The following is a 63117-nucleotide window of genomic DNA, read 5'->3' as shown; positions in this document are numbered from 1 at the left end:
AAGAAATATATTGAAGGAGAAACGTATGCTTTCAGTTAAAGCATTATATTGTATGTGATTGAGAATTGTTAAGAAGATTCAGTTATTTATTCTGAAAGGAGAAGTCTTGAAGAAGAATTTTATCTGCTTGGCAGACTTGTCTTTGGGGCTCCTTGGAAGTGAGGGTAGAGTTAATTTGAAGCTGTCTTTATTATTGCTTAATCACTAGGCTGGCTGAAATTAGACCATACTTTTGTGTTATATGGTATCATGCTGTTCATATTCTTAAAGGCCAGTTTGAGAAGGCAAGTACTGCCAGAGCATAGAATCTTTAACCATTTGCCTCACTGACAAAAATTTTGGCAGTTTCTGAACCAAAAGTTTTCTTTATTGAATTTTGATGTTTTTCTTCATTATCATAGAATTTTGACTAGGAATTTCTACAGCATTCACAAAAGTAAGGTGTGCCAATATTGCATGATGAGAGAAAGGGACAATGAAAGCTAATGCTACACCAGAATGAAACTTTAAATACATAAAGCAAGAAGAAAACAGGATTTTTAAAATTCTTCAAATAATTTTCTATAAGCTACTGGATGGTACTGCAATACCTTATGTCTTGAATGTTACATGAAAGAAGGCCAATGGTTAATGATCATAAAGCTGAGCTGGTTAATTCTGTCTCCTCCCCACCTACGCATATTAATACGCTGACATTTGATTTCTTGAAAGTTATGTCTTTTCTTTAACCCTGCTGTTTTGTTTGCTTTATTTCCCAGACTGCAACCTTGTGAGCTGCTGTAATGTCTACCAGTATAAGTCATATTGAAAGACCAAGGCTTTGACAGCTTATGTTAATAACATAAATTGAAGAGAAACATGAGATACACTGAAAAAAAATTATAGATCCAAATGCTTGAGTGAAGGGAAACTACTAATCTCAAGGCTACCATCTCCAAATGAATTTTTCAGATTAACTGCTCAATTCTTTTTTCTTCTTTTCTCTCTTTTTATTTATCTATTTATGTATGTATTTATTTTCATCCATGCTGTTAGATACTTGTATTTTTAATGAAAATAAAGTGTGTGGCTTAGAATTTTTTGTGCTTAAAAAGCAGAATGTTCTTGTTGAGGTGTGAGGATGAAGGAGGAATATGGCATAGTAATCCCCTCTCAATTGTCTTTCCTCTTCCCATTCAAATAGCCTAAGTGCAGCCTCAACCACTCATGTACAAGCCCAAATTCTAACATTTCTGTTTTTCAGCTGTTGTTTGGACTTGGCTCTCTCTCAGATTAGATTTGTTGAAGAATTTGTGGATGTCTAATAAGTTCTTGTGCTTCGGTTGGGTTAATACCAGGTGATAACATTTACTTATTTACTTCTGGCAAGAAATATTGTGAGTTCCACTATGTGCTCGAATTATAAAGACAAGTGACTGTTTGTTTCAAACTAGGACAATTTACAGAATTTAGGCTGGGAATAACAGTGGGGTGATACTGCTATGCTGGTACTTTACTAGCTGTGAGGAACCTGTATTTTTTTGACTCAGTAAAATCAGAGCAGTTGAGATTAAATGGTCTTTTCAATTAGTAGGACTATGAATACTGCCGCTGCACTTTGTGTTCCCATCTCGTCTGCAGATGTACAACAGGCACAGACACTTGTAAGATCAAGGTCAAACTGTCTGCATTATAAATAATAGAAAATATTAATTCACTCATAGATGCGGAGGCAGAGATGAATAATCTTCATACGCAGTTTATCTGTGCATCTGAGTATTTGAAGGACTCAATTAATTGCAACACAAGGAATCCTACATCATGTCCTTCTCAAAGGTCTTTAAGGAACAGCTCAGTGCTGTGTACTGTGTGCTCTCTGTGTTCATTGAGGGGTTGTAGGTGATAGTTTTCCAGGTTTCCTACTTTCATGGTGATGCAAGAAAGGAGATAATTTTATGTAACTGAGAGTAAGTAAGTAGTATAAGGATGAAGAAAAGTTATTCAATTTTAAGTTTTACTACCCCACATTGCGAGATTTCTCTAAAAAGTTAGGTTCTGTAAGTTGGTTGCTAAAATCTGACATATTGGAAGGTCTTTTTTGCAGGGCCTGCTTTTAAATGTAGAATTAATGTGAGATTTTTTAACAGCTCTATTGAAGCTGAAAACTGTTTATCTGTTGATTTCACTGGAAAGGGTTAGGCCCATAGTGAGTACTTTTGAGAATCACTTGAATCTATTAGGAATGTGTGTCTAAAAGCTTTCCTGCCAATTTGTTACTTAGTAGTATATCAAACTTAGACTTGTACTTTGATATAGAGTTGCTGTCTGTTCATCACAATAGAACTAGGCAAAGGTTATATAGAACTAACTACTTCTTAAATATATATCTTAAATAGTAATACAAATCTACTTTGAACCTCAAACTGCACTATTTTGACTGCATTTGTTATAGTTTTAGTACTGTGATTCTGATTAGATTCCTTTGCAAAATGAAAATCATGGAATGGCCTGGATTGAAATCCAGCCTGGCCTTGAATGACTCCTGGGATGGGGTATCCACAACATCCTTGGGCAACCTGTTGCAGTGCGTCACCACCCTCTGGGTGAAGAACTTCTTCCTAATATGCAACCTAAACCTCCCCTGTCTTAGTTACCCTTGTCCTATCACTATCCACCTTCATAAACAGCCATTGCTCCTCCTGTTTATATGCTCCCTTCAAGTACTCAAGTACTTCCTCATAGGAGAGGTGCTCCAGCCCTCTGATGATCTTAGTGGCCTTCCTCCTCTTCCCCCACTTTGTATAAACTCCTGGGGTTGCCCTGACCCAAGTGCAGCACCTTGCACTTGGCCCTACTGAACCTCATTAGGTTTTCATTCCATGGTTTTCAGCCATCTCTTTCAGAACCCTAGAATGGATATTGTCTGACCCTGTCGACTTGTACATGTTCAGTTTCATGAAGAGGACTCGGTCTTGTTCCACTGTTACAGTGGGACAGAAACTGTTCCCCATGCCTTCACCTAGGCACTCATGGTCCTGACACACATGGGAAGCCTGACCACCCGTGAAGACTCTTGCAAAGCACTCACTGAGCACCTCAGCTTTTTCTGTGTCTGAGCAGGCCAGCTCCCCATGACCGTTCATCAGAGGGAGAACACTCTCCTTGGCCTGTCTCCTCCTATGTACCTGTAGAACCCCTTCTTGTTACCTTTCACATCCCTCACCAAGTTCAGCTCCAGTTGCGCCTTGGCTTTCCTAATCCTATCTCTACACACATGGACAACAGCCCTGTATTCCTTCCAGGCTGCACAACCCTGCTTCCACTTCCTGTGCATTTCCTTCTTTTCCCTCAAGAAGTGTATTTGTCTGATGAAGGAAGATCTGCATAATTTTTATTTTCTTATGTAAGTTATTTTGTGCAATATGTGGACACAGCTCTGGAGAAGTTATAATCCTGATTGTTTAAGTAAAATATTGATAATAACCTTTATTCCAATTCACAGTTCTAGTGTGTTAAAGCTGCTTAATATTTCAGCATGACATCACTGAACTGGCCTAAAATATATCATCTATTTGATGCGACTTGGCTATATACTTAGTTAATGTCAGTACATCCTATATGAACATATTAGTTGCATGAAAATAATGAGGATGGTGATCAGATGTGATTTAAGCATGATGAAGCAGAGAGAGAGAGACTACATTTTTTTTTTTTTTTTAATCTGGCTTATTAACAAAGATATACATTATACAATTACAATACAATTATTTTTATTTTTCCAAAATGTACAACAGATAGTACAGATGCTTACAGATGTATTTTGAAAACACACACTTTTCCTACTTTTTGCTGTAAGCCACTCTATTTCAGAATTCCCTCATCCAGAATTGAATAATTCCCAATGAGAACAACATACTTGGATTTAACTGAAAGCCAGCTCTTGTTTAAAATTGAAATGACAGGCAATTTCATTTACCCGTTACTTTACCACATTTAAAATTTCACTAGACCAAAGTCAATGTCCACGATGATACATCTTATAAATACAATTAAGAACACTAATATCTTACAGTAAAAAAAAGTTACAAATGAAATAAATTAAAATATCCATACAAAGAGCGATCCAGAGTAACAGACAAATAAACATCTCTGTAAGGATCTCAAAAGCAGTCATGACAGCTGGTCAAGTAATACAAAAGTAGTATTGGGAAGTACCTCAAGAGGTGGACTTCCACAGTCCCTGCATCATGGCAAGTTATCATTGCTGCTGTCATTCCCAACAGGCCAACAGTCTTAAAGTTCTTGTTCTTTCTGTCACTACTGCACAGATACCCCTCTATCTTCTTTCCTTCCCCCACCTCCTCAACAATTTATTTCAGTGGCTGTCTTTTTCTTTTAGGAGGTCTGCTAATGACGTTCATTGTTCTGTTCACTATGAGCATGGCAAACTGACCTTCTTTTTGCAGTAGTCTTCAAGCATGTAAAAGGTTCCACTTTTTTTTTCCCTCAGATCTTTCCACCCCTAAGAAAAGCAGCTACACCTTAAAAAAACAAAAACCCAACCCTTTTCCTATTAAGATGTGTTATATAGGCCTTCATTGTTATTTCTGTTCTTTGGACTTTCTCCAGGTGCTCAGTGCCTTGAAGCTCAGTGTCCGAAACTGGTAATAACATCTTGGTTGAGGCCCTCAGAAGGTTGAACATAATAGTGGAAGTAGGTTGTATCTTGTTGGCTCTACCCTATACATTTCAGGTTTTCCATAGTAGTATGGTATTGTTAACTGATTCCCTGCTTGTATAACCTCCAAGTCTTCTGTGCAAAACTGCTGCTGAGCCAGTTGCTCTCCATTGTGTATTTGTGTAGATGACTGTGTCGGTAGATTTCATTCTGTAGTTTTCAGACCAGAGATAATTTTCCATTCTGATTCAGTCCCATTCTGTCCCATTCATTTTGCTCACTGCAGAATTAGGTTGCTGCAGAGTTGTATAAACTTCTGTTCTCAGAGGCACTACTGCAGACTACTTGCAAGCTATGTTCTGACTCCAGATTTGCCCTGCCAGGGTCAGGTTTCTCTAGATTTATCCCTAAATCATTTGTGAGCCTTCTTCTCTATTAAAATAATTCTTATTCTTATGTTGCATCATGAGAGGAAATCCAGTGTTTCAGATTTGTGGCAGTATTTCACAATTTTTTGAGGTTGACAGCTCAGCACTTCAAGCAGTGAGTTAGCCAAGCATGAACTGGATAGACTTCGTACCATTTGTTATTGTGGCACTGAGCCAGAGCTAACAAGCCTTAATGAGAAAGCAGAAGAGTTTGGTCATTTTCAACATTCGAACGTAGGTTTTTGGCTCTTAAATAAACATGCTGTTACTGTTTACAGAGCATAATGTCTGCATGAAATATTTTGCTTAAGAAAGTCAGAATCTCGGCTAAGAGAGTCTAACTAGAATTTAGACAGTAAGGGCATGGATGTTGTGTGTAATTAAAACCGGTGCTGCAAGGCTTTTTAAAATAAGTGAATTCTGAGGAGAGATGGAAATGAGGGCATAGTAAAGTCAGGAATGTTGTAAAAGCGTAGAATAGTATGGAATAAGGTAAGTGAACTAAGCTGTGGAAATAAAGAAACATAAAGAATGAAGATGGAATAAAGGAGAGGGGTCAAGGCAGAATCTGCCTTCCGTACACCCATGAAAATGACTTTAAGGAAAATGATGGAAAAATAGAGAATGCCTGAAGAGAAGTTTAATCAGTAGCTCTCCATTTTGGCCTTAAAAATTTTTGTTTCAAGCCTGGTAGTTTCTCAGTAGCCTTGTCTATTCGGCCTGTTCAATACCCTTATCTGCTTAGGAGTGCCACATCAAATACCCTTCATTGATTGCTTCCATTGTGACTGAAGGAGCAGTAGGATGGCCCCAGTCCCCTCACGGTGCAGTCAGTGCTATCGGTGTCACAGGTCTCACAGTGGCACTCTGTAGCTACTGGGTATGAGTAAAAAGATTCAGGATGGTCACCGCAGCCAGGGATCTTCACTGTTTCATACACAACCTCTTTGAAGGTACATATTTGCTGTACAGATGAGACCGGTGGATATTTGTATACTGGATCCTGAAAAATATGAGAAAGAAATAGTTATTTTGAAATTCGTTAAGGAGAAGAAAGCCAAATTTTCATAAAGTAGTTAAAAGATCTGATGTAAAACCTATTAAAAACAGTGGGGAAAATCCCACTGAGAGCAAAAGTATTTGACTCTGTGGATCTATAGATTTCTTCTTTCAGGAGAACTGGTCGATGGTTTCATTTTTCAAACTGAACTGAAAGCAGAGATCCAGCTTATCACACTTTCAGCTCTAGTTATACAGTATGACTGTAATGCATGCAGCCAAATAAGGATCCAAATTTAGCTAGCATGTCTTCACCCTTCCCTTTAGAGTTCACATTGTCTGTGTACCTACTTTCTTATCAAACAACACAGCAGTTATTCAACCCTTCCTTTCACAAGGCTCATATTGCTCATGTCTTCGTTATAAACTGAAGAAACAGTTTGTTCATATGTCACTTGAACATTTAATTATGGTGCCTGAATTTTAAGCTCAAGATTCTCACCCTTGTGAAGCAGTATCCTGAGCACCACGTGGCATTCACTGTAATGCACATTTCACATTCTTCTCTTTCCACTGCTATAGTAATGTTGGTGAGTTCACAGCTATAGCAACAGATTGCTTTCCAGCAGAATAACAGCACATAACAGTTAAGTGTCTTCATCCTGTGCACAAAGCAGAAAGTGTATCTTTACTGTCAAAATATATGATTATTTTCTACAGGATCTATTAATAGAAGCAGAGACAAATTAAATCTTCACATTACAGTCAAGTGTTTCTGTAATAGCAAACTTTCAGAAACAGCTCTGATCGGTGAAAGCAGAGGGTAAAGTCATTAAGTAGATCTGACTGTCTATTTATTGATTTTCCTAAGCAACTGAAATTGTATATCAGCAATCTTTACAGAATAATAGCAGCTGAGAAACATAGCACTTTCAATGAAATACTTTATCTAAGTTTCTGTATAGAGAATGTGTCCTGTCCTTTAGGAGAAAGAAAAAGAAACAAGGGTAAAAAAAGAGCAAAGGGTAACCTGATTTTTAAAAGAAATTCATTGCATACAGTGTTTGCAGTTTGAAAAAAGAATTTGCAGATCAAGATCTGATGAAAACTCACCTGTATTCTTGTAGAATACTGTGCTTTCCTGGTAATAGCTGTAGTGAGAAGAAAGCCTCAAGCTTATCTTTTTATACTAAATCATGTGTAACGTATACCCTGAGGATTTGCTGTGTGTTAATGGAGCAAGCATTAGCTTGGTACTTGGTGAAAGGGGATTAGTGTTCAGTCAGACAGTGAGATCATGTCTTGTTAAGAGGAGAAAAAAAAAAGAACCAAAACAGATTTAGGAAGTGATGGTGAAGGTTACTGTCACAATGTCATTTTATAAGTTTCCCTGGATTTTATTCACTGGCATTTAGAAATAGCTGAGCTATTCTACAATTTGGAAATAGATTGAGAGCTCTATTTTTGTAAAAGTTTTCTTTTCCAGGTGTTTTAACTGTGTTTTACATCAAACCAATATATTGGAGCTCAAGCTGGCCCTCTGGTAATTCATGGCAGAGACATTGCCAGAGTATTTCTTGGTTAACAAAAATGTACCTGTTTTTTTTCGGTGTACCAGACTTAACTGGTTCAGAATTAGGTTTGAGAGGCTTTACTCAGTGGGCTACATCAATAGTCCGTGAAGGCCAGTATTCTGAGTTTTGTTAAACCATGAACGACCCAATTTTCTTTACCATCTAAAATACCTCTGTGGCTCATCAAAGTTCAGATTTCTATCCCAATATGTGCAGTCTTTGTTCTTTGAAGGTACACGGCCATTTTATTTTATTGCTTTTAATTTTGCTAAGGGATAGTTGTATTGTCAAGAGAGACTATAAAAATGATATAATTAAATACCAGATCTCTATCTTCAGCCAGCGATCTCAAATATTCTCATGTTACAGGGAAACTGGTAACAGGGAAACTTTCCACTTGGCAGCCATGTAACTTAACTTGAATGCTCTCCCTAGTTTGGGATTGCAATAAGATTTTCTGTGAGAAGTGTTGCCTGTTCGCTGCCCTTTTCCTGCTTTCCCAAGCGAGTGATGTGCGTCTCTTTACCAGAATAATGACAGAGAAATACCTTTGTGGAGCCTCACATACAATATCTTCTGGGGAGAATGACTCACAGGAACACTGTATTTACTACCACCTGCCCAGAACAGCCAGTCTTGCTTTGTTATGACTGTTCTATTATGGTCAGTCTGACTTTTACTGAAATCCATTCAGAGTAGAAAACTAAGCAAGGACAGACCTTTAAAAACATTTCATCAAGAAAAGAAATTCTCATCCGCTTATTAGTAGTCTTGCAGAGACGATGCTTTTCAGAATGGCTTTTTCAAGTGAACTGTTTAAGTTTCTCATGCCTTCCTGCAGTCTGGCCACCCGTTCCAGTTTCTACCCTTAATTTGTTAATGAATATCCTGTCACACCCAAACTAGAAGGTGGTCTGCAGTTGTTCCCTAGACATACTCTGTAATAATAGTTCTATTTAAATCAAAACACTGTCCAATTAAATGTAGAAGGAAGTCATGAAAGTTGAAACCTACGTCTTTGCTAATAGCAAACTGTGATGGTTGGTTAGCAGTCTTTTGTTTAGAATCAATATAGTCATGCTTCTCAGGAAGGACTCTCAATAATTTCAGAGATGCCAGCCTAGAGCTGATTAAAATTAATTACATCCCTATGGAGGATTTGGCCTTTTCTAAGTACTAATTTGTGCAAATTAAATAAAACCAAATAAACTATATTTGAAGAGGGCAACACAGAGAATATTTAATCTCTCATTTGTAATGATCTGCTTCTTGAACTGAGGAAGACATACACATTTACTAAAGCCTGTTTCATAAGCAAAGTACAAACTTAGTCCCTGCCACACTGTCTTCTTGCTCCTCCAAGTTAATTCATTCTGTCTCACCCAGACTCTTCAGTTGTGACCAAATGTATTACAGAAATCAAGAAATCATTCTTACTAAAAGCAGAGTAAAGCCAAACAACCAACATTCTTCTAGAGCATTGCTTTAGCAATGTAAGTGATGGGACTCCTTGGTAATGCAGGGAGAGTTTAACAGGGAGGGCTTTGCATAACCTTTCCTCTGAAGGATTCATGAAGCCACATTGTAAATACAAAACAAACTCTTGTAACAGGAAGATTCCATTGTGTCACTTATTAGTAAGCATTTGTTTCTGTAGTCATCGATTCTAAGGTTGATTAACCAGCCATGAATTCCTTGTTTAAGCCTGTGAATATGTGCTTTTTAGGTGAGTGTGAAATTAGAAATTAAGATCAGTTCATTTGCAGTCCATCATTTGAGGAGTGGTAATTTGATGAGCAGCTGTTACTTAAGGAGTTTCAATTTTGCTTCCGTATCTGTTTTGAAAGATGAGTTGTTTCTCGAGTTGGGCAAGATGCTATGTTTAAATATTTTTGTTCATCAGACAGTGGGTAGTCCTGGAGATTGAGACTCTCCACATTTCTTAAAAGTCATAGCAGGCATCACATTCACATGGCTATTTTAATGCCTTTGTAGCATCTCAGGGAAATAAAAGGCTTCTCTTCATTGCTATTTAAAGAAAAAATACTTCAAATGATTCCCTTGGACTGTTTTCTGTAGTAACCTTGCAAGCTGTTGTCACCTGTGCAGTACTTGCTTTGCTATTTCTAACCACTCCAACCAGAAGTGATGTGATACCTTCTGCTATTGTTTTCTATTTCGTTTATTTATTTACTTATTTGCAAAAGCATCTAATATAGAACTGAGAATGTTGTGGTTTTTATATTCCTTACACCAGTGAAATTCCTTTCTTCAAGAAAGGTGGTGGTAATACTAGCAATTTTGTTGCTGGAGGTTTTAAAACTGCCTTGCTTTAAAGAATGTGAATTATATCTTTCAGAAAGCTTCAGCTTCTGTGAAAGTGCTATTGGTAAATGTGGGTTTGTGTGCTGCTTATTCACTATGGGTGATCTGAATCTGTCCTGTCAAAATTTGCCGTTTTTTCCAGCAGCAAAACAAATTCGACTTCTAATATATATATATTAGAAGCCAAATTCATAAATATATAGATATATTTAAGTGCCAAGGGACCTTGGGTTTCAATTTGTGAGATTCATTGTAATAGTTACATGTTTTAGGTCTTGTCAAGTAAATACATTAATGGGGAATTGTAATACTATTTTTTTATGTGAAAGCTATTTCTTATTGAAAATGTGCCTCAAGGCATTTTTAAAGATGCTTAAAACTGTGGAGTAACTGAATATCCAGAAGATATTAAGATATTAAGAGCTGGTTCTTTAAGTTTGGACATGTGTGTTTCAATGCCAGCAAGTCTTTTGCATGAAGTTTCTTCTGCATGTGGTTACTCTTAACTGAGTACTCTCCCTTTTCTTGTGTCTGTCCAAATCTCTGTGCAGGTGCAAATTCAGTCTACCCGATGTATTTAAAGCAAAAGACCTTTTTGCTGCTTCCCAGTGATTCACTAATTAATATCCTTGAAGTACACAGATTCCTGAAGCACAGATTGAGAAGCAATTTGCAGTCTCTGTGGAGTTGATATTTCACAGTACAGCAGCACAAAGATGTATTTCACTGTTACGTAAGTTGACTGTAGTATTTTATTCCCCTACTGTTGTTGCTTACTACTGGTGGGAGATGACTTCTCTCATTACATTGCCCATCAAGGTACCTTTGGAGTTTATTTTAATTCTTCTTAAAGTCGATGGGGAGAATGTTGTAGGGTTTAGTAGTAATTGCATTAGGTAGTTAGTCACTATTGTTCTGCTGTATTGTTTAATTACTCAGCACTGATGATACAGAATTGTTGAGTAGCTTGTATCTACCAAGCACATAGCTGGATAGTTGACACATCATGAACTATTGAGTTATTTATTAAAGAAGAATTGCAATATTCACTCATACACAAACATTTTATTTCACCTTCAGGAACATAAACAAAATGGCAAAATGCATTGACTTGTGTCAAATCAAGTCTGCAGTGCAGACTTGTGCAGCTTTTGAGATACCAGTTTCCACTGCTTGAAGCAAAGGCTGTTGGTCTTTTTCTTGAATACCCACATGAACTGGTAGTCTTTCTAAGTCATGTAAAAATCCTCTTGCAGTTGACAGCAACAGGAGCTAATCCTTCTGTACTGTGTTTAATATACACAGAACAGTACAAAGTACAACGCAGGTGTTTATGTTGCTGCCATCCAGTTATTTTTTCACATAGTTTTGTCTCATTTTATACCATGTTTCTGAGTATGTAACAGCTGCACTTTTATGTGAGACCTTGGCTTTGTGTATAAGATCCTCTGATAACTCCAGCGGGATCTGTTAGTAAATGTGTTGATCCTGCTGAATGAGGTTTAAAAATGGTGTATTAGTTACAAATGCTATTTTTCTTTCCTTTTTTCTTTCTATTTTTCTTTTTTTTTTCCCCTGACAGGCTCAGCCTCTTTGCATTCTTTCATGTTCAACATCTCAATTTGTTTCAGAGTATTTTATTTTTTAATAAAAAGATCTTTTAGATCTTGTGTGCATGTATAAAAGTAGCAGTTTTGATCACAGAATCATAGAATTTATGTGTAGCTGTCCTGAAGCAATACTGTCTTATATTCAGCTTTCTGAGTCAGAGTGGTATTTATTTTTATTTTTCTGCTCAAAAACTGTTTTCATGGGCTTGACAAAGTAGATTAGTCATATGAGAAAAGAGCTGAAAAGACAGGGGAGAGACCAGATGGATGATACTTTTCTGAGTGAGTATATGTGCCACTAATACATAGCCAGCAAGGCTTTCATTTTTATTATGGAAGCAGTTTCTGGGTCTGTATGGATTTGTTGTCAAGCTGTTGATAGCTAAATAGAAGAACTGTTTCTCCTATGGTGTAAGTTGAAGAAATCAGAAACAGGAGCATGAGGCTTTATCTAATATGATTTGTTATCGGTTGATCTCATGCAGAGCACACAGAGATGTGCAGATCTGTAACACTCTAGTTGAGGTTATGCCTGTGTTTGCCTGTAAAGAAGGGGCCATGCTAAGTGTTACCATCTCCCGCACCAAGCAGTAGAGAGCCCTCTGGATTTATTTGTGAATCATGAATTGTTATTATTATTTGGGGTGAATGGAAGCAAAACTCTCTGAATTACCCAGCTGCTTTGGCTCAGCTTGCTGAGAGGCATACCTGGCAGTTTATGAGCTAGGAGGCTTCTTGGTTTTCTTTCTTGCTAGTGTGCATAACAAATAAACATTAAAAAAATATATATGTTTAAGCAGAAAGCATACATTTCTTCATTGCCTTCTTTGACAGGACTGCACCTTAGTTACAAAAGGACAACAGCACCTGCTGATTGTTTTAAAACTAGATGGCTAGGATATACAGTAAGGCTTATTTGAATCCTGCCAATTTTGTGCACTGATAGCATACTAAAGTTTATGCAGAATGATTCAGGACACTGGATTATTGAGAAAAAACTCTTTCTATTTGAGTTGCTAAATAAAGTCTTAGGCTTAGGTTGGAGATGTCTGGCCCACATTCGTCTTGCAGATGCAGAAATTTTTAGGTCAAGTTATTTATGAAAAGTAGGTCGAAGAGTCAAGGAGAATGTATAGAACCATTGCTACCTTCAGCTGTGAATTTTACTTCCTATCTGACCAAGTGTCTGTAAAGTGTTAGCTCCTTTTAAGGGTTCTTGGCATACTGGTTTTATTTATTATTTTTAAAGGATTTTTTCTCAGCAATCTTATAATATTTTTGTTTTAGAGCATGGATCCATTATTGCTTAGAATATAGGGTGATGACACTGCTGTGTGAGCTGCAGAAATACCTATTTAACTGACTCAGGAGGATTTTCATTGAGTTTGTTTGTAATCAACATTACAGACTGCAGATTTGCAAAGGAATTTTGCAAAGCTGTACAACAGGAAGCAATATCCCAGATCTCTAATGAGGAAACAAATGTTTATTACAGAAAAGGCTTTAGAGGTGTTAGTCCAGTGTATAGCCCAAATAAGCAAATATTACTTGTTGGGTTGTATTAGCAGAATGATGAAATAGAAAACAAGGTTCTGTAGCAGGCTAAATTCCTAAAGAAAGCTGGCAGGTATGTTTACATTGTTCATCTTTATGTACTGTTCAATCAGGCAAAGAAGGTTAACAAGATCAGCATTTTCTCAGCGAAGGATGCTGCTCTTTCTTCCCATTCTGCCTTTGTTTGTTTGTTTTTTTTGTTGTGTTCATACTGTCTTCTCCCTTACCATGTTATAGGAATAACACTGTTCTTACACAGAATTAGTCCTAGGTGTAAACAAAGCAGGCTGTGAAGCAGCTTCCTAGGAAGGGGAAAAGAACTGCGGCTTTGTTGGCTTCTCTGCCTTTAACAAAGCTGAAAGTGTGTCTGAGAGGTGAGAATCAAGGTTCATTCATCTGATGGAAGAAACAATTATCTGGCTCATCCCCTCAGATATCTTCTTGGCTTTAGTCAGGCCAATAACTTAGGATTTCTGTTGTTTGGGGCTTTTTTCCTTTTTTTTCTTTTTCCTTGCAGGAGCAATTAGATTCCACTTCTGAGTTCCAACAATCCCATGTTGCTCATTTCTAGTGGATCTGGCCTGGCACTACAATGTGGTCGTAATACAGCAGAAACAATTGCATCTGTAGTTTTCTAACAATCAATTAAAAAAAGAGAGAATAAAAGAAAGAAAAAAATAACATTAGTGATATCTTGAGCCATTAAATTATTAAAAACCACAGTGTGATAGGCAGAAAATTGCCTTAATTTAATTTTGTATTGCCCACTGAGGGCTGAACATGCACTGGAGAGCAAAACACAGACAACATATTTATTCAGACATGTAAAGATTTAAAAAGCTTTTTTTAAGGTACATTATTTTAGGTATCATATAGTTAGCCTTCTGGATTTGAGGTTTCTTCCTCTAATGGTCATTGGGAGTAGAGTAGAGAGAGCACAAAGCAGTAGACGTAGTATGTCATGTCATCATCCTTTCATGCCTTCTCCAGTCTACAGATGAATCCAAGAAATATTGTTTCTGAGAAGCAGCTGGAAGATAAACATAGGAAGATAGTGTAGGGGATGCATATTATAGTGACCAGAAGTAGCTAGGAAGGTCTAAAAGATAGAAGGGACCTTTCATGTCACATAGTTTAAAGCATGAGCTGCACCAAGCTATGGTGGCGTGTATTTAGAGTATTTGATAAATAGTCTTGATTTCACATGATGTCAGAAGGTGGGAAGCTTTCTCAGGCCAGAAAAGTAATGCTGCTTGACTACTGGAACTTCTAAACAGAGTCTTGGTCAGAGCAGCATCAGAAGATACTGCCTGTAATTCACTTTAGGATCCTGGAGTCCCTCTTTTCTTGCTAAGAACCATAGAAACAACTTAAGTCTCTTGTTAGGAACTTAGGACCCTTTTCTCTTACCTCTGTGGCAGGTGTCAGGCAATGAAGTCACGCTTGCAGGCAGCTCTGTGTGGAACTGGAGCAGTGTGGGATGCCAGTCATCAAGCAGGGCCAGTTGAATGAACCAACCTGTAAAACAGACGTTCTTAAGTGTGATTAATATTATCTTTAAATTGGCTACCTATCGTCACTGATCACCTTTTACAATGTTGATCTATGTTGTGTCTGCTTCAGCACAGTAATAACCAGCTGTTTGAAACGGAATAGTCTAAATGCTGCCTGTTTGGCTTTGTAGGAATAGAAAAGTCACCGAGCAGAAATCCTCTGTAATCTCTGTAGTAATGCCTGAAGAAGAAACAGTCTTACTCAATTGCTTCATTAATTATATGAATGGGCAAGATCACAGTCGCTGATAAATGAAAAGCTTTTTGTGCTTGTTGTAGTGCCATCTTGTGGTCTTTGAGTGAATGTTCATACACTTCTAAAAGTTCAAAGCTAAAGTACATCGTATTCTACAGCATCGCAGCAAGCAGAGCTAAATGATAGTGTTTAGAACTTAAAGAACTCTTTAAGGCTTCTGGCCCTTGGCCAGACTCCTGCCATGTTCAGTCCTTTCTTTATCAGGTAAAACCTCTGGGCAAAAAGAAGTTCTGGAACTCTCACTAAGGAGCCTGAGGAGTGATAACACAATAGTCTTTAAGTGCAGTGACGTTAATTACTTCAGGCCATTTTGCTTGGCCCTGTGTATGAAAGACATATAGAACTGCGCTCAGGAAAAAAATACTTTCTCTTTACTTTCTCTCTAGGCAGTGTAACATTAAATGTAATCATTCCTGCTGTTATCTTAAACTCAGAATTTCTCTCAAAATGAAAAGGGGAAGTGCAGTCCTCCTGCTGCTTATGTGCCTTGCTTGGAAAAAAGTCTGCAGGAAAGTGTATGAACTGGTTCTCTCCATCGTTTTGCAGTGTTTTGCTATAACTTCTCCTTTTTTAATGCATACTGAAGATTAGCAGTCAGTTTTAGAAAAATATGTATTTGTATTCATGTTATCTTTGAATACTAATTCCTATATGAATGGCTTTTTCATAAAGATGCTTCAGAAAGAGCCTGACAGTTTTTTATCTATAAAATTCTGTCATGACTGTAAATATTATGAATCGCACAGCTCCAGAAAGAGGTTTTTGTTTAACATTTCACTTTCCTTAGTTAGGAGACATAAAATGCCCACAGTAGGAGATGAGAAGGCAGAGCACTGAAAGGGACTTCTGCTGTATAGTATATTCCTAACTAACCTGGAAAGACTGTGCTGTGATAGTACCATATACACAGTCCTGGAAGAAGAGGTGAGAACTGCTGTTTTCATTGCAGTCCATTGATTGTCAGTGGGTAATTAAATAGGCTATTATTTTGGTAGCCTTATAAAATGCTTAAGTCTACAACTAACTGAGTTGAAAGAGTACAGAAGAGGCATGACAGTGAGCTTTGTGTCTCAGTTATTAAGCTGTTATTTTAAACCATTTTGAAAAACAAACAAACCAACAAACAACAGAAGGCTCAACATCTACTTTTGCAATCAGTGAAAATCCTGCCATATGTCCATTAACCCTTCACCCATTACAGACAACCTTGTTATGACCTCAGGTGAGATCACTGGCAGTAGCATGCTACCATTCTTCTATGAGTACACCAAGTTTCAAGGTGCTGATGAAATCAACTGGTTGGTTACCTTCTGCAGACTGTAAAAGAGCAACCTTTTTTAATGAATTCATTGACTAGCTAACCAAAGTGATTTTTGAAACATGCCATATCAATATTAACTAAAGCAAAAGTGGGATCAGGAAAGTTGAGGTTGTAACAATGGGGACTCATTGCTTTCAGTAAGGACTTGATATTAAAGCCATTGTATTTGGTTGTCTTTGAAAGCAGACATTTTAAGGCTGTGGAGCTGTCCTGCATATTCTCATGCATAATTTTCCTTCATACATGTGATAATGTGGATCCTAGAGCATCACATATAGTAGAGATGATCCAATGTTCATGAGACAGATAAGCTTGAAAAAAAATGCCAGCATCCTGTATTCTCGATTTCTGTTTCTGACTAGCAATGTCATCACCTGCTCCTACAATACTGGAGATTATTATAAGACTTGAATGACCTATTTAGCTGTTCTGAATTTGGAGTCATGGCTTTTTTCCTCCCTCATCAGATGAATTTCTTCCATCCCACCCCCTCTTAGCATAAAACAGAGGAAACGTGAAAGGTTGTTCACTTTTGTGAGAGACTGATCCCTGTGTGATTTGGGATCCCTTTATAAGAAAATTAAAGATGGATTTGTCATGGGTACTACGAAACTGAGAAAAGGAGGGGAAGGGAGTCCACGTGTTTTAGGCATATAAATAATTTTGTCTACCAGATATTCAGATACCAATCCAGTATCCCACTGAGATGAAAACAACTTTTAGAAAGGAACGGAATAAATATTAAATAAAATAATTACGTAAGAAATTATAAAAAGTTAAATACTGCCAGCTGGTAGCTAAGACCCACAGAATTTCAGAAGCATACATGCACCTTTGCCTGCAAATACGCTACTACACCTGCCTTCCAGTGCACCTATGCAATCCAGAATTTTAACATAATCACTGGACCACGCTGATGTCAGGCCAAATGTCCAAATATTTACAGATCTGACCTTTGCTTGATTTTCAAGGATCTCACTTCAGCTGTTTATTTAAAATGTAAGGCTCTTAGAGACACAGATGGGAAGATTTATGATGTGTAGAGACAATAAGTTGTGTCTAGCACAGTGGTGCAAAGCTGCTCCTGATACTTGGTGGTCCTAGGTCTGAAATAGGTCATTTCCCAGGAATTTGTTGCAATTATTTATACTGCATTTAATTTCAGAACAGGTAAAGAATTCTTTTTCGTTCTTAAAAAAAGAACATTCAGCTACTTGAATGCAGGTCCATTCTAGTTCAACAAATTTGTTTAGTTAAGGAATAATTGGATTCTGCCTTTCAAGTAAATTGTGTTGTAAAGAAATACAGTATGTGAGAATAAATGGCTAAGAGGTTTAAGTGATGAAGTTTATCATATCCTTTGCTCCACAATGAACTGTACTATACTACAGCTAAGAAGAGTTATTATCAGTAAAGCGAACCTATGCCTTTATTTACATGTTTTCTATTTTTAAGTATTTGTTAATATCTGTATGTGTGTGAGAAAAATATGATCTTTACTACACCTTAGAAATGTTTTGCCATATGCTAACCAAATGTTTCCATGTAAGGCAAAGTGTCAGTCTTCAACCTAGTTAAGAATGATCTCTCATATAACCAAGTTAGAGTTATATAGTAGATAGTTATAGTCAACAGTTAACAAGAAGATCTCCCATTTCCATAAAGAACAACTTTATTATTACTGCCTTTAGGCAGAAAATATTATGAAAGAACTCTATCGCATACTTTGAAACTGATCAAACTCAACACACACCTCACTCTGTAACAGTAAAAAAAATGACATGCGCAACTACTACTAGAAATGATCCTATAATTAGTATTTTAAATCTGGACTTATGTCCAGAACTTGGAGAATACAGTACATAACATCTGTATTAAAAAAAGCCCTGAAACAAATTGTATGGGAAACTGTTGATCACTGTCTGAACCTCTGATTGACCACCTGCATCAAGCACTGAGTCAGCCCTGGGAGCACAGGTGAAGGTAATTCAGCTGTGCTAACAAAGGGAATGGAGCTGGACTGCACCTCTCTTAGATCCCATTTAAGGGCTGACTGCCACTGAGGAAGGGTCTTTCTCTGGAGGTCGCTCTTTTGTGGATTTTTACTGTAAGCCTTCAACATCGGTGAGCATTTCTGTTTATTATTAATTAACTTTCCATCACGATAGCCTTTCTTAACCACACAATGTTTAATCTTTGTTTACTTATTGGTTGTACACAAATGTATACCAGTGAGTCTGAATTAAAAGTATGTTAGGATGTGTACTTATCAAGTGCTGAAATGGAAATTAACTTGATCTTGTAGAATCTAATTTTAACCTAAAAAGATTTTTCTTTCACTTTCATATTAATGCAATGTCTTTTCTTCTTTTCTCAAGATGGCCTAGAACTTTACAATTTGTCCTCAAATGACACAGAAAGGCAGGTTGCCCATCATTAATGGTTTTGATACAAAAACTAAATTACCAGGCATGGGCCATTTCAAACTGCTGCTGCAACCTCTTAATTATTTAGTAGTTGCTAAAGAACAAGGGCTTTACCAGAGCTCTGACACTTTGAAAAATTGATTTGGTTTTACCTGCAGGGTCAAGGATGCTTTTCTCTCAGAAAAAAACATATTAATGTAGGAAGAATCAATGAACATCTAATATTTCAATATTGAATATTTCAATAAAACTGGAATATTTTAACCCTCCCTTCCCCCCTGTAAATATATCTATATATATAAATTAGCATAGTGTAATTAAAGATATTTTGTCACCAAATTTTCCCCTATTGATATGTAAACACTAGCCCAGGGATCTGGAAGAGATCATGCAATGATGACGTACTGCAAAGTTAAATGTAAAAAGTCCTGTGATGTGTGTGCTTTCCATCCATGCATACTGATGTGAGACTTCAGGTCAGGTATGGATTATTCTCACAGTGCTTAGTGTGAGTTTTGATTGAAGTTTCTGCTTATGCAGAAATCTGTAATGTTTTTTACCAGCATACCATTCAGTTAAACATGAAGGCACTTAAGCAGTCTGAACCTGAGAAAAGTCTCAGACCTTTACTTTGCAAAGTAGATATAGCTGCTGTGGGGTATGTCTACAAGTATGGAGGGAAAAAGTAAGCAGCTGGCTTCCTACAAGAATGTCATTATTTGTTAACGAGTATAGTCCATTTTAAACCTATGCCCCTGTCAGTAAGTGCAGGAGAGAGAAAGACCCATATCCAAGTCATGCACAGTACTCCCCTTAGCTCTTCCTAGGGCAGTGTACATCATGTGCAACATGCTTCACTTGTATCTGTATGCTTAAAGACACAGCCAGCCCTGTGGTTACAAATGGAATGTTTTGTAAGATTAAAGGTTTATGACTGTTACTAAAAAGAGGGCAGGTTGGAGGCCTGAAGCACCGGATGAATATGGTACCGCCAGTTCAATTTTCATTTCATTTAATATAGTTCAGTTCTGGCTGTACTGACAATCTCTTTGACCTTGACTTGCTGCAAAAAGAAAATATTCATTATATGTAAACTTCAAGGTATTGAAGTTGAAGATAAATACACTGGTGAAAAATGTTTGTTTGATTTTTGTCAGATCTTTATTTTTTATTTTTAAATTATTTAACAGTGGCATATACAATGGGACTGCTCATATGCATGAAATTATTTAGATGCGTTGATTTTTCAAAGCCCTGTGTCCTCTGACATCATCTGAATATCTGAATTGGAGGTCACAATCAGATTCTTTGATTTAGAGGTTGAGATTCTGTGATTTACAGGTTGATTCTATTCTGATTTTTCTGTGAAGACAAAATAAAATGAAATGAGAGCTTTCTTTCAAAATTTAGCCCTATGGGTCATTTTTGATGGTAGCTGTGGAAATTCAAAATGTAGTTGTTTCATTAGAAGTTATCAGGAACTGTTAGGAGTTTCTGGTGTCACACAGTAATTCTTGAAAGCTATTATTGAAAGCAAGCCAATAGAAATAGAAAAAACATAGCATTAATGAGTCTTTACAGTTCTATTATTGACATTGGTTTTACACCATTTTTATATGAACTTTTCAAATCTTCATCACGTTTTAACTATTTCCACTGTCATCTCACTCTGCAATTACTAGTGACATCTTCTGAACCTTTTCAAAATATACAGCAGATTCAAAGCCAGACAATAATGTGGCATCACTCAGGAATGACAAAGTATGATCTTATAATTGTCCCGTGTGTTGATGATTTCAGTCCAACAGCACATGTAAATCATTCTTTCCTCGCAAAATGTCAGTTTTGACAGATTTTGTACATTGTTTCAGTAGAAAGATAAAAGAGTAAACTTGAATGAGAACTGTTTTGTATGCTTATTTCTGTTTCTTGAAGTTAAGCTTGTGGAATAAAAAACAGGTTAGACAGCAGAGGCTGGTGTGGCTCAAAATGTACCATATCGTCACCTACTGGGATATGCTGGAACAGGTTGCCCAGAGAGGTCGTGGATGCGCTGTCCCTGGAGGTGTTTAAACCTTAAGGCCAGGTTGGATGGGGCCCTGGGCAACCAGTTCTAGTACTTGATCTAGCAGCTGCAATCCTGCCCGTGGCAGGAGTGTTGGACCTTGATGCTCCCTTCCAACCCAAGCTATTCTATGATTCCATGAATACTTAGCAGTTTGTATTTATAGTACCTGTTTGATCCAATAAATCAGCAGGACATATAAAAAGCTATCACTTCCTTACTTGTCACTTCTTTCTGTGTTTTGTTAAGGAACAGTCTGAGGATAAATCAGATAAATGTTAAGTATTTTGGTATGTTGTTGAAGTTCTAAAAGAAAATAGCCAGAGCATAAGTGAAGTAATGAAGCAGATATTTAATTTACAGTTAATGAAATGTGCAGAAATAAATGGCACAAATGTTATGACCTAACTTGTAAATTGATTACTGCATACACAGCCTGAAGAATTCAGACCATCTGAATTTCATACTATGCGAGTGATCCTCACTACCTGTGTCTTATTTCTCAGTTACTTGACTAAGTATATGAGAAAAGATTTCTCTTGTAATTATTGATATGAATAAAGGTTTAGTGGTTTGTGGTAGCTACGGTGATGCGAGGATGGTTGGATTAGATAATTATGTAGGTCCTTTCCAACCTTGTGTTTCTATGATTCTATGTGATTCCATGAACAATACAAACAAGAAAAGTAAGCAAGCAGTTTCTATTTAAAAAGATTAAATGTGGTTTTTACTAAAGATTTGTCCCCGTTACCCACCTCTCTGCTGAAATTTTTAATCTTTTTTACATTGCTTTGTTGTGGAGTCTAATCAGTCTGAAGTTCATCTCAGGAGACAGATTCAAAAGCTTAAATTCTCTGTCTGTTACCAGTGGACTGAGTGTTAATCCAATAAGATTTCTGCTTCTTCCTACTGAAAGTAAGCCTTGTCAATATTATGACTTCCAAGTATTTACCAGTTAGACTGACCATTTTTAGTTATTGCATCTTAAAATGCCTGTTTTTATGACAGAACTCAAATAGAATGTTTCAGTGAATTCTTTGGAAATAGCCTTCATGTACTGAAACTGACTTTTTTTTTACTGGTTTTCAGGTAGCGGTCATGAGTCTTCCCAAACATACTATGCTGTTATCTTTATCTTTACAGTTCTGCTCTTTTAGTTTCTATCGCTGGCAAAGTAGACATGTTTGTTTTCATGTTTCTAAAGATGATCATGTTTCCTGCATGTCATAAAGAACTTCTGAAGCTTGTGTAGAAAACCTGCTGAAAAATGTTCCCCTAAATGCTACAGCTCAACAGTACGCTGCAGTCAGAAATAGGGATAAGTAGTTTTTGTCCTATTTGACCTTGTGGCACCCTTGTTTATGTGGTGTGCAAACCAGATTTTATTCTGATTAAATTGCTGGGGATAAATAATGATCTCACCTTGACAGTAACCTTATTTGCTATTCTACTCACTGGGGGGAAAAAAAAGTATGTTTTGAATTATAATCTAAATGCATATTTTGCCCATTTACATTCTTTTGTCTCTTATATCTAGAAAGCACAACAAAATTAATTTGTGAACATTATGTAGGTTACATTTCTTTCATGGTATCAAAGTAAATTCAGCATTGCTATAATAAGTCATTTTTAAAAACAAAGTATTTCTGAATTAGAAATTTAGCATGGACGCTTTGAGAAATATTGTACTTACCTGTAGCTATTATGCATTTCTCCAAATCAATCTGCAATATATGGCTTTTCCACGGTAGTTTCAAACCTACTCTGCTGGTCATGGAAGTGCTTGTCGTTGCCTCCTGTAATATGCAATAAAGGCAAACAGCTACATATTTACAAACTTTACAAGTAGCATTTAACATGATTTTTGAAAATTGATTATTGCCAGATTAACAGAAAAAAAAAAAAAATGTGATTATAAATGAGCAGCTTGTATACTCTAATGTTTCTTAATCACTGGCTTGTTTTTACTTTTTTACCCATTCCTTTACCACATCTTTTCCATCCACAAGGCATTGTTTCTGCAATTATATTGTGTACCCCTTGTCTGTTATTTCTTATTTCATTTTCATTTCACTTACAGTGTTTGACAATTTAGATTTCAATATGTTCCTCCTATATAAACTATTTTATTTTAATATCATTCTTGTTGCTTGAAAAAAATCTGAAAGCTCTGCATGTATATAAGGCTCGTATGTGTTTGATTACCTTAATTTTGGCCCAGTTCTGGTTGATCTTGAAACAAATGAGTCATAAAAAGGAAGTCTTGTGACGTGTCTGTAGCATTTAATAGGTTATATGGAAACTGCCTGCAGTACCACAAGATGGAAGGGAAAGCATGGAAATGTACATATGTATATACAGATGAGAAAGGTTATGTTGGAGCAGGGGACATTTTTCCATAGTATAATTTTTCATGTGGGATTTACATATACTGGAAACTCTTATTTCTTAAAGAACAGTCTTGTGGGTCTTCATAAAGATAAAATTCTATCTGAATCCAACAAGTTTCTATGACTCTTACTCTGAGAACTGTGAAGATCCATGTTGCTGTTGAGGAGGAGGTATCACATGAGCTTTGCTCTGTCTTTTAGACAGTTGTTGATGAAATAACAGGTCTTTTGTTCTTCTACTTCAGGTCTGATTATTCATTGCCCTGGAAGAAATTAGGGCTGACGATGCTTCATCTACACGCTTACTTTCCTCACAATTCATGGATAATCTTGAAGATTTCATGAGGTAGAAACCTTGATAGAATATTTTAAAAATTCTTGTTGCCCTAGGGTTGCATTTTATTTGTTGCTAATGATGGTAAACATAGCAGTAGCTTAAAATCAAGATACAAGGAGGCACGAATCAAATAAATTGGAAGAAGTGGTATTTGATCAGCTAGTCATCATTAGCCATACGTTCATGTAATGGTAAATGTGTTCTCTTCCTTTGAACTGCTACAAAAAATAATAATAATAATAACAGGAAGCATGGAAAGTGAAACAAATTTCCATTACCTTTTCTCAGATATTCAATGAATCCCCAGGCTGTTGCTACGAGCTCATTGTCAATGAAGTAGAATTGCCTGTGCCATTTTAGTTCATTTTTCAAAGCTGTCTCTGGTAGGCTGCTGCTTGGAAGATGCTGTAAAATATCATTTATTAGTGTTAGAATAGAAACTGCATATACAGTAATCATTTTTTTACTCTGATCATTATACATATCTGCTGTTTTTTCCCTGAAAATTAAAATATCCATGAGTAGATAACTTGGATAGATAGGTGGGGTGTTCTCAAACTCAGAAATCTCATTCTCTATAGGTATGTTCTCTGTTGGATTTTCAGTTACAGGCTTTGTAACTGCTGAATACGTTTATAAAGATGAAGGTACCATTTGGCTAAAATTGAAGTTTGAACTTGACAAATCATTTGCTACTTAAATCTTAAATGATGAGCTATATTTACACAATATGCAATTAGTGCCAAATTAATCATTAAGTAAGGTTAAGAGAGCAATGAACTGTTTAAATCACATACCATCTGCTTGTCTGCCAGTTCTGATTCATCTGTTATACATGGAGAGCTCAGACCACTAGTCTTCATGTTCTCTTCCCATGCTGGGTGGCAGAAGGGATGGCAGGTTGTATTTTTAACTGTTTCTCTTCACCCATTCCAACCAGCAAGGGACCAATTAGAAGTCCAAAGGAAGTCATTTTGAAAGACAGGCAGCCAGTTTCCAGTGATGTACTTCAGAAGTAAATGAATGTATGTGCAGTGCAATTGTCTGAGCAAATCTCTGTGGCTTGTGCTGCTGTCTGCTCAGACTGTACTCCAGATGGTTCCTGTTGTTGTTACTCCAAGAAAACAAATAGAGGCTGTTGTCCTTCAGTGATTTATATTACATTGAATTACCCTTCATAGGGCACACTGCAAACTTACTAAGACGTCTTCTCTAGACTCCTTGAAAAGCAACAGCCAGAGGCTGAAGTATTTCCCTGAATTTGTTTTTTCATTTCAGCTTTAAACACGTCCATAGTTCTGTTTGCTCTTTATTTTATAGAAACCTTGCAGTGTATTCAGTAGCTTACTTTTACTGTGCAATGTTAATCATGGTATGAATGAGCATAGCCATTACTTGAACCTCTGTTTCTCTCTGAATTCTTTGTCTCCTTAGAGATATGAAGCAAATCTTTACCAAGTGTTCTGTGGATCAAGTCAATTCTAGAAATTCAATATCCAGAGATAAGAGAGGTTAGAAACTAAGGTAAGTTGTTATCCTCATTTTACTCTGTGTCCTCACAATCACAAACTAATACCAGGTTAATGTCTAAGTCCTATTCCCATTGCACGTTACATATTTTTTGTAACCTCAGAAAGCCACTCTGTGTCTCTGTAACTGAATTCCCTCACTATAGGATAAGTGGGACATCTTAACCTCTGTATAATGCTGTAAGAGATCTACTTGTAGAATTTTGGGATGACATATTGCAGCAGTAGCGACATATAAATAATTAGAATCACCCTACAAACACAGTACCATGAAAAACTTTTGCTGCTTACAGTTCTTGAATTCAAAGCAACTGTCTTTTCATTCTCAGAGGGAAAACTATTAAACACTGTTATCTCAAGTCTCTTACTGTAGGTGCTTGCCTTGCCAGCATCCTCTGAAAGCTAATGAGTATTGTATTTTATAGGCAAATCTACGCATCCACTTTGTATGTTTACCCTTACTTCAGTTTATCTGCAAGGGGTGACTTCAGTTAGCAAACAGTGCAAACTAAGGAGGAAGAAAGTGGGTGACAGAAATAAGAACAGGGGCGTATCTCAGTCTGAAGGTAAAATAAGCAAGCAAAATGTGATATAAGCCTGATGTTTTTGAGAGAGTGTTTGTCCATTCTTCTAAAGTAAAGCTGCTGGTAAGAACGGGATTATGCTGCGTATGTACTGATCATCATTATTATTTGGAAAAATAGCAAAACTATTTTAAAATTTGTGTTCTTCATAATTCATAAATGCCATAATTTCAGCTGTAGAAAATTCCACTTTGGATGTAAAAATAAAACCAAAAGAACCCAACACACAGGAATTCTTTTCAGCAAAGACACCCTCTTCTCTTAGCCCCAGCCCAAATGTCCATCACATTTGCTAGATTGTCATTCAGTATAAAGTAACCAACATGCTACTTGGTCAAGCTGCCAGGCTTAGCTTATTTCAACTAACACTTTGTTCTGTGCTGCCTCTACCCAGCTTTCTCTTAGAGACTTACTTCCTCTGAAACTGAGAATAAGAGATATGAAGCAAAGAACTTCAGATACTTGTGCTCATCTTGCTGCAACGATTATCTTTGGGTGAGTTGGTTTAAATAACACATGGGTCTTGTAGTTCTGGCAAAGATATACTGTTGCCTTACGATTGTGCTAGTGTTGATTATAATTGGATTGCCAATTGCTGTCAGGTTGCACTGAGAGCATCACTAAACAAATTTCTGCTAATTTGTGCTTGGCTCAGGTTCAAAATTTCTGTTAGTTTCTTTTTTTCTGCGGTTATAGTTGTCCCATAGAGAGTTTCTTACGTAACGCATACAGAGTTTGTCCAGCATGAATTTCTTTCTCTTCCTAGAGTTCTTAAATACATCACCTTCAGAATCACAGCTCTCTCACTGTTTTTGTACCAGAACGTTCTTCATACTCAGGCAATATTTTCATTTTGCCTGTTCATAACAGTTGTCAGAATTTATTTCTGTGACATCTTGACCTATGATTTCTTTTTTAATATTTACCACATTGTTGCTCTGCTTCTCTCACTGCTTATTACTCATCAGTAAATGGTAATGGATCATGTGACATTTCCTGCAAGGCTTTCTCTAATGCTGCATCTTGTTCTAAAATTGAATGAGAAATTCTCTCCTAGGGAACACTTTTTTTGTCCTTATTTTATTCTACAGGCCATATCTAGGAGCATACGTCATCTTATCTTATGATCTTATCTTAGAATGTAGCTGTGAACTATATAGTCTCATAAATAGAAAGCAAACTAGAAAAGGATAACATAGCCAAAAGCTAGAAGAGGAAAGCAAAACATCAAAGCATAGCTGTGGATCACAGAATGACCCAGGTTGGAAGGGACCTCAAGGATCATGAAGTTCCACCCCCCCCCCCCCCCCCCGCCTGGCAGGGCCACCAAACTTTCACATTTACTAGAACAGATTTCACAGCGCCCCATCCAACCTGGCTTTGAACACCTTCAAGGACAGGGCATCCACAACCTCCCTGGGCAGCCTGTTCCAGGATCTCACCACTTTCCTAGTAAAGAACTTCCCCCTTAGAGCCAACCTAAATCTACCCTCTTTCAACTTAAATCCATTTCCCCTTGTCCTGCTATTACCAGCCCTTTTGAAGAGTTTACTCCCCTCCTGGATATAGTTTCCCTTCAGGTACCGAAAGGCTGCAATGAGGTCACCCCGCAGCCTTCTTTTCTCCAGGCTGAACAAGCCTAACTCCTTCAGCCTGTCCTCATAGGGGAGGTGCTCCAGTCCCCTGATCATCTTTGTCACCCTCCTCTGGACCCTTTCCAACAGCTCTACATCTTTCTTGTACTGAGGGCTCCATACCTGGACACAGTACTCCAGATGAGGCCTCACAAGAGCAGAGTAAAGAGAGAGAATCACTTCCCTGTCCCTGCTGGCCACCCCTCTCCTGATGGAGCCCAGGATACCATTTGCCTTCCGAGCTGCAAGAACACACTGCTGGCTCATGTTAAGTTTGTCATCCATCAGGACCCCCAGGTCCTTCTCTGCTGAGCTGCTCTCAAGGATCACTCCTCCCAGTCTGTACAGGTGCCTGGGGTTCTTCTGACCCAGATGCAAAACCTTGCACTTTGCTGTGTTGAACCTCATTAGGTCCACCCGGGCCCACCTTTCAAGTCTGTCAGGGTCCCTCTGAATGGCATCCCTTCCTCCCTCCGTATCAACCGCACCACTCAGCTTGGTGTCATCAGCAAACTTGCTGAGGGTGCACTCGATTCCATCATCAATGTCATTGTTAAGGATGTTAAAGAGCACTGGTCCCAAGACAGACCCCTGGGGGACACCACTCGTTACTGGCCTCCACCCGGACATAGAGCCATTGACCACCACCCTCTGTCTGCAGCCTTTCAACCAATTTCTTATCCATCAAGTGGTCCACCCATCAAATTCACATCTCTCCAATTTGGAGATGAGGATGTGGTGGGGCACCATGTCAAAGGCCTTGCTCAAGTCCAGGTAGATGACATCAGTCACCTTCCCTTCATGGATGTAGTGTGGTAGCAGCTAAAAGTGAAACTGAATGAACTGAATTCTGAAGCTAAGGCTGGTGAATTATGAGTGATCTGTTAAATGCACAGTCTTTGAGCGACAAAGCTAAGGAAGAGAAATCCTTTGACAAGTGAAACCACATGAAAACTACTTTTCTGATATTTGATAGAATTTTAGTAGCTATGATTCCCAAGTGTAAAATTATGCAGGAAAGGAACCTGTTTGTCAAGGAGAAAAAATTGGCACATAAGTTTTTCTAAAGTAGGTGGCTTTTTTTCCCCCCAAGGTTTTCTGGTATGTGCCATTCACCACCTTATTTAGGTGGTGTTTCTAAATCCTGCCAGTTGGACTGTGTTGAATTTATTCCATCGTGAACTTTTCAGATACAATGGCTGTATTTTTAGAGAATGCTTAGTGAGCTGACAGCCTGATAAACACCTCCCAGTTCTTTGAGAATAGTCAGGTGCAGTGTTGCTAAGAACCATCAGGAGATGTTGGTAAATTAAAACCTGAGAATTAGTTTGTACATCTTACTGTTCTTATGTGCTAATGTAGGAGTTATTTCATTTTTCCTGTTTTATCTCTTTTTGCTGGCTCAGAAAAACAATGGAAAAAGGAGTGGTAAAGATCCGGTGAGCAGTTGCTTGAAAATAAAGGAAGCTGATGAAAATCAGGCACATTTTAAAAGCACAAATGCATCTTTCCAAAAGAAATAGCAAAGTTGAGACCTTAACATCAATAACAAAGTTTTACTAAATAGTGTTTTTTTTAGCAAACGCTACAGAAGACAGAAGAAGGCAGCTGAATGATAGTACATCATAATGCTAAATATCAAGTTGTAAGTAGTTATCTAAACTCTGCTGGAGCAAAAAGTCATTAAGAAGTGCCATTTTGTGAGTTATGGTCCCAAGGAAACTGAAATACTTAGGCTAAACTTGTGCAAATAGTGCTGCTGTGACAGAATCATAGAATCACCAGGTTGGAAAGGACCTACAAGATCATCTAGTCCAACCAAAATGACAGGAAATGGAAATGCAAGGTAACAATAATTTAAGTTACGTAGAGCTACACAAAAACAATCACAGATAAATTCCCACTGTATGGGAAAGAACAAGAGATACTCAGCTCTGTACGCTTTCTGAACTAGTTGTGGCACAGTTCAGCAAGTAGTATCCAGGTATGCCAAAGAAAAACAGATGTTAGTTGTATAAATTTCTTTCAGTACAATACTCTTGTTTATCTTGTTGAACAAAAGTCCTTGTGCGGTATGTAGAAAATGCTGAAATGGCACAAATGCAATGTGGAAGTCTCAGTAAAATACATTAAGTGATGGCATGGATACCTTTTAAAAGTTAGCATTACTGTCACTTGTAAACAAAAACAGTGTATTTATGTGTCTACTGGGTCTTTAGTTTGTCAGAATCGAGATTGCTGTAGTCAGATTATAGTTGCTACTCTGAACTTTGCGATTATCTACTTTGCTTTTTGGGAGTAATTTAAGGAGGAAAGCAGATAGGAAAACCAATTATGATTTCCATAGATAATGGATGTTTTAGTGTTGGATTTTTTTTTTCCCCCATTTGTTTGACGTAGTGCGTTGTTAATTTAAAGAACGTTCCAGAGCTGCTTTGAAAAAAAACCTTGATTTGTTAAGCATTCATTCCAATGTAAAATAACATAAATTTACAGCTCCCACTCTGCTGAACAAGGACTTCGTAAAATAACCCCACAAAGTTGATAGTTGCTGATTTAGCTGTCTTCCTAGCCAAGGATAAGTAATGGACTCTTGCACAAACTCTTGTCTTTATTTGTGCATAAAGAAAGGGATTTGTTTTGGCAATATTCAGAGACAAATATCATCAGGAACTACAGAATTTGAGTGTTAGAAATATGCATTCCTATCTTCAGATATACCAGGTCTGTATAGGACTATCTTAGCCAACTTGGGGTTGATTTTCAGACAATCTTTGTTTTTCTTTTTGCCATTGCTAATGCAAATTTACAATTGAAGATAAACAAATTCTCCCTGTGAAACTCTTATGTTTTGTTTTTAAGTCATAGTTGGAATTCATGCCATACAGGTGGAGGGCAGGATGGAAGAAAAGATTAAGGTATAATGCTGTATCTTTTCAAGTATGATTTTCCTCCCACAGGTGATTCACATATCATGTTCTGTCATTTAATAACTCCATGGATGCACAAAGAAAACCCTCTGAGAACTGTGGGCTGGGTGGCATGTTTGCATGTCCTTATATCTGCACATACACAGCCATGAGAAACATATTGATTCCACTTGGCAGAAAAGAGGGAGATGTGCTCGACATTTCCTGAAATAGTTAAAAGCTTTTGTATGTGAATCACTTTATACCAAGAAGGTCTGAATATCAAATTGAAATTCAGATGTAATGCACACAGATTTAGATTGCTCAGATCCCTTTGTTTGGACTGCATTTAAAGCTATTATACTTAATCCAGCCACTTTGTAAGAACAGCTATTGTAGGTCATTTTTTCTACTTTTCATTTGAAAATGCTCAGTAGCTGTTAAATCAGTAAACGTTGTATTGATAAACGTTTTCCCCTTGATCAACACTGAATTCTTTTTCAGATATTCATTCTCTATTTTAGAGCAAGTACCTGAGGAAATTAATTAAATGCAAGATGCCACTTTCTACTATTTTCCTGGAGTATCTGAATGTGTATGCCTGAGGAGTGCATGGCAGAGAGGACTATTCTGTCCCATAAAAAGTGTACTAGATTTTTATAGATTATTTCCTTTGATTTTTGCCTTATTAAAACGACTAAAAAATGTTGCTGAACATGAGTTTGCCTCGTAGAGGTCATCTTAATCAGAAGGTAGCCTATTTCTGTAACTGTCATTTATTTACTTCATAACTATGATGATCTAAAATTATTTTACCCAAGGGAATGCATATTAAGAAGGTTAGAAAGACAATGGTATGGCAGCATAGCCTTCAGGCCATGTTATCTCTGAGAGAATAGCCTCTGTCAAGCTTCAAGTTATTTTTACTTGCGGATAGAAGCTGCTATGTTGTTAGCATAGTGACTGTGTTAAGTATTCATTGATTAATCCGTTTCATACTATGTTTAGATGTTGGTGAAGAAAAGTAGGGTGAATGTTCAGGGCACAGTTAGTGTAGGGGATGCTTTCATAACTGATACATCAATAATCCTTTGTCTGAAGTAGTATTGTTATTCATAAGGAGAGTGTTGCTAAACTCAGCTGAAGCAGGTAATCTAAAATTGTTCTGTGTTGTTTATCTACCAGCTATTAAAGGTTCTAGTCTCAACTAATTATCTGTTTAGTCTTAATCCTGAACAGTTCTGTGAGGTCCTTGGTCTCAATATAGGAAAAAAAATTAATGTGTTAAACTGAAAGAGTCTGAATTAGCTATAGGCCCTTACATTCACTTACTTAACTCAGAATTTGGCTGCACATTCATTAAGACATTTGACTCTAGGCTTCCATGCTGAGGTTAACGCTATGGTTAGAATTGGCACATCCTGGTTTCTGACATGGGATTTTGACACAGGTATGGTGGCAAATTTTTTAATGAACTATGTTTAATTCAGTTTTCAAGAATGTATGAAGTTTAATCGTGTTCATAAACTACAACTATAGTTTTTGCTCTCCATTTGAAAACTCTTTTCTCTTTTTGTATTCAGTAATAGTTAAACAATGCCCAGACACACCTAATAACATTACAAGTATTCCTGTCTTTATACACAGTTACAAGGAAACATATGTGTTGTGCTGAACTGCAGATTTCTCTAAATTTAGGGCTTGGTGTTTTTCTAGTTTGTCTTGGAATAGGAATAGGGTCTGATTTTAACTAAGGATTTTTTGGGAGCTGTTCTATTCCGAGGGTACAAAGTAACCTAAACTCTGCACAGATTGTCTCTGATGTATGTGTGTAACACACTTATTTGGGCAGTGGGGATAAGGTGCTACTTTGGGGATCTCTGTGTTGGGCTGAACTAATTAAGTTGTAATCATTTCACTTCACAGCTTTACCTACCCTGATGCATACATGTGGAACCCTCTACATAGAGGACATTTCCATTCTGGAGAGGTCTTCTTTGGTAAATATCATACTGATGGCAACAAAACAAAAATGCATGCTTACCTCACAGCAAGGTAAAGTTGGCCAAAAGATTGCCTGTATGTTGCTTGTTGTCTCAAAATTTGCTTAGCTATCTTATCTGATAATGCTGAGAATTTATCTTTCTCTAAGTAGCCTGGTAATAACTGTTCCTGCACCCTGCCAACGTCAGTTAATTCTTCCTGTTTAATTAAGCCGCTAATATTTTCTTTTTCTGTGTTAACTTTGTGCTTTATACATCTCCGAGAGCTTTCACAGACTTCTAGTTTAGTTAGGAACAGTTTGTTTTGTGGTCTTGCTCACATGGGTCCGTACACAGGACACCTAGAATTTCTAGGTGGCTTCTTACCCTCTGAATCTGTTTTTGAAGTCATCAGAATAAGATAGAAAAGATTCTCATTTTCTCACCATAATCTTCCTTATTAAAAATTTCTCATGTTTTCTCTGATAGGTAAGTCTGTCCAGACTGGTTAGAAAAAATAATGCGTTCTACCACTGTGGTAATACAGGAAGAATTTTACAGAGCAGCAGCCATGGATCAAGATAAGGACTTCACAGAGCAGTGGCTGTGGAGCAGGATAAACAGCATGAGAACCAAGGGCACCTCTAAGGTGAGAATGAATGGCTTGTGGCTTTGAAGGGGGGTTGACGTATCCGCCAATTAACCTGACTTATCCTGGGACCTCGACTGTCCGGGGGAGAGAGAGACAAACATGGACACCATAATGTCTTCTCCCAGTTTAATGCTGTGTCACACACCTTATATACCATCCTAAATCCCACACAGATGCATACACCCACTACGCAAGACCCGATGCACGTGAGAGATCCTATACACACACCTACCTTAACCCCCTGCCCACTAACTCTTAACCTACAGGCCTAACATAGCTATTCTAGAACACTCCATCTACTCAGAACTACTGTATGCACTCATAAATCCTTGCTAAGACAACTCAGTACCCCAACAGGAGGTTTTAGGGTTGTCATCACAGTAGCTTTCCTCCAATTAGTGTGTGTGATTTTCAAACACCCTCATATGTCTGCTATAAACGTATGGCTTTTTGGGCAATAAATGGATGCAGCTATATGTAACCATATTGGTGTGTGGCTGTTTGTCCCAGCATGCTGACCTTTTGCTTGCACATTCACCAACATTCCAGTATTTGTTTTTATAAGGTTATGGAAAAAAACGGGAATTAAACATTTTGCCTATAAGATATGTACTCTCGGATAGTTGCAATATGTCGTGAACTCAGATTTATCAGAATCAGTCTCTTAAAACACAGAGCAACTTGCTGTATCTTTATGACAGGTCCTGCACTTGTGTGAAGTTCCTTTGAAGCTCTTTCTCCAGTTTTTGGAACACCTCTTCAGTATCTCGCGGTTCACTGAATGCTTCTGCACTTTCTTCTGAGGAGTCTGGGATAACTTCTGCCAGAAGTTCCTGTGTGACAGTCAACTGCTTTTGCAGTTTGTGTACATATGTTGGCATATCTCCCTCTATGTGAGTGTTCTTTATGGGCAGTTTATGTCTAGTGGCATCCAGAGCAACTGCAAAGCTTTTATACTGCTCTTTAAACTGTTCAAGAAGCTGGGCCGAAGCCAATGGAATGAGGTTCAACAAGACCAAATGCCAGGTCCTGCACTTTGGCTGCAACAACCCCAGGCAGCGCTATAGGCTTGGGGCGGAGTGGCTGGAGGACTGTGTTGAGGAAACGGACCTGGGGGTACTGATTGATGCTCAGCTGAGCATGAGCCGACAGTGTGGTGGAGTCACTGACCATGGGGGTGTTCAAGAAACATTTGGATGTTGTGTTGAGGGATATGATTTAGCTGAGAAGTATTGGTGATGGTTGGACTGGATGATCTTTTTGGTCTTTTCCAACCTTGATAATTCTATAGTGTTTTATAGTGTGTTATCAGGGGAGGAGAAAAATGATCTGTTAGTGCAATGGTGGGAAAAACAAACAAACAAAAACACTTTATCACACAAGCACCCCTGAAGGTCAAAAGCAAATGGTTGTGTTCCTTTTGTTGACCTACTTAACGGGAAGAGTATGGAGTTAGATTCCTTTTTCTCTCTTTGCTGATCTCGCCTGATGCCACCAAACACTCTGTCCTGGTGCTTCTGTCTTCATCAGCGGTGTGACAGGATGATGCCAGAGCAGACAATGCTGATTTTGTTCCAGAGGTTCATTTTGAAACTGTATTTAATTACCACCAAATTATGAACTGAGACAGTTGCTTGTTAAACATGGATCTCCTGTGGAGTTATGTTGGACTCTTTAGTACAAATTGTTCTAGTCTAGTTAAGTTTCCCATCTAATATAACTGTTCAACTTAGTAAATTGAGTCTTCTAGTAAGGTTTGAGCAGCTGCAGATACATTGGTGGATCTGCTGTTTTTGGTTTGATCCTCCATTTCTTTCATGCACATGATTTTCATTCATGTTAAATTCATAAGTGAGAGTTAGAAAAATGTATTTGCTGTGAGAACTTGGGCAACATCTATCTGCTAAGAGCATTGAGTTCACAGAAATATTACTCTTGTAATTTTCAGGTGAAAAAAAAAAGAAAGAAATATGCAATGTGTTTTGTACCAATCTTGAACATCTAAAATTCTTTTATTTACTGACTGCACATTCCTAGAGAATGAGATTCTTGAACATCTAGCTAGTAAGTCTTCATGACTTAAACAGTAGTATTTTTGAGCTGTTGCTCTACACATAGAATCATAGAATCGCAAGGTTGGAAAGGACCTACAAGACCATCTAGTCCAACCACCCTCCCATTGCCGTAGCTACAGCAAACGACTAAACCAGATCTCAGAGCTCCTCATCCAGACACCTCTTGAACGTTTTCCTTCCTGAATCTTCTGCAAGTTATTCTTAACTTCAAAGTGCAAAGCTATATTAATTATTAGCTTGCTACTTAGTTTTCTTCAAGCATATCCCTGATAAAATTCTATGGAGATATTAACTTGCCGTGCCCTGTACATGCAGTGTGGAGTTTACCAACCAATATTTCCAGGATTCATAATTATTGTATTTATTGTTAGTATAGTTTGAAAATCACATATTGAGAATAATACACTGATTCTTGAATACAGGAATGAGCCAAATCCAGCAATGCAGTCATTTAAGTAACTGTATGGATTTAATTCATTTTCTTCACGAATTAATTAGAATAACATTATCCAAACTTGAGATCTATACTGCTGAGTGCTACTTAGAATATCTGTTAGGAGGTGAGTTGTCTGCTGCAAAATTATTACATTCTAAATAAACATAATTTTTAGGGGAAAAAATGAAGCAGGTGAACTATCCTCATTACACTGGAAAAGGGGATATCAGCATGAACAGTGGTGTGGCAGGTCTCTCCATTCTCAAGCAGTTCCTGGCTTAGAAGCTTCCTCTTCATTTCCTTTTCTTTCTTTCCTTTCTTTTTTTCTTTTCTCATACTGTTGATCTGAAGAATCTCTCCGATCTGAGTCCCTGCCTGCACAGAGTGAACTGTGAAATTGTCAAGTCTAAAAATAAACCATATGTGGTATTTTTATCTTAGTTTCTAAATAGTTCCATACTCTGATGCAAGAGATTATTCTCCAAATATAAACATTATAAACATCATCAGGGTATTTACTGCTAATTCATGGCATTTACTCAGCGGTAGATGACAGTGGTTTTGCATACTTTCCTAGGAGAGTATAAAAGAACCTATTGTTCTGTGGAGTGTCAACTTTCCTTGATGAGCACGTTGCATTATGAGTAATGAACAGATGTGCTGTTCGCATACATTGTGTATGAGAGCTGACCTGAGGATGGGCTGTATTTTATTCTAAGTACTTCATTATGTAGTGCCAGTCATATTCAAAAGAATGGTATTAGAGCCAGATCCTCTGGCAAGTGCGTCTTACTGATCTCAGTTACTGAAATAGGAATGAAATGAGAACTGCCTAAAACAGTATAAACACCGGGGGGGGAGACTTGGCTGCACAGAGGAGAATTTGTTGTTACTTTGGTACCTGAGGGTCACCAGCACTCAGTGCTGTAGTTAACTGAAGGAGGAAGGGAAAAAGGCATATTCTGAACCATGTTTCATCACATGTGAAATCATGCAGTAGCTAGAGTTATTCTACTTGAGGGTTTTTTTTTTTTGCTTGTGTGGGTTGTTTTGTTTTGTTTGCTTGCTTGTTTTCATGTCCCCACTCCTGCAGTGCTTTACATGATTTGAAGGAAGTTCCTGACCTTATGGGAGGTTCATTTGAGAGGCTAAATAAGAGTGAAGCAAGTATAAGCAGGAGCAGAAAGGTTTAAAAAAACAAAAACGGAAATAGGATAATTCATGGTCTAGAAGTGCAGTAAGTACAGAGATGTGGTACAGTCTTAATCTCTGCGCAGAACTCTTGATTACAGCAGGAAGATGAATATTGGACTGAGGCCAGACTGCCAGTTTGAATTGAAGCGATTGGTGGATAGCATAAATTAATATTGGACGTAGCACCATAAGCTTTTTAAATCTCACATTCCCTTTGTATGGACCTGCTCTTAAATTATTGTGTGTGGTTTGTTGTTTGTTTTTTTTTTTCTGGTACTGTATGCATAGATAAGCAACAGTGCGTAGCGTACCTTACAGGTCCTTTTCTATGCTATATAATGTTCTTACTACAGTACTACTGGAAATAATGACATGTACATATTCTCTCTTTGTTCTACCAATAATAGTATCCCTTATGAATATAAAGAAGCAGAAGGGGATTCATTAACTTTTAAATAAAACTTCTCTTTGAATACTATGGAAATATAAAGCTGAATGAAGTGAGTCATAGTACTGATCTGTAAATATATAAAATTGTTGTTTTGCTTTTGAAACATAAAATGGTCATTTTTGCATTTCACAGTACTTCCGACAAGGCCACTAAGACCTTTAGTACTAATTTTGTTGATTCTTAAGTCTCCCTTATACAGCTGCACAATAACCTACTGACATGAATGAGATGAAGAGTACGAGCGCTAATGGATGTAGGCAGTAGAGACAGATATAACATGAATTATCTGGCTTCTGCCACGAGGGATCTTAAGGGGAACAGCCTGTAGGTTGTGCAAAAGGAGTAGGCCTGGGCAGTGACAAACATGCCTAACCCACTTGCTGCATCGTTTGGTTTGTCTCCCTGTACTAACACCTTAAGGTAAGTAGCTGGAGTGAGTGCTGCTCTTCTTTCATTCTTACTGAAGTCCCAAGTCTTTCTTTTGTTTATCTTGCACTGAGGAGAAGCACCTGCACACTTTATTGAGGTGGTGGAATTGTAGCTGTACTATCAGATATAGCCAAGCTGCATTTTCATGGTATCAGTCCATAGGTAGATTTTTCAGATGGGAAAGGAATATCTGGTTTGCACACTGCATGTATTGCAGCCTGAGGGTAGAGGGGACAAAGACACGACGCCCTTAGCAGGAGTGTCAAAATGCTATTTTAGGTCTTGTCTACGAGTACATGATGTTGTCCTGTTTTATGAACTGGGACCTTCTCTTCTGTACATACAGGATTAGGGGTAAATGGTTAAATTGGCTTAGGTGGCAAGAGCATATGGCTGCTGGGCAGTGGGAATTGCTCTCTGGTTTGCTTGGGGTGAACTTAGGAGGACAGAGGTGGGGCCAGCTTAGTGATCTTTCTCAGATGCTCAGTATGTGTTGATTTTTGCACTTCACAGCCACCTTGACAACCCGTAAGCAAACAAAACTAACAGAAAACAAAACCCCAAAGGGAAGAAAAAAAAAAAAAAAAAAAAAAGAAAGAAAAAGAAACCACGACAACCAGAAACCAAAGCCTGCAGCATTGCTTTGAGAAGGGAGATTTTGGATGCATTATTCGGCGCTGGAGCATTAATCTCCGTCATTAAAGCGCCCATCCAGAGCCGCCGACGGGCCGGGGGCAGTGCGAGGCGCGGCCGCGAGGGGCCGACCGCGGGCCGGGAGCGGTGCGATGGAACGGCCGCGGCCCCCCGGCTGCTCCCGGCGGCGCGCAGGCTCGGCGGGCGGCGCCTCCGCGGAGCAACAGGGCTCGCGTCGGCGGCAGCGCAGCGGACGGCCGCGCAGCTCCTGCGGTTGCTGGCTGCTGCAGCTTTGCACATCGAGCTGCTTTTTCCTCGGGTGGTTATCCTTTTTTTTTTTTTTTTTTTAATTTTTTTTTTTTTTAATCAATTATTGTTATTTTTATGGGTTTTGTAAGCGTTACCGAAAACAAACAAACCGCACAACGAGTGAACGATGCAGGCAGCTGCCGGCTGAGCTGCTGCTGTTTGGATGTGACGGGGAGAAACAGCAAGAAGCAACACTCGCCCTCCCATCAGTGAGTGGAAATAGGCTTGGTACACGGATTACTTAACGTTGATTTACAAATCTACAGCAGAAGCCGGGCTCGAGAACCTTAGTGATCACACTCATCCATTCATTCCTTTTCTCTCTCACACACGAACACGCTCACATCCTCCCTCCCTCCCCTCCCCCCTTGTTTTTTTTTCTTTTTTTCGTTTTGGAACAAGGCTGTTGCTTATTGCCTTTTTGCAAACGCCTGGGTGAGAAGCTGCGGTTGTGCAGAGTGCCCCCAGCTTAAGCTGCCTCCTTGGCTCGTTTTCGGCTCTCTTGTTGCACAGGGAAAGCAGAGAGAAAAATATCTCGTCAACCTGTGGTGCCGACCGACCTACCCACCCACCTGCAGGCGTGGGTCAATTGGCGCAGCCCCCTGCTCAGGACTGCTGTCACCAGATCCTTACACTGGCAAGAACAGCACTGCTATTTGTCTGCCTATGAACAGTAAGTATTGCAGCAATCCTAAGACCGTTTTTTGCACGACGTATAGGGATGATTTAAAAAAATAGCGGTCATTTAATTGTCTGTATTCACCTTCTTTCATATATTAATAGATACAGCTGTAGATGAGGGTTCTGTTTCAAAGGGGTGTGTGTATGTGAATTCCTGTATGTGTCTGCATGTAGATATTGCTTCAGTGCACCTGCAGTAGTTTGACACACCGTATCACGGTGTTTTCACTTGAGTGAGCATTGTTTCCAAATTAAATTCAGTGAGATGTTTGTCAGGGTTGAAAATTCAGTTATCAATTAAAACGTAACATTCTTAAGTCTGGTGTTTTTAGCAATACTATGAAAAGCTCTTTGTGTAGATGGTATTTCATGTAGATATATGTAGGTGTACCTATTACGTACGCAGTCAAAGCTCTGAATGCATAGGATTTTGCAGTATTTTATTGGTGTTTATGTGTGTTTCAGAAGCATGCGTTTGTGTATGGATGCAAGTGCTTGTATGGGTGGGGATTTTGTATCGCTGTCTATATATATATGACATACCCACCCACAATCTTATGAACAGAGTCGTTCACATTCTCTGTGCATGTGATGTGGGTGTGTGTGTAATGTAGAAGTGTGAATAGTGTGGGAAGGGGAAGATTAGAATACCGTGGTAATAGATGACACAGTTTCATTTGATCAGTGTGACCTTTTAGGAAAACAATCCAATCTTCTCCCTTTTTGTTTTGTTTATTTTTGTGTGTTTGTGCATGTGCCTCAGGTTAAGTGCTTCTTCTGCATGACCATAACCAAAGGGTGACCCATCCACTCCCTTATGTCCTATGGGGACCTCAGAACCAATTTCTCAGTCTTCATCTCCTCCTCCTCCTCTTACCACTGCTGCTGACGCCCTGGGTGCTGCTCCCAGGTTTGAAACATTGTTGACAGGCTGAAGAAAGGATTTGCAAAGACCTCCTCACTGTGTAAATAGAGTGATGGCTGGAATTAGTTTCAACTCCCCCAATCATGATATTAAACAATAATAAGATTGCTAGGCCAAAGCATTACCAGGAACAAATTGTGAGGAAAGAGACTATTTGCATTTGGTTGCAACGATGAACTAAAATCATCTATGGAGAGCAGGTACCCATTGTTTTGCATGTTTTTGTCTTCAAGAATGTAGTCATGAATCTGATCAGATCAGCGGTAGATATGGGAAATAAATGAAAATAAAAGGGCTTAGTGGATGAAAGAATAAAGCCTCCGCTGTTCCTTGGTCTAGTTTGAGAGTTTCATCTTTTCTTATTAGCAAAAGAATAGGTGTTGGGTTTTTTTTCCCTTTTTTTTTCTTTCTTCTCTTCTCCCCTCCCCCCCAAATGTTTTAGACAGTAAGAAAATGTAGATCTGTGGTTTCCCAAAATACAGATTCAGTGTTGCAACTATGTTGCCCCGCTCTGGGTCCAGTGCACTGTCCTCCAAATGCAAATAGCTTTAAACTTTCAATGGTGAAAGTCAAGGTTGCACTGTAAATAAAACAAAAGCTTTTGCACTAAGTAACAAAAAAGCTGTTGCAAAATGGAGGTTGCAATGGTGAGTGCAGATAGCTCTGGGTGCAACAGCCATATGCCCTATGGATATGCGGTCCAAGCTCGGGCCCGAGAGAGAGAGCGGCTGGCACAGTCAAGAGCTGCAGCAGCTGCAGCTGTAGCAGCAGCAACTGCAGCAGTAGAAGGGGGGGCAACAGGTGGAGGTGGACCATATCACCACTATCACCAGGAACAGAGTCGAGGTGCTTCTTCCTCGCATGGTGGGAATGCATCACGCAGCAGCCTGCCCAACCGCCAGAGTGGTAAGAGATGGAAGAAAGGGAGAAAGAGGAGCCACCACTTGGGAAGCAGGGAGTGTGGAGCCTCTTTCCCCTGTTCTGAGCTGCTTCCTCTCAGTGGTTCTGAAGAGAGAATACTGAAGGACGTGAGTGAGGAGGAAGAGGAGGATGAAGATGAGGATGAAGACGATGAGGAAGAAGGAAAACTCTACTACAGTGCTGACTATGGGGAGGATGAGTTTTCATACTCAGACCAGCCACCTGATGATGGTGGAGGCCCTGGGGGTTACAGCTCCGTTCGCTACAGTGAGTATGAGTGTTGTGAGCGTGTGGTAATCAACGTGTCTGGACTGCGGTTTGAAACTCAACTGAAGACATTGGCTCAGTTCCCAGACACACTGTTGGGTGATCCGGCAAAGCGAGGCAGATACTTTGACCCTCTCAGAAATGAATACTTCTTTGATAGGAACCGGCCCAGCTTTGATGCCATACTGTACTACTACCAGAGTGGTGGTCGGCTGAAGAGGCCAGTCAATGTACCCTTTGACATCTTCAGTGAGGAGGTGAAATTCTACCAACTTGGGGAGGAAGTCATGCTCAAGTTTAGGGAAGATGAAGGATTTGTCAAAGAGGAAGAGGACAAAGCTTTGCCAGAGAATGAGTTTAAGAGGCAGGTCTGGCTACTGTTTGAGTACCCAGAGAGCTCCAGTCCAGCCAGAGGCATTGCCATTGTCTCTGTCTTAGTCATCTTGATCTCCATCGTCATCTTTTGTCTGGAGACTTTGCCAGAGTTTAGAGATGACAAAGAATTCATAATGTCCCTGAGCTCAGGGAAGGGTCTTTCCAATGAGTCACTTCACTTGGACGCTGGGGAGCACACCATCTTCAATGACCCTTTTTTCATCGTAGAGACAGTATGCATCATTTGGTTCTCCTTTGAGTTTACAGTGCGCTGCTTTGCATGTCCGAGCAAAGCACATTTCCTCAAGAACGTCATGAACATCATAGACATTGTCTCCATCTTGCCTTATTTCATTACTCTGGGCACTGACTTGGCTCAGGAGCAGGGCAGTAATGGTCAACAGGCCATGTCTTTTGCCATCCTGAGGATCATCCGTCTGGTCAGAGTGTTTCGCATCTTCAAGCTTTCCAGGCACTCCAAGGGTTTGCAGATCCTGGGTCACACACTCAGAGCGAGCATGAGGGAACTCGGCCTCCTCATTTTTTTCCTTTTTATTGGAGTAATTTTGTTTTCCAGTGCTGTTTACTTCGCAGAAGCCGATGAGCCTGCCACCCATTTTCAGAGCATCCCAGATGCTTTTTGGTGGGCTGTGGTGACCATGACTACAGTTGGTTATGGGGACATGAAACCCATAACTGTGGGTGGGAAAATAGTTGGGTCCCTGTGTGCCATCGCGGGAGTGTTAACCATTGCTTTACCAGTGCCAGTGATTGTCTCCAATTTTAACTATTTCTATCACAGAGAGACCGAGAATGAAGAACAAACGCAGCTGATGCAAAATGCAGTCAGTTGCCCTTACCTCCCAACAAATTTACTCAAGAAATTTAGAAGCTCGTCATCTTCATCCACAGAGGATAAATCAGAGTATTTGGAGATGGAAGAAGGAGTTAAAGAATCTCTTTGTGTAAAGGAGAAAAAAAGTCAGGACACGGGGAATAGCAGTGAGTCAGAGAAGAAAAACTGTGTAAATTCAAATTCTGTGGAAACTGATGTGTAATTTCCAAATATATTTATTTTATGTCTCCAAATATATTTATGCATTAAAGAGTGCGGTGGAAATAATGAAATATGCAAATGAGTCCACAGCATACAGTAGTATGCCATTTAATGGTTAAACACAAATTAAAAAGCATTGTTAAACTTGTAGAACATATCAAGTAAGCGATATAACTCGAGGAAGGGGTTGCTAGATCTGATATAACTTCAGACTGTATTTTTTTTCTAGAATGCAAGTGTTTTGCACACGAGGCTGAAAAATTTATTAAAACCAAGTCAGTTTTAAAGCGAGTGCATGAACTGTCGACATCACTGCTAACAGCTCTGTGGTAAAAGTTGGCATTCAGAGGTATTTACTATGTAAGAAGCAATGAACTTTGGAAGTCATTTATCTATTTATCAGTGCTTTAATAGCAGCTACCATGAATCAGTGGATACCATAGTCTTGTTTTTCAAATGGTAAATTTATTGTATAAAAATATTCTACAGAAGATAGATCTAATTTTTTTTTTTCTTTTTTTTTCTTGGAACCTATAATGCTTGTTTTTAACTGGAAATTTACTTTGAGAAGGCTGCTGAACCTCCAGAAATGATTTATTTTTATAACTCTCTTTGGAGGCATGGCAGCATTTGTTGTCTAATAATGAAAGAAATGAAATAAGAGAATTGTTTAGCCTGGTCTGACTGCAAAGGCAAAATGACTGGAATGCTTTTTTGCACTACTTTATATGCTGGAGTTATATTGAAAGAGACTTCATACTGTGAATGTTTACTAATGTAATAGTTCAATGACAATCATTGGAAGAGTGAACTGCATCATATTTTATGGCTTTATTTTGTTTGTTTGTTTATTTTAATTTTGTTTTTCCTTTATGTGACGCTGATGGCAAAACGGCTAACATTACATTAATTCCGTACTCTTTTAATTATGAATATCTGTGATCTGGAAAAGGATTGTGAAGTAAAATTTTATAATCAACATTATTTGAAATCAGTGTTTTCTAGTGATACTCTCAAGTAAGATGAACTCAATGTTTATATTTTTTCCGTGTTAATTTAACATTGAGAGTTAAAGTCTAGTACATGCACTTTGCGGGTATTGAAGTAACTCAATGTATAGGGAGAAGAGGTAAAAGTAATAGGATACTCAGTTGTTACAGTACTAGCAATTCAGAATTACTAACACTTAACATGTTATTGGTGCTACATTTTCCCCCTCAGTTACAGCTTCCACCTTTGAAGCAAAATTTTGGATCCAAAACAGGAGTTTAGGGATTCAAAATGATTGTGGTGAGTCCTTTGTGTAGTCCTTGGGAAAACATTCCATGATTTCTTTTCACTGATTCTTAGACCAGCAGTATGTTTGTGTCAAAAATTTCCACTGCCCCTTCTAGGAGATTAAGGTAGGTAAAGATTGCCTGACCTACAGCACATTCCAGGCTCCAAAATTAAATAGCTAAGATATTCCTGCATTTAACATAAATAATAGATTCAGAACAGGTGTTTTTCAGACTCATAATTACCTAGGGAGGTAATCGGAGCTGTTTTCGAGGCACTGTGGAACATTCCAAATTATAAAACTTGAACCAAATTGGCATATGCACTTTAAGGGCTGGTACAGGACATGGTGAGAGGAAAGAGTGCTTACAAACGTTACTGAATTACAGTGGTTTTGTGATATTCCTTTAAAGCTAAGGAGGGAGTTTGCTGGAGAGAGCTATTTAGTGACTTATAGTTCTGGTGCTGAAAAGCAGAAATAGAACCTGTCCAAATTGGGGAGCTGTGACAATATGGATCATCTACCAGAAAGGCATTGTTCGCTGTCTCCCACATCCAGTGATACAGAAAAGAGCCATAGCCAAAGGATTTTACTTAATGATTGGTTTTTTTGGCCTTCATGGATTTTCTGTGAATCATATTTTGGAAAAGTTTCTCTGCTTGCCTCCTATTGCACCACAGAAGTCATAGTAAATAAGTAAGTAAATAAGTAAGCTCAGAGAAGGCTGCATTATACTGAGCCCCGATTTAAAACTTGTATATGAATACCCAATTCATAATTTTAAATTGTAGAGGAGGCTTCAACTCTTATTTCTACTGTGAAGCATTAAACAAGGCTCCTTTTTAATATGATAATATGAATTTCAGCCATGTTTTGAATCAAACACTTCAGTCATTTTATGTATAGGTGTTTTTCAGAATTAAATATTGCGTTTATATACCTGGGTAAATGAATTAAATATTGTTTTTGTTTTTTCCTACGAGGGCAATATTAGCAACAAGGGTGAGTGTTCTGTGAAGTCCAGCAAACATCTGTAACTGAAAGTGTTTCTTCAACAGCTTTAACTGTTAATAAGGTAAAGAACACAAGGGTTCAACTGTATGCTACTTTGCTAGTAGTTCTGTGTAGTACCAGCAACCATATAATACCAGAGAGTGACCATAGCAAGAATGTAGTAAGAAAAGGGAGTTATAATTAGGCAAATAAAGAACTTAGGAAAAGTACTTAGTATGTATTTACGGTATCGACTGGTTGAAAGGAAAGCTGGTTAATAAGGAGGATTTTTTTTGATGTCTAATAGAAATAAGAAAGAAAGCTTTTTGAATAACTCCTAGAATATGTTCACTCAGAGGAGGTGGAGCTCAGCATGAGGTAACTGCATAAGTCGTTACCCATAAGGCTTCTCCAGCAAGCCTTGCAGGTATTGTGCTACCAATACCCAATCTTATAATTTAAAACAAGTATGGTGTTGTCTACATTATGCCGTGATTGTAGCTATACCTTAATCTTTTGAAAGAAAATTCTTGCTGGAGGACCTTTTAGCAGAGCAGCATTCTGGGTGTGTCAGCACTGCATACTGCAGCACTGTGGAGACCAGTCCTAATAACAATGGAGCCTTGCTCTGCTTCCTGCGATGTATAAGCCTATGCACTTGTAACTGTCATTATAAATCAGAGCTAGCATCGCCTAATATTAGATTGTACTATCAGTTTGGCAGACCATTCTGAATCATAGAAAGGATTGTACATTTCAGAATGGAAGCAAATACCTTCACTTGGGCTGGCTTTTTTGTTTGATTATTCATCTGTTCATTAGTCCACGCACTTAACAACACAGCATGAGAAAGCTAAAGTCCTACCCTTACCATGCTAAAACCCAAAGATCCCAAGTGCTTAACAAGAGACCAAAATTTCCCTAGAGTATCACATAGATGGAAATTTGTGCCAGAGAAACCCAGTATTTGAGCTGTTACTGCTCCGAAATGCTACTACTGCTCCTTGCCTGAGTTTTTACAGTGATGGTGGTTACCAACTACTATCAGAAAAATAATTTTGTAATCACTTGGGCATTTTGCATTTTAGATTATCACGGTGAAATGCATTCCTGATGTAACTGACGTGAATGGCGTTACACAGGGGAACATTTTAGTTCCAATAATGTAGTTCAAATGATTTCACGTTGACATACATTTTAGCTAAAAATAATGCTAAATGAGATTTTGATATTTCATGCTCACTTGCAGTGTTGAAAAAAATATTTGGAGGAGGCTCCATTAGAGTTCATGAAATCACAGCAGCATCCAATCAGATTTCTGTTACTGATACTTAATTATCTACTGGCCCTTAATTAAATACACACACACACATACACACACACACACATATATATATATATATATATATATATACATTAATCTTTTTATAGCAGTCTCAAGTGCCAAGGCCAGGCTCTGAAGGAGTGTTTTGCCAGCTGAAGTATTGAATTAAATACATGATGTCAGAGATGTTTATTTTCACCCCCTTTATTACAGTGATCATGATTTGTGATGCTACATTGTTTACATGAAAACTTCAACCTATCTACTGAAATTTGTATTGAAGCAAATGTTCTGTCACCCCGATGGGCATTTTTTTTTAGAGTCTGGCTAAGCTTTCTCAGATTGATTCTGCAGGAGGCCAATTCTGTTTGATGGTGTAGTTTTTGTATTTGAAAGAGATTCTTCTGCTCACATAAATCTGTTGTGCACTGCCTGTTTCTGTGACACCCATGCCACGTGGAATCATTTGGAGAGCTCGAGGGAATGAGAAAGCCCACTGCTACCATGATTACATCTAACTCGTGACAACGGAGCTCTTGGTGTCTAGAGATACTAATGGGTGTTATGAACTTCTTATGGTAATGAGATTTGAATGTGTTATCAATCAGTAAAACTATTCAAGGAGCTCTAGAGCAGGAAAATGATATTTATTTCTTTATTTATTTTGCATAATATTAGTATTCAAAGAACTTGGATCAGGTCATAATCTTGAATAAATGATTACTGTCTTGTACCTCCTGATGTGGAAAGTTCCTGTCAAGTGTGCTTTTAGGTGATGAAAGTCACTCGACTTAGGCTATGGGAAATCATTGTTAAACTGCCCAAGAATACGAAATACTAACTTTTCATATTTGGATAAATGTAGGATAAATCCACTATGGAGATACAGCAAAAAAATGTCAGAAAGCCTATTCTATGTCCAAGTAATTTGTGAAAGTGTGTATATCTGGTGATAGCAGACTCCTGAAACTAATTCTGAGCGTACATGACTTTTTTTGCATAAGCTTTACAGAGGTAATTGATAGTCTTCAAATTAATTGTGAACTATTCATGGTTCTTGAGGTTATGTAACTAGCTTCTTCTAGGTGTTTCTTACTGACTCTTTATTACTTCTACTGTCATGTTGGCCTGTTATGAATACGGGCCTGTTGTTTTTTATTTAATTAATTGGCATGAGACAATAACAGATGCAAGATTATATATATATATATATATGCATACACATATATATATGTATAATATCACAACATATAAATTAATTTTTTTTATTATCATAAAATAAACCTAAGTGGCAGCCTGTAATATTTTTAATCATTGGACAGGGTCTCTCTTTTCCTGTTGCTATAACATAATGACGGAATGTTTCTGATTCTGTAGTGAATAAGTCTCTCGTTTGGAGGCTTACCGTATTTGTGCGCCTCTGCTTGAAAAAAGGGTCTGTAGAAAAGTTGGCAATATTTTTTTGAGATGAATTTTCCTTCATTTCCACAGAGATCACCTGATGTGGAAAAAGCTGTTGACGTTAATGCTGGGTTAAAAGTGCATAAATATGTTGTACTTGGCAACCAGGTACAAACATGAACCTATTGCTACCATGCTTTCTGTGTGTTCAGAGCTCTGATGACATTAATTCTGAAAGAAAAGTCATTAAACCATTATGTACCAAAATGGTTGAATTATTATTTTTAATCCTTTTATGTAGAATTATAATGTTTCTTGAGACCTTTTTCTGTAGCAGGTCGTTTGGAAAATAAATATGTAAGGGTAAAGAAGGAAAGAAGAGAAAACTTAAATTACATGTCAAAATCTGGTAACATATTATATTAGAGGGAAAGAAGGTAAGTAAAAACTTCATTTTGTTATATGTTTACTTATGCACATGTGGTATTGCCATTGAAAACAAATCAGCTATTGGGTTAAATTTGCAATCGCAAGAGAGGTACTTCATGCATTATATCTATTATAGGTACACTGTGAACTCAGGAGCAGCAGCTGCATCTTTGATAGAGGCTCAGGGGCCTATCGGTGCAGCTTTGTAATGAATTCAGAATGTAATTCATCTTACACCTGGGAAGGTACTTGTTGCACCTGTGGGGTGTGGGGTTAGAGAGGGTACTTTGAAGTTTTTAGCCTGCATGCTAAGTCTGTGCTTCTACCATTGTTACCCTTCCTGAGTGCCGAATGGTTTTTAAATTATTTGTTCTGCAGTGCTGTGTAACTGGCACTGTATATATATATATATATTTATATATTTGTAGAAGAACATAAATTTACTCTGAATTTCTCTTCAGGGATACAAACATTGGTTGGAAATGAAAAAAAATAAAATAAAATAAAATCAGGAATATTCAGTATCACTCTTGTATTTCCAATTTACCTTAAGTATGCTGGCTTTGAGTCCAGTGCTTTTGCACTGAAGTTACCTAAAACTCCACGTGTCAGTAATAGACAGTGTTTTATCTAGTACCACAATATGTAACAACTGAAAAGTCAATTTATTTTGCTTGTTTTTAATTATATTGATACTGTGTGTATGGGAACTGTTGTGTCATGGCTTGAACCGCTGATGGATCACCTGAGGCAAGCACTGAGTCAGCCCTGGGAGCACAGGTGAAGGCAGTTCAGCCTGGCTGCCCCTCTCCTAAACCCCATTTAAGGGCTGACTGTTGCTTGGGGAGGGTCTCTTTCTGGAAGTTGTTCCTTTTGTTGTTTTCTGCTATGAGTCTGGGACATGGGTGAGCATTTCATTTATCTTTGATTATCTCTATCCTTTGTGGTAATCTTCCTGATTACCTGTAAAATACCATCCTAACCATGCCATTCTACGAATTGTACTTTTGTTTATTATATGCTGTGTTACTGATTTATGCTGTTGAAAAGGGGCTGTCCTGAGCACCACACTGCATGTTTATTTTCATTTGCTAGGGTGACTAACCCCTCACAATATATTTTGGTAAGAAATCCAAACACGTGCATAGGACGGCAGCGTTCAATTTTTTATTCTGCTACATCTAATTGAAGGACAGTGCCTACTCCACACTTGATGCTCTGTGGTATATGCTTGCTCTGCCCTGTAGATTCAGGGATGTTTCTCACTTTTGTTCTGTCAGTGAGGGTTTATTTTCAGTTGGAGCCTGTAATATGTTTCCTTGGTGTGGCTCATCTGCAATGTGAATGGACTTTCTGCCTATTGTTGTCCCCTATTGGTATGGCTTTTCAGGACGTCATTCTATTTCTTTTTCTTGCAGAGTGGAACTCAAATACAGGAAGCTGCAAAGGATAGTTGATGTGAAATAAAAGTACCTCTTGTTTTTCTGTTCAAACTGAATAAGATACTTCTGCATTACAGCAAGTTGTATGTTCGGCAGATGGTACGCGTAAGGGTAAATAAATTCTGATTTTTTTTTTTTTTTTTTAAGGGCTTATTCTTTCAAGGTGACCTCTGTTTGCTTTGAATTCATCAGGAGTTTGAGACATTGAATATTTTTCAGGTCTCAAGCATTTTGGATTCAAAATGTCAAGGATTACAGGGCAGGAATTTTCCATATTATTTGAGTTAAAGAAGGCAAGGTAATAATAGCTTTTCTGTTAAGTCTCTCTTGAATAAGAGCTGCAGATACATGATGAAAAATATGTCTTGGTCACAGGTAGGAGGTAGAAGAGATTTTTTTCTTTTTTTCTATTGTATGTTTAAATGGCATCATCTTATTTCATTGTGTGCTAAATAGAAAATTTGGTTTCTTGGTTTTTATCTTACTGTATGGTAACTGTTGAGTCTTGGCCTGAATTACTGATTGATCACCTGGGGAAAGGACTGAGTCCCTGAGAGCACAGGTGAAGGCAATTCAGCTGTGATTGGAGGGGGTGGAGTTAGCTGCACCTCTCTTAGATCTCGTTTAAGGGCTGAAAGCTGCTGGGAGTGGATCTCTTATTGGAGATCCCTCCCTTGTGGAGTTTTCCCTGTGAGCCTCCATTTTTGGAGACAGGTGAGCATTCTTTCTCCTTTGTCCTTTTTGCCATTTCACTCTTGTATTGCCTTTCCTCTGCACTAGTCTTTCCAACTGTAACATGTACTGACAGGTATTCTATAGCCATTTATACTTAATGATGTAGTTTTCTACCTTTGTAGTTCTGTGTATTTAGTAGTTATTTATAAGCAGTGTTTTGATTCAGTCCTTATAGCATTTTTGTCTTTAACTTTACAATCCATAAGGATTTCATTAAAAGGGAAGAATCATAGAATGGCTTAGGTTGGGAGGGGCCTTAAAGGTCACCCAGTTAAAGTGTCCTGTTGTGGGCAGGGTTGTCGCCCAATGGATCAGGCTGCCTAGGGTCCCATTCAACCTGTCTTTGAATGCTTCCAGAGATTGGGCATCCACAGTTTCTCTGGGCAGCCTGTGCAGAGAATTTCTTGTGTAGTATTGAGCTATACCAAATAGGGGTGATCAACAATCTGCTGTGTTTCCAAACCTATGCTCGATTGCACTGAAACAAGAAACAGCATAGTGATTTGAAATGTTTGCTTTTATGTTCAAGAAAATTAGATTGTAGCACTGTCTACTGTCCCACTTCTAGTACTTTGGATATCAGCTCTGTAACTGAAAAAACTACCTTTGATCTCATACTTGCACATAATTAACACCTCAACTTGCTGTTTAAAGTGTTAGGGAGCAGGGCAGTACTGGCTTCTACCCAGGGGATTGGAAGCCAAGAGCTCGTTGTGATCACACAGCTGCAGGGCAGATGCCTAGTCAGTCAGCACTTGTCTGAGCAGAGCAGAACCAGCAGACACTCAGGTATAGTTTGCAGCTGGGGGCATCAGGCAAGGTTCGGATTATGGGGTATGATGTCAGTCTGCAGGTTAGATTGATTTTTGGGGCTGTTTGGCATCATCGTGTCTTATTTCCTCTGTGGTATCTTGCTTTTATTAGGCTATGTTTGCTGATGCTGATATGTCTGAGTATTCTCCTGACCTGTTGAGACAGCTATTTTGGGGCCTGAATTCACAGTAGTGAGTGCTGCAGTGCATTGAGCATTCTCTGGATCCTTTCTCTCTGATGAGCACTTAATTTCTATGGCTTTCTGAGGAAAATGAGTCCAATGAAGTCTGGGATTTGTGCATAGTGGTAGAGAAGTTCATGACCTCAGCATACTGTGAGCAAAATAAATTGTTTATTGTTATTAGTAGATAGCAAGCAATGTTAAGAAACTTATGTTAATTAGAGAGGCTTGTGGCTACCTTTGGGGGTGGATTCATGCATGTTCTCTGTAGTCTTTAGAATACTTTCTGTTTCTAATCTCTGACAATTTACATTGTAAAGGATTGCTATCTTTTCCTCATTTGAAACTGTTTTCCTACAAATGGGTAGTTTATATGCCATGACTGTGTGCTGTTAAGCCATTGCTGCAGTGGTTAGTGTCAGTATTATGCAGTCCTTAGAGGAAGCAAAGGCTATGATAGAGGTCCCATTGGAAGTGAATTTGAAGAGCTGCCTGGTGACATTTGCAGTTTGCTGCTTCAGTAGAAGCAACAGGGAAATAGGTGCCATTGCCTTGCTCTGAATCTGTTTACTGTCTGCTCACACATGGGCAAAGAAGTGTTTAGGGTAGGTTTCTTGAGCTGATACAGCTATAGTAGCTAAGACCAAACCTCTTCACATTTTTTCATGCACCACATTTCATACAAACAAGCCATAATTATGTGGACATATTCAGAGTAGTAGAGTTCAGGGAGCCTGCTGTATGACTGACAAATATTTGTACATGCTTGCTGAATGCTGCACTCTTGTAGACCATTTGTTCCAAAACACCTACATGTTTTGAGGTTTATATACTCAGTAATACTTTATGTTTTCAGTCACTGCAAAGGCAATCCTTTATGAAATGAACAAAATGTTAGTTTAGAATGCTGTGCTTAAATTTTCATGGAATTATTCAGGCTACTCTATAATTCTGTCATGGAGTTTTTTTCCATTTATTTTTATAAATGCAGATTTCATATAGAAACTTTATTTCCTAGAAATTAATATTTTACACAGCATTGGTTTTGAGACTTGGCTGTCTATCATTGCTTTTTGGTTTTTGTTTGGTTGTTGTTTTTTTGTTTTGTTTTGTTTTTTTTGCTTTAGTTCACTGATTTGATGCATTTTTCTGTAAACTGATGAGATTATTACTACTAGCTTTTTGATGGGGAATCTTTTACTTACCTGCATATCAAAGCAAATTAGTTGAAGTGTATAAATAGACTCAAAAAGCAGTTTTAAAATGCTGTCTAATCTGGGAAATTATGACCAAATAAAAAATGAATTCAGTGTCCTGCTAAGGGGCCTATTTCTGCTTCTGTTTCTAGTCAGCTCATTGATCTGGCTTTCTCTCTATGATGCTGTTCTTGTAAGGACTATAGACAAAAACAGAAAATCACAAAATGACTTCTGTAGAGAAATGAGGGGAAAAAGATTTTTCAAGAAGCTTTGAGCATTTCAGTGTTGCAATATTTTTAATCTTCAGCCTTAAATGCTTAGACTAAATGACTGACAATCATTCTAATTATGAAAAGCAATATCAAGCTTTAGCGCACTCTGATTAGTGTTATCAGTCACTAGTATGTTCTGCTTGGGAACTGATGGTACAAGATGGCTAGAATATTGAGTTCATTATCATTATGGATAGGTTCTAAATTTACTGAATTATTTTGCCTAGAGCTGTGAAATTCTGTCCAGAATAATACAGTGGCTTATATTGTTGCCCATCTAGATATAACAATATAAATCTTGAAGTCAGTCTCAAAAGTATTGTTATCTTATTTGTTTTGGGTTTCTATATCAGCTTTAACACAATTTGTACCACCTTCTCTTAATCTGTAATGGTTAGAAAATGCTAATTATTTTATGGTAGTAATGAAGGTTTCTATAATGATTAGAAGCATTTTTAATTATTAAGTTACAAACAGCCTTTGTTTCCTTCAGTAGGTCTGTTCACATACACAACAAAACACTAGAGAATCATAAGGTTGGAAAGGATCTCCAAGACCATCCAGTCCAACCATTCTCCCATTACCATAGCTACAGCAAACCACTAAAGCATACCTTGGAGATCCTTATCCAGATGTGTACCTTCAGCACTTATCTGAACTTCTTTCTAACTTGCATACTGACATTCTTTTGTGTGTTGTAAATATATACTTCTAACATAGATTTGCTAAATGACCAGTTGTTGAATTTCATGGGCACTGTTTTTAATATTTGATGTGTTTCCCCTGGAAGTTTTTCACATCTAACAAGGGTGAAATATAGTTGATTGCCATTGCTATATTATCAGTGGAAATGTAGCTAATGTAGTTTCACTGGGTTTGGTGAGAGAAAATGGAATGACCAATAGTTTCTAAGTTAGCCATTAGCAATTGCATTACGTACAATTAAATGATCAAATTTTAAGACTTGGCTACTGATTTCTTTGTGAACAGAAATTCACAGACAAGGTATGTGTTTTTGGTAAGACTTAGTTGCAGGAAGTGTAGGTGGAAGTGCAACCTTTGATTAAAGGTTTTTAATTAAGGATAGGTACTAGGGAAGTACCCCCACCTCTGTGTAGACTGGAGTAAATTTCTTTGGTCTGTTGTTCATACTGGAAACATTCTTTTAGTAATCAACCTCTTGCTTATGAGTCCAATTTTTATTCTGGCTTAACTGAAATATTCAGTTATTACGATGCCATAATTGCTAGAGCAATAACAGGGTAACAGTTAAAATGTCAAATACTTTATTGTTAGTAAGGTATTTCTTAGTTGTGAGGGTTTTTTTTTGTTGTTGTTCCTTGGCTCTCTGGAAGATTTTCTCATTTAAAGAATGCAGTACTTAAGTTTTCAGTGTTGGAAGTAGGTTTAGTTTGTAGATGTAAAATATATGTATGTTTAAATATATTTTGTATGATACTGTGTATTTTCATGCATCACGGAGGTGACTTGTAGCCAGGAGTTCCACTTTACAGTACTTTTTATTAAACAATAATGATCCATTTATTAACATTAGTTTATACTAAGAAATGTGGACTGTAGTGTCTTCCATCACCTTTTTAATGCCGCATTTCTTTATTCAGTTCCTTACTGCAACAGGAGTTTGCTTTATTTTTTGCCCACTTGTAGACTAGTGAACACTGACCATTATCTGTTCTGTAATGTGCATCCTCTGATAACAGCAGCCCTTTGCTGTATTGTGAAAAGTATGGTGTTTTTTTTCCACACTGCTGTAATGTTGCAGGAAAAAAACATGTCACTGACATCCAAAGCAGAATGTTGAGCTCCTCAATCTTTTGGAAAGCAAGGGGAAGAAGTGGGTGGTAGGTGCTGAAAATGTAAGGAAGAGTGACGTCAGAAACAAGGCAGTCAAACTGTTGTGAACTTCCTTCAAAGCACTGTTTATTAGATATGTGAAAGCAGTATGTGTGCATAATAGATGAATAAGTCCTTGTGGTCAGCTGGTGATGCATCTTTGCTCTGAAATGCGTGTGATTTTGAAACAGAGGGGTGACATAGAAGACCATTCAAAACAGTGTTAGAACACAGTGGCTTTTGGTTGTTCTTGATTTGCTTAAGATGCTGTTATTGCAAGACTGTTATGAGGAAGAAGGTGATGTGCCTGCCTTACATTGTTTGTCATCTGGTTTAAGCAACAGAAGTTAATTGGAAATATCTTTTGGTAATAAATGTAGAGGGTATCATCTTTAAATCTACAAGAAATGCTTCATTTTCCTCAATAGTCACATTTGTAAGTAGGCTGCCAGGTAGTGTGCAGTTCCCACTGCTTTCAGTAGTATTGTGGGTTGTTTAACACAAAAAATTTACTCTGTCTGTAGTTAGCTGGACTGTTTTGCAGTGCAGGAGGCACTGATGTCTTCAGCTGGTCTACATCAGGATGGATTATAAGCACTCAAGGTCACTGTTGGAGATGCTGTGTCAGCCAGGGGAAGCAGTCATTGTAGCAGCATCAAGGACAGATTGCATTGCACAGGTTTCATCTAGCTTTGATCAGAGATACTTTAAAGATACCCTGTTAATTCAGCTAAACCTCTCATATTCACAGAAATGTTTAGAGCCTCACACCTGTAGATAGTAATACTACAAAGAATTAGCCTGGAATTGCCATTCTTAAAATATTCCTGTAAAAGGGAGTTTTTCTTGCCAACTCAGTAAAAGCTCAGGCAAGTTTGGTTCTGTGTTCTTTTGGATCCCATACAAGGCAGTAAGAACAACACTGTGCTTTTGAAGGGTTTCAAACATAAGTCTTTAAATTAAACAAAAAGAGGGAAAACCTCTAAAGATTCTTGGTTAGAAGGTTAGTGAAGTAGTACAGTGAGTGAAAGAATACATGACTGCTTGCAATGTAACTTATACAAGTAATTTTAAAAAGCTGTGAGCTTCTGAGCTCCTTTTTAAACCAATGGAGAAATACTCCAGCAACTAAAAGGAGCTGAGAGCAGTGCTGGAAGTGTGACTTGAATATAAAGAAAAAGGATTGCAGTATGTAGGGATAGAACAAGAGAAAAATGTAGGAAAAGCTTCTGGTAAATATTAAGCAAACTGCAGTAGAGTTGGAACCACTGGTTATAGAATAGGAAAATATTAAGTGTTTTGCTTTGACTTCCAGCCTTACAGAATGTTTTGCAGCTGTTTGTTACCTTAATTTCAACTGCTTACTGTGCTTTATTCCTCTCTTGCCTTCTGAACTTCCTTTGTTTTTTATGTGCTTTGGTTATATTTTGTGAGTTTATTGCATTTCCTTCAGGCTTCGGTAAAAGCATGATTGTATATCAGAGAATGCATTTTTTTTCACCTATTCTTTATAAGCACTTCGCAGTTTTTCTGTTTCTTGAGAATGCCTCAACTGTGTGACTGAATCTGGGAGAATATGCTACCAAAACTGGCCCAAGTTATGTTGCTTCTGGCTCCCAGACCATCTCCCCATTAGGTGCAGTCAGATGCCCTTGAGGGAACAGTTTCCTCCTCACAGTGCCACTGTATCTGTATGACTGAAAACAGGGGGTTTCCTTCTGTGTCAGGTTTATCTAGATGTTCACAACTCAGACCCCAATAACTGTTCTAGGCACTTAGAAATAAATTATGGGATTGTTCTCAACCAAATGCACAATACCACCTCCAGAAAACGCAACAGGTTTTTCATTCTACAACTGTTCAACTGTTTTCAATGTTTTTACCCAGCTATAAGTAAATATTTGTGGTTTTGAAATCAACTTGAGACCGGTGTTAAATGGCATCGTAACTGATGCTACCCACTGAATGTTGTTTACGATTGCCTACCGGTTCCAATACCTATTTATCCTGGTCTGTGTGTGGTTCGGCATATGACAGGGAACTATAAAATGGCTAACATCTTGGTTGCCTTTTTTGATGTAGCAGTTATTAATTCTCATTCATAGTGCATTTCTGCCGGTTTGCTCGAATGTGAGTGAACATGCTGTTCTCATGTTTCAGTATTATACAGCAATCTCTAAAGGATACATGGTTTTTGGCTCTGTGCCTGTTTACAGTGCAGCTTACCACACTGATAACTTTCAGTTTGTTTCTGTCAGTGTTGTGGAGCTGAGTGTTCATGCCTGCTGTGAATGTCAGTGTTCTCAGTCTGTCTTTATGGGGAGAATTTCAACCCTTGTGGGGGTTGAGCTTGGGTGACCACAAGGAAGCGATGTTCTCACAAGCTGGAATGTTGTGCTAGATAGCATAGCATTTTTTAGTTAAGAAAAATAAACAGACTTAAAAACTTTCTTTTAGTTAAGGGTCACAATCCTGTACAATCAGTAAATTGCTGGTAGTCAATTTATCTGAATGGAGTTGAATGAGCTTATACCAGACTATTTGGGGTAAGAATCAGGCAGAAATTGAGCCTTTCACTGTTATCAGAAGATAAATTAATCTGTATTTCCCCATTTCTAATGTTTGTATCCTTAGAAAAGACCAATGTAATGGCTTGTTGAAAATAAAGGTACTACTTCTGGTTATACAGAATTAAACTCATAAAAATGCTGCTTCCAGTATTCTCATGGATGGGCTGCATTGGTCCCATACTGAACCTTTTCTATGACACCATACGTGCTACTCAAATGATCTGAATCATCTTAAAACACCAGAAGTAGCATTTCACAGGAGTCTTGAGATTTGCTGTTCCTCTGAGGCATGCATTTTTATGTTTGGAACTGCTGAAGAAGGAATGAAATCAGAACGCTTGCCATGGTGGTATCACCGAGCTAGCATTTCATCTGAAGCCATTTCATGATATTGCTCCAGAAGGCATCGTTGCTTGGGCACATGTGCCTCCTTCACCTGAATTATGGGAAAGCACTGTGTGCAGTTCTCCTCAGCTAGGCAGCTCTTCTTGTTTTTTGTATTGTTTACAGCCAGAAGGTTGGGGACTTGAATTGTGCAACTGTGCTCCCCTTTGAACAAGGGGAGGGACTATGGTGGGGAGCAGAAGAAGAACTGAGAAAGCACAGTTGGGAGTTTCTTCATACAGAAGAAGTTTTAAGCCAGAAGAAGGCTTATGGCTTGATTTTTGTTTAATTTTTTTTAATCAAAGTTTTCTGTTTTCAAACATGTTCACTTCGATTTCAGGCTAATTTATCTAATACCATTGCTTTCTGATAATGGTTTCCTGAGAGTAGTGGTTTAGAAGATGCCGTAATGCTGGATTCTGATGCCTACAGTATCAGCAGTTTCAGCTCTGTTGAAATCTGTTTGCTTTATTAAAACTACTCCAGCTTGAGCTACTGAACTCCTCATTCCTACCTCCAAACAATGGGGTTATGTTTAACTTTCTGTTACCCAGTTTTTATTCATCTGATGTGCTTGTGTAAAGGTGAGTGTGGGCTTGTACATCTAATAGATCTGTGTAAATACTGCAAGGGGCTGAGTTGTTCTTCTATGGAAGAGCTGCCATTCTGCTTTTATTTTCACAGTGTATATTCTACTGGTAAGTACAGGAGAATTAAAACATCTTGAGCAGCAGCAGTTTATTTTACTTTCACATGGCAATATCACTGTTACTGTATATGTATTTTTTTTCCTCATAAGAGATGCAGTAATTGTTCCTTGAGAATTTGGCGGTGGTGGGTGTTTTCTCACTGTTTATTTTAATATTATTTCTCTGTATCACTTAGGTGACAATTAGTTCCTTTGGTGCAAGTTAATAACTGTTTCGGCTGCGTTCTGTCTTCTCATTCTTCAACCTGTGTTTTAGTGAGCCCATTTTATTTTGTTTGGGGTAGCTGGGAGTGTATATGCCATCAGTTATAACAGCTCATCTGACAGGAGCAGGTAAAATACTGTACCCTGTTTTTTGCTAGGTCATGTACTTATTTCCTAATTGTGGACTACGTTAATATGTGTCAAGGGCAATTCTACTAAAGACAGCAGAGATGTAAATCTGATTAAATACGGTGATAAATGTGAAATGTGATGCAAAGTGTGAGGTGAGAATAAGACCGTTTGAAATGTGAATAAGAGATTTTGTAAGAAGGGAAGATACTTCTCAGGGAAGTCTGAATTGGGTCATATGTGAAAGAAATATGAAATGGTGTGTAATTTGCTGTTGTTTTTCATTGCTTTGAAATGATACTGGTACTGTTGTCAGTAGGGAAGTCTCGGGGAAATGTTTGTTACAAGTTGATGCTAGCACAGAACAACCTTTTCCCTCTAGTGTTAGCCCAAGAGCTTGCTTTAATGAAGAGACACTCAGCTTAGTAGGCTGCGAGGGGGTACTGTGCTGTGCGTATTTTGCACAGCCTTTGCAAAACTTCTATAAAGACTGCTTCAGGTTTTTCATGGGGAAGGGTGCATCCTTGGAATGCCTACCTGTGTGTGAAATCAGTCAGAGCACTGCTTGAAGCTTGTGTGGGAGTGAAACTTTCATTCTGCTGCTGAGGAAGATCTCAGGAAAACAGTGGCTTAGCACCTGTGAAAGCAGTGGAGCATGTGAGCCACTGAGCCATCCTTCACTTGAAGGAGAGTAGAGGTGATAAGTGTCATAGCACCTGTTAGTAAGACAGACATTTTTGTATTTCAGGCTATACGTGAATGTGTTCTTAATGATTGTTACGCAGCCTGAGCAGAACTGTGCAAGTTCAGGCATGGCTGGTCGTAAATTGCTCAGCAAAATCTGGGAGATGGGAAGCCAGTTCAAGAGAATGCAAGTAAGCTAAGATTCAAAACTGAATGTGAGTTTTTTTTTTCTGGGGTCATCTTTTTTAAGCTACACAGCCTGGAATACCAAGCTCTCCATACTAGGTGAAAGTGAAAAATGGATGTTTGAAACCACGTGTACAGGAATGTCTTCTGTTAGAAGCAGTACATTTTTATAGCTAGCTATGCTTCCTCTTCCCACTGATTTGCAAGTGTGGCATGTAAGCGAACTTCTAGAGTGTACCAGCAGCATGCTGTTCCACTTACAGCAATCTCATCTACAGTTTGATTCTTGGAGGCTGTACTTTTTTTAATGTATTATCTATCTGGCTGTGATTGTTACGGAAAATAAGTAAACTCCGTTGTGACATGTACTTTAGTAGCTGTATTGTATTACAACACAGGCTTGCTGTAGCCAGCAAGTAAAATCATTCCATATAAAGCAGGTACTGGCTCTGAAGTTAAATGTGCTTTGAACTGTGACTGGCTAGTTAAATGGAAACAAAACTGAGTGGGTAGGAAAAAAGAAATGTACCTGTGTACAGCAAGAGGGGAGGGTAGTCTGATTTGTGTGTTTTTCATACTGAAAGAAATCTAAATTATTATGACTGATTATTTGGCAATTTGCAACTGAGTTTTTATTTTGCCTAGAACAAGGCATACCGCTCTTCTTCAGGCAGTGCTTCTTGTGAATGGTGCTTGTTATCTACTGGTGTTCACTATGAACAGCTTGAAACCGTAGTGCTGGGAATTGAGATTTGTCCTCAGTTGTCTTAAAGTGATGTAACCATTGATGACAAATTAGGTCAGCATATTTAACTGCTTTAACCATGAACACTATGCCAAGAATATTCAACGTTCCATTTGTCCATGAGAAATCCTTATGTATTCTAGCAGTGTAGACAACAGATATTCAATGAAAACTAGATCTTACCTTAATTGACACAGATGGAATTTTATTGAGTAGCTGAGAACTTAGTTATATTTAGATGTGTACTAGATTGTGTTTAGCTTTATGTAAATAGATACAGAATAGATAACAAAGCTTTTACCTTTCCCTGAGCCGGGTTCAGGCACAGACTCTGTCCTTCTATTAAGGAGAACAAAGGCTGCTTCAAGCTGGTGGCTGCAGAAGGTGAACCTCCTACATAACACCCAGCATCATTAGGTGGTGTTATGTGCGGAGGTTTTAAAATCACTGTGTTTACAGCAGAGCTTGCATCTTTTTGAGATTTTTATCAGTGAAGCTAATTGAATAATGCCTTTCAATTCATATGGCATTGTAACTTAGGTTAGTCTAAAGATTGTTCAGACTTGAAAGAAAGGGAAAAAAAGGAGAAGAAATTATGTTTGCATGATGCCTGCAGGGAACTTTCTGATACTGCTTTCATACATAAGGCTAATAATTAATTTAAGCTGTCCTGACTAATTACAAGAAAATGGAACAAAACTGAAATCAGTTCAGTTAGAAGCATAAATCAGAAGTCAGTGGGTTTCATTGAGTGAAAAATGTTCTGTTCTGTATATAACTGCCACTTTCAGAAGCTTTTTATTTCTCAGCTGCTCATTGGTCTGGAATGACTTGGTGAAAGAAGCCAGCTCTAGAGATCAGGATTAACTTAATCAAATAGTGGACTGAACATAATCCTGTACTGGAACTTGATTGTGCCTCAGGATTCTGTTTGCATGATGGATCTTATCAACTTTGTGCCCGTCGGCAGGAATTAAATTGTGCAACTACCGTTTCAGTGCATTCATTCAGTTTCATGACTTGTTTTGTTGTTGTCATAAATTTTCTATCTAAAATCATTCAGAATTCTCCTGTTGAAGTTCTGGTAGCCATTAGCTGCCTGGGATGTATTGAGAACCACCTGTCAGCAAATTTACTTCTTTTGCCATCTTGGGAGGCGTTGTCTTTCTGACATGCCCAGAACATTTAGGACATCTAGTTCTTAAGTACAACTTTAAATGAAATAACCAAAATTATTCTGTCTTGGTAGGGAAATATTAATTAGTCTGCTACTAAGTTGTGGCCTGAACCACTGATTGATCACCAGGGGAAAGGACCCAATCAGCCCTGGGAGCACAGGTGAAGGCAATTGAACGGTGACTGGCGGGGGTGGAATTTGGCTACACCTCTCTTAGACCTCATTTAAGAGCTGGCTGCCACTGGGGAAGGAGCTCTGGTTGGAGGTCCATCCCTTGTGGTGTTTTCCACATGAGCCTAGATCTTCAGAGATAGGTGAGCCTTCCTTTCATGTTTGTCCCTTTAGCCGTTCCACTCCAGTATCGCCTTTCCACTACACTAATCTTCTTGACCGTAGCAAGGGAAAATTATTTTGAATGAAGAACATTTGTACACCTGCAATGTTTCATAAGAAGCGTTCTTTATCTTATGAATCTTATGAGGGATTGTGAAGATTGTGAAGTCCTGTTAATTAACATGTTATATTTATTTCTAACGCTAGTGAAAGCCCTATTTGCCACTGTGAGAGATTTGTCATATAAAAGTATGAATAAATGTGCTGCTGCTTCTGTAATTCTACTGGATCTTTAATATAATTGAATGTAACAGAGTGAATGTTACATTTTATTATTTAAACATGTTTCTTTTATATTCAAGTGAAAGATAATTCTTTATACAGCAATGCTACACTCAAGGTAAGTTGTATTTTATAGCATGTGTTTTAACATGCCTTTATTTTCATTTTCTTTACCTGTCATTGCTCAACCACATGTTAACATATTGGTGTTCTCTAATGCTTCTGTTGGGGTAATACTTCTAACAGTAAAATATTGCTTTAAGTCGTTAGTGTTTCATGCACAAATGCTGTGTGAATATGGAGCTTTGCTCCATCAAATTCTGCTGAAACACAACGTCCAAATACTGAGTTGTACAACCTGAGGCTTAGTTCGCAAGTATTTTGTACCATAGCCTACTTTTTTTTCCCTGAAGCAACTCAGCACATTTTTAGCTAATAGAAAATGAACGAGTAGAATCTAGGTACTGGAAGCATGAAAACTTAACTGCTATGTAAACCTTCCTGATAGTGATACTATTAAGGAGGAAAATCTCTGCCTAAGATTAGGAAAACTGCATTCTCAGAATCACGCATGCAAGAGAAGTTAGGAGTAGAGAAACAAATTCTGATTTTAAGAATGCTTGTGAACTGGGTCACCACTTCTATCAGCCTTATTGTGTCCATACAGTAATTCTGTTAATAACTGTGTCACATATTGAACTTTTAACTCCAGTTTGTGCTGCATGGATGTCCCAATCATTGCAGCAGGCTTAAAGTTTCTAGTGTGTCAACTGCATTTCATACAATAGGAATGTTTTCTTAAGTGTGTATTCTACCTATTCCTTATTATTAGCTCCATTTGTTCCAGACACTGAAATGATAAAATGAGGCAAATCTACTGCTATCCTTTCTTGGTTTCCTAGCATCCTAGTGTTTTTAAATAGACTTTAGGAGGTAACTTCTGTTCACAGCAGTAGTCAATGGAATTTCTCTGGATATGCTTGTTACAAAATCAGAATTCAACCTGTAGTGATCTCTGTGATCACATTATTTCAGAAGATGATGACAGTATTCTGCAGTCAGAAACAATAGAACCACAATCCTCTTATTCTTATCCATGGAGTTTGAGGAGTATAATTTATGGATCCTCAAGGATCCTAGCTTAGTAAGAAACATTTGTTTCTGTTTGTTGGTGGTTATTTTCCCAGATACCCTGCCCATTCTTTGAACAACATAATTTCCTATTTCCTAGAGAACTGCTATAGTATTTATAAT

General features: G+C 38.1%; 2 protein-coding genes and 1 long non-coding RNA gene across 3 annotated transcripts; 2 read left to right on the top strand and 1 right to left on the bottom strand.

The window, feature by feature from the left end:
• Positions 1-3697: 3697 nt before the first annotated feature.
• On the bottom strand, positions 3698-6745 carry FSHB (follicle stimulating hormone subunit beta). The gene is made up of 2 exons (XM_072338701.1): positions 6587-6745; positions 3698-6088 (listed from the first exon to the last, which is right to left on the bottom strand). The coding sequence occupies exons 1-2, from the start codon at positions 6743-6745 to the stop codon at positions 5852-5854; spliced, it is 396 nt and encodes a 131-aa protein (XP_072194802.1). The 3' UTR covers positions 3698-5851.
• A 16675-nt stretch (positions 6746-23420) lies between these two features.
• On the top strand, positions 23421-32150 carry LOC140253345 (uncharacterized). The gene is made up of 4 exons (XR_011903826.1): positions 23421-23504; positions 24930-25019; positions 26003-26103; positions 32078-32150. It is a non-coding gene; the product is annotated as an uncharacterized lncRNA (long non-coding RNA).
• Positions 32151-38212: 6062 nt separating this feature from the next.
• On the top strand, positions 38213-43520 carry KCNA4 (potassium voltage-gated channel subfamily A member 4). The gene is made up of 2 exons (XM_072338604.1): positions 38213-38985; positions 39757-43520. The coding sequence occupies exon 2, from the start codon at positions 40551-40553 to the stop codon at positions 42537-42539; it is 1989 nt and encodes a 662-aa protein (XP_072194705.1). The 5' UTR covers positions 38213-38985; positions 39757-40550; the 3' UTR covers positions 42540-43520.
• The last annotated feature ends 19597 nt before the right edge of the window (positions 43521-63117 follow it).

The sequence above is a fragment of the Excalfactoria chinensis genome, chromosome 5, assembly GCF_039878825.1.
Source record: "Excalfactoria chinensis isolate bCotChi1 chromosome 5, bCotChi1.hap2, whole genome shotgun sequence".
Taxonomy (NCBI): Eukaryota; Metazoa; Chordata; class Aves; order Galliformes; family Phasianidae; genus Excalfactoria; species Excalfactoria chinensis.
This window is presented reverse-complemented; position numbering and strand designations above follow the sequence as displayed.

Bases quoted from the DNA above. Each gene is read 5' to 3' on its own strand.
- FSHB (XM_072338701.1), bottom strand. From the start codon at position 6,745: ATGAAGACACTTAACTGTTATGTGCTGTTATTCTGCTGGAAAGCAATC. The intron at 6,089-6,586 runs GTGAGAATCTTG...CATATTTTTCAG, and splicing joins CAGGATACTGCTTCACAAGG to GATCCAGTATACAAATATCC.
- KCNA4 (XM_072338604.1), top strand. From the start codon at position 40,551: ATGGAGGTTGCAATGGTGAGTGCAGATAGCTCTGGGTGCAACAGCCAT.